Raw genomic sequence first — 72089 nt, forward strand, 5'->3', positions numbered from 1 at the left:
ACAAGAGTTACAAATCCCTGCATTTGTGTGTGGATTTTTGGAACTTTCCTGAAGTGCTTAGATTCACAAATGCATTTTTTCTAAAAGATATCCTCTGCAGCCTATCAGATGTCTCTTCCAATTTTAGCCAATCACAGCTAGCTTGCTAAATGTTAGCCTAGGACACACTTAAAATGACTAAACATGGATCCTGCCATTCTCAAGAATATTCGATCACGTATGATAATCGGTTTAATAAGATTAACAAGTAATATTTCACCTACATGCTACCAGACGACATTGCTCGTGATCTGAAGGAGACAATGTCCGTTATTATGGCAGGTTGTTGAAGTCCACATAGACACGTTAATGTGATTGGCTAAAATTGGAAGAGACGATCTGATAGGCTGCAGAGAATATCTTTTAGAAAAAATGCATTTGTGAATCTAAGCACGTCAGGAAAGTTCCAAAAATCCACACACAAATGCAGGGGGGTCCGTGTACTTTGCGGCCAATGTATTTTCGTTTTGAAATTAGAAAACCAAAATCGTGAAACGAGCTGTTTCCCGACTACCATTTAGAAATAGGAAAACAAAAAATGGAAAACTACCCATTTTCCGTTTTTTGTTTCGATAATAGAAAACAGAAAACGGGTCATTTTTTCGTTATCTGTTTGTGTTTGATGTGCTTAAACATGGAAATTGGGAAGTAAAATAGTGTGTGGAAATCTTTTTTCTAAATTTTGCATAGATGTTTGTGTTGTGACCCGGAAGTTGCTCCCACGAGCTTGACAGTCACTCTGGTCCACATATTCAGGATGTCAGCAGAGGGCCTGCTGCCATTTGTATGGAAGCAAATCAGTGACATGTTTTGAATTTTAAAAGGCATTGAATACTTATAGAATAGACTAATAGAAGAATATTCAAATTTGGTGTAGAACTTTCTTTATTTTGTGAGGTGGCTGATGAGACTCTGGAACCATGCTTCAGTCCGATGTAGGCCTCATCCAATTTTGCATTGAGGCTCGATTGCTCTGCGAGCGATTTTATCGTTCATCTGCTCTGCTATGCGCCCTCTGCTGAAATCATGAATATGTGACTGTCAAGCTCGTGGGAGCAACTTCCGGGTCACAACACAAAAATCTAGGCAAAATTGAGAAAGAAGATTTCCACACACTATTTTAATTCCCGATTTCCATGTTTAAGCACATCAATGAAAATCAGATAACGGGTCGTTTTTTCGTTTTCCGTTTTCTATTATCAAAACTGATAACGTAAAATGTGTCGTTTTTTGTTTTCCTATTGGTTTTCTTATTTCAAAACTAAAATCCATTGGCCGCAAAGTACACGGACCGCAGGGATTTGTAACTCGTGTTTGTCCGATTTGTAACTCGTGTTCTCCGATTTGTAACTCGTGTTCTCCGATTTGTAACTCGTGTTCGTCAGGTTGCAAACAAATGTAATGGGGTCATTTATTTGTGAATCGCGTTACATTTGTGAATCACGAAATACATTTGTGAATCGCGTTACATTTATTTGTGAATCATGAAATACATTTGTGAATCGTGTTACGTTTGTTTGTGAATTATGAAACTAATCTAACTCCGTATATTTACACTTCAGGTTTTAGTACAGAATCAGAACCAGTCCAGCTTCCATTACAGCTTCAATGAAATTTCACATTCCTGTGTGAATGTATGTTTACATCTTTACACCTTCACATCTGTTTTTTGTCGAAATGGCATTGTGTAGCTGTTTTGTAATTGAACTAATCATGCATGTTCATGGTACCATAGTTCAATAATGATTGGACGCTATTTTATCAAGGATTTACTGACAATTGTATGTTCTATTCTCTCCTTTGTATAGATTACTTAATGATCACGAAAATCAAAAGATGAACTGTACATATCAGTAGTTGAGTTTAATAAAATTTTGAAAAGCACACAATGCTTTTGCTATTTTCTTCCATTCTTTTTCACATACTGTTCATATCAAATTCAAATGCCACATTTGACTTCACAGTATCAAACCAATATTTATGTATATATTTTGCTCATTGTTATAGACATATGTGTCTTGTTTTTGTTTTGGTTAACAGAGAAAGCTTGTCTTTAAACTCAATGAGATAGACACACTTTCCACACAGTACAGTACAAGTCTTATGTAACTGTTGGACCCCTTTTGTTGAATGCTGTTCATACTGATAGTTGGCTCTTACACACACACACACACACACACACACACACACACACACACACACACACACACACACACACACACACACACACACACACACACACACACACACACACACACACACACACACACACACACACACACAGAGAGAGAGAGAGAGAGAATGTTTCCTGATTCACACCATGAGAACAATGGTTTTTCTGTTCTGTAACTACACTGTTGTGTAGCTTGGGCATTGGGAAGACAGGGAACAATTCATCTGCTCATCCCCACATATACATTTATGCATAAACTGGGGAGGGTGGACATGGTTACACAAGATGCCACGGAACAGTACAATCTCATGCCAGAGTAACAATTACGTATTGTTACGATATTTTCTCACATATAATGTCACATAATGTTCCAAACTCCTGAAATTTGTGAAAGCCTACGTGATACAAATCCAATCATCTCTTTGACCACAGGAAAGTAAATGTTTTCAAAGCAGAGTGAAAGAGTAAGATTATGCTCTTGGGTAATTCATAAATTCCTGTTTTATTAAACAATCAAATGACCCAAACCAAACATTCAGCATAGTTCAACATTCAGCATCCAACGGTGTAATCATGTATACAAGTTTAGCACGCTTTGACATAAAATAGAATATTTAAGTTCTAATTAATCATAGTCAAACTGAAGGCTTGGTGCAACATGCATGAATTGATTTCCAGCAGGTGGCGCTCCTCATAAGTAAAAATAATCACACAACAAACTTGTGGGTGGAGCTGACCGTCGCTTTCAAATCACGTCATTAACAACGTCAAATACATGGTGGCAGTTGAAAAGGCAAAACACTCAAATTAAATGTGGATACTGCGCTAACATTGTTTCTTAATGCGTAAAGGTAACGTTTCCAAGTCTACTGTTACGATCACAAATACGATTCATGTAAAAACAGACTGCGTGTCCATAAACTATAGGTTGGATAGCATAAGGCTGAAACTTTGATAACTTTACTTTTAGCAAGCTACAAGGCTAGCTGGTACTGTAGCTAGTCTTAAGTTAGTAATGTACAGTAGTAGTAGCAAATAGTGTAGAAAATACTAGCTATATGTAAGTCAAGTATTCAATACTCTTTGGTAGTAGCAGCGTACACTAACTTCCGGTGGGGTTTGTTGTCCAGCAAAATGAGTCTTTATCTTTTAGTGAAGAACCCCGTTACAGTATCGGTTAGTGTGAGGAATGCTCCAAGCAAACATGCTGATAAAAATAAAGTGTTGGCCGAGAGAAACCAGGCTGTCATGCCTGTCGGTGCATGGGTGGAAAGTGGACACGATAATACAAGCCCAGACCACAACCATCCAGCTGTAAGTTCTTGGATCGAACGCTTTCATCTAGTTTGCACATGCGAACATGTAATAAATTAAGATAACCATTTCACACAAATAACGACCAACTAGTAATACACGTTCTAAAATATTTTTTCAAGGTCCGTGCAATTATAACTGAAGCGCTACAGGTAGAAGTACTGCGGCAAAAAGAGGAAAATCTGCAACGGTTTCAGGACGAAGTGCGTCGCCGTGTGGCACAACAAGCACAAATCCTCAAGAGCAGGCAATTGCAGAAGTCCTGCGAATCGGTGACTACTTTTGGGCTGTTGTAGTATGACTAATCACTTTACAATATACAAAAATCATAGTCATTTGTAGTATGTTTTTTTGTTCAACAACCAAAGAGTTTAACTGTTTGTGCATCCATAGCTTAGCAACTCAGCTAAACTTAACCAAGGCACTTTATTTTTTGTTCTTCAAGGTGGAGCGAGAGGGCAGAGTTTTGCAACAATCAAGTGATGCAGCCCTATGCCTCACCCCCAGAATTTTGGAGCCTCATGGGGAGTTGGCTATCTGTATTCCTAACTCACGTTGGGTCGAAGCAAGCCGCCGCGAGTACAGCGAGAGAGAGTACGGCACACAACCAGCAGATCTGCGCGAAAATCAGGTGGCAAGAACAATCAACAATACTTGTCTGCTGTGATGGAAATAATCAACTCTTCTCAATTTTCTATATCTTGAGACTAGTCTGTAATGTATTTCTTGTAATAGCATGTCTGACACCATGTCTAAATACAAGTACATTACTCAAATGTAAAACAAATTGTGCATACACATTTAATGCAATTATAAGAATGGGTTGACTACATCAGGGGTGCACAATTAGAATTCAAAGAGGTCCATTGACTGACATTGTAGGGGGGGGGGTGAGGGGGGGGCTGGTGTTTCTGATTGGCTGATAAGTGGCATTTTACTCTGTATAACTTGAGACAGCGCTATCAACTCGGCAGAAAACTTTCCTCTGTATGCCTGCGCCTCGTCTATTAATTTTATATAGTGGGACAAGTGATCCCTTACTTCCCTGCCTGAGATCTGTATTGACTTTGCTGACTTTTGAACACACCATTGTACAACTTCTCTCGCTTCTCTTACTGTCTCTCTCTTAACATGCATTGTAAACTTTAGCTCTGATTGTCTGAGTTTTATGAGGTGATTTAAATAACGCCTGTTTGGAACTTTCCCAGCTGCGCCAAGCCAGCGCAGTATGTGTTCATTGAAAGTAACGGTTGCTTCATCAGTATTTAATTTAACAATTATTTCTGAGAAATGTATCTAGGGCCAGATAGAAACTTGACGGACCGAGGTGGGCCAATTGTGTACCCCTGGACTACATAGCCTACCTCAAATGGAAAACATACTAAATGCTTACTAACTGTTAGGTCTGTCTATTATGAAACTTATTTTAAGCTGAGTCATGTCATGAGAAAAGTGAGACACAGACTGGCCACCTGTCAGACAGTCAGTGATGGGGAAGTGATGTCAGAACTTCCAGGAGGACTGTGGAAAGTCTCTCCGACCAGAGATGTGAGTGAGCCACAGCATCCTCATTTCAAACATTTCAAGAACACTTTAAATCGAGACTCTCCCCTTGTTGTAGGCTGAATTCTCATATTTTCCTTCTCAATGGACAGAAGCCTGTTTCCAGTTTCATGAGAGAGGCAGGGGAAGAAAAGGAGGAGAAGGAACAAGAAGAGGAAGAGGAAGGGGAGGAAGAAGTTGACGAAGATATTCCTCTGACTGGGCAGCATGACTGCCCTCTTTTCCAACAGAACGTTGATCCCTGCGAGGGCCAAGTAAACAAAACGGTCACCTTTGACAGTAATCCGGTAATCCATTCACCATTAATTGCACTAATTTTACATTTACATTTTAGTCATTTAGCAGACGCTCTTATCCAGAGCGATTTACAGTAAGTACAGGGACATTCCCCCGAGGCAAGTAGGGTGAAGTGCCTTGCCCAAGGACACAACGTCATTTGACACAGCTGGGAATCGAACTGGCAACCTTCAGATTACTAGCCCGATTCCCTAACCGCTCAGCCACCTGACTCACTTAATCCATGTTTTCCCTGTCTTAATTGCACTGTTTCCATTATGTCCTGAAACAATAGTCATGTCTAAAACATTTTCATGAAATAATTGTGAGTTGTAAGTGAGTCGATGTACTCAAATTAAATGCTACATCTGTGTCTAACATGAAGACAACACTAACATAAGACAATTGCTAACATAAACAACACTAACATAAAGACTAAGCAGGACAATAACTTGCCGCTCTATACAAGTGTTTATGTTGGTAGTTTTTGTCTTTACAGGTGTGTGAGAGGCTGTTGAAAGAGCCCTACCCTTCCGGTCCTAGCCTTGGGTTCAGCACAGATTACAGGGCGACACAGGTTCTCTGGCCACAAGACGACCAGGAGGAACTAAAAAGACACGTAATCTTAAAGGCTTTGCTTTCTTGGTAGTACCTAACATAAGAAAAGTATGGACCAAGTTTATCTGTGTCAGGTTTTCGGGTTAAATTTTTTCTATTGTCCTAGCAACAGGTCTGATTACCTCTAGTATTAATTACAAAATATATTAAATTACAGCTCTAGTCCCCACCCCTCGTCCTATTTGAACTCAATGTTGCACAGTAAGATGTTATAGTGCCTCATATTTATCAACAGAGGTGATAAAGACAACCCAGTTGCATCCAGATAATACATAGTTAACGGTACAATTCACCAACATTTTCATCACATTTTTTGTGATGATGGTCATATGTTATTAAATGTCTCCCAATTTGATTTGAATCCTGGCACTGACACATTTTCATGGTCATGCCTCGTAGCGTCAGTCTCAGTTTCTGATGTATCGGCGCCTCTTTATGGACAATGAAAGAGAGCAGGTGAAGGAACACCAGCGACACAGGAAACACCTGAAGAGAATTGGCAGGTGCAGAAACACAGCCACATATTCTTGGTTTCCTGTCTCTTTAAATTCTGGCAGATCTCTAAACCTTTTCTTCTGTCTATTTCTTATTCTTGAAAATGTGTTTTATGGCATTTCAAAGCATGTCCTGCACTCTAGTGCTCAACATGGATTTATTGCACGTGAAAATACAATGTCTCCCACAATAGGATCAAAGCAGAAAAAGAACAGATAAGACTTGAAGAAGAGCAGAAAATGGAGAAGATGCGGCAGCTGAAAGATGACCGATTAGAAATGGCCAAGAGGGAGTTTCTGATCCTGGAGCGTCTGAGGCTGGATGAAGAGGAGAGGGCAGAAGCCAAGCAGAGTCAAGAGAGGGCCAGGAAAACCAGAGAGGCCAACAGGTAGCTTTCTAAGCTCTTTTACCTTTTACCATTACATCCACATGCACTTTTCAGGAAAGTCGAATCGTAAAGCAGAGTAACACAAAGTCATGAACACAGGATTTGTATCTTTACAACAGCTTGTTCTGGTCAACAGTCTTACAGTTAGTTACTGACCATACAAAATAATGTATTTTCATATGCACTGGCCCACCTCACATTTGTAATCTTGGAAATGTCTATATTACTAGAAATACTAAATGTCCAACTAGTCTGTGATTACTTGTAAATCTTACACAATCAGTTATGGTTACAAAATAATTGCTCTTAAGATCAGAGCCTGTGGTTTGGTTTGAACAACAAGCGATCCTTTTGCATGCATGCACACAAACATATAAATGTGAGTGTCCCCGTCCCACTGTGTAAATGATTTTTTAACACGTCTTTGTGTGGTTTGACAGGTACATTGAGGCTCTGCGGGCCCAGATGAAGGAGAGGATTGTCCAGGAGAAAGTAGAGCTCCCCCCTCTGTGTTGGTGTGGAGACAGCTTCTGGGACTCCCACCCTGACACCTGCGCCAACAACTGTGTATTCTACAACAACCCGAAAGGTACAAACTCTGCAAATATTGCTTTTCAGATCCCATTCAGACTATTGCCCCATGTTGTTTCAAACTGCAGTCAAGTTTACGTGTTCATTTCACCCTGTGGTTTGTCACGCTTCAACGTTAAAACATATTTAGTAGCACACCCACCCTCAGAGTTCATTAACATGACTATGGCTAACTACTGACCTTTAGAATTACCTTAACTTCATGCAAACATGCATAGATGATTTTCTTAAGGCCGATTTATACTTCTCCGTTTTTACGGAGACGGACACAGGGAACGCCGTCTCCGACGAGGAATTCCCTCTCCGTGCGCTCTCCGAGCCCCTCGGAGAGCTCTACGTGCATGGCTAATTTGTACATTTGCTCTGTAAGTCGTCGTGGAGTGTTTATTTACCTAGGTTATCAATAAGTCGGAGCAAATTTACAAATTAGCCGTTTCATCAATAAAATACGCACATTTTCAGCAACTACACTGCCCATTTCTCGTCACATTTTAATTCAGATGCTGATTTACATGTACTGTTTAGCTGAAATATGAATTGTAAAAACTTACAGCAATGGCGGTCAAAGGATTCTGTTCGTCCTGTTTATCAGGGCAACCCCGCCCCTGACGCAAGCGGTTCTTAATACTGACCAATCACAGCCAAGGGGGTCTCCGTAGCTCTCCGTCGCTCTCCGAAATTACGACGGATAGTTAGAAAATTCAGGAGGTGCACGTCGAGCTCTCCGAGGGCTGACGGAGAAAAAAACGCAGAAGCATATATCGGCCTTTAGTCTACAGAAATCCCAGTAAAGACGAATTGTTGATTGTGGGTTTGAAAGAAGGGGTGATGGTGATTGTGTGTTTTTGTGGTCTAGCCTATGTCCAGGCTCTCCAGTCCACCTTGTGGAGCTGTGATCTAAAAGAAGGGACAAATATCCTTCAACACAAGGGTTCAGCTCGCAGGATTGCCTCCATACATGTTCTTTCCCCCAGGAAGTGAGCAGAAAACAATAGGAAGTAATCGCACCAGAACCCCAAAGCGGACGTTTTTGCATCCTTTTTTGTTTAGTTTTATGTTCCTCAAATTAATAATGACCTTAAGTGTACCATTAATGTTTGTAGAGGGATGCTATTCATGCTGTGTGATTTAATCATACTATTTTCTTCTGTTTTGAAGTGGCATCCTTTTTTTAATCTTGCATTTCATGCTCAGGTACACTCATCGATTGTGTAAAGTCACAGCATGTTGATGAATATTGTACACTTAAAAATGTATCTGATTATCTCTGCTATTTGTGCTATTTCAAAAGACAGAAAAAGACATGCGTCTGAGTATTTAGAAAAGCGCTATATAAAAATAAATTATTATTATTATTAAAGGTTAAGTAATTTGTTTATTTTTTGGTCAGTACAACAACTTTTGTCTTGAGTTGGAGCACACAAGCATCATCAGTGCATATTTATAATTGCACTAAATGCACAAAAATAAATTTGATGTTTAAGTTTGACATTGTTGCCAGAAAATACTAAATATTTGTTATTACACTTCACAGGCACATGGTTGATTAAAGTTTTAATTGATCCTCACTTTTTCAAATGTTTTTCTTTCCTTTGTCCCCGTGCATTTTGTGTAGTTTGATTTGAAGGATATTAATTCAAAATGCAATTGCTGCTAGATTTATATAACATAGATCGCTCTCTGACATGCTCTAATGGAAAAATAAATATGCCAGGTGTAAAAATGGGGAAATGGTGAATCGTCCAGGCCACTGTCTATTCTTTCCATTTTCTTTTTTATATCACTGCATTTTATTACTCATGTTTCCCATTGGTTTGTTGGATTGTGGGTGATATAGTTTCTGTCCAAACAACTTAAAATGAATTAATATAAAAGAATCTTGGATATATCTTATTTCAAAGGCATGTGAATGTGAGATTAATTTGCCATAAATGTGTCAGTGAACCATGCTCCTAGTATAGACACACCATAAAGATGTACAGAAAACTTTGCTTGGAACATGTTTCAATGACTTATTCGGTAGTTATAATGCAATTTTAATAGGTACGTATGTTGCTGTATGTGCAGGTCCGGTAGTTGTAGAGTTAATCAGTCACGTCACCTGACGTCGCGGGAGAGTCACATGTCCATACAGTTCTAGGGAGGTTCGGCGCAGAGATTGTTGAGCTTGGAAAACATTAGGGAATGGCGGCGTTTACATTTATATTTATTCCAATCATGAGCATGGGCACTAAAGTACATGTGACTCGGTAAAACAGTGCATTGAGTATTTATAGCAACTGCCTTTAAAACGCGATCACCATACTGAAGCTGATCAAGCATGGAAATCTATGGAAATGCATTGTTCGCTGATATCCTCCATCATCAGGGAGTAGTTGGAATAGCAAAGGGACTGAAGCAGTTTTGATTGAAATAGCACTATTTCTAAGGTTTTATCTGTAGCTTTTTAAAGAGAAAAAAATACATTCTAATTTACCTAATTGTGAAAATATTTTGACTGAAGGTCTTTATACGACAGCTGTTACCCAAGTTGATTATTTGGCTCCAGTTGGTGATTAAATTCACTTTTCATCTAGTTTCGTTTTAAGATTTTAAATATGGCGTTTTATCCTGAATTATAGCAATTGAATAGATACATGTAGCAATATAAATGTTTTGAGGGTATGTTTGCGTAAAAGTTGGAAGGTTTTATCAAGTTTTAAAAGACCACCGAAGATGAGTTCGTCTTTGGCCCCAGCTATCCGCCTTATCACGTCCTTCTCAAAAGATAGTTGGTAAGTTTCCACTCCTAATCAATCTTGTGCTGTTATGTTGGTCAAACGAATGGAATTACTTTACCTACATGTAGGCCAAGTAGTAGGCCTTCCAAGTAGGTTGGCTACTATTAATACCCATACTGAAACCGAGTTGGTGGCGGAAGAAGCCAGTGACACTCAATGTATATAAATTAATGATGGATTTTTGTAACATTTCAAGGATATTGTATCTTAGACTTAAGTCTTGATCTATACAGAGCTCACCCACCAATAAATAACATGGTTTCTTCGACATTTCAGGACTTGGAAAGTAATGATTTGGCACTCGCAATCGAATATTTCTCAACTCCAAAACTGTATGCGTTATTTGTATATGAGACTCGGTGGTAAAAAACTGACTTTCCACTCAAAAAACGCAACTAAGAAAACACAAAGAGTGCCCTGTGTATGAGGTGCAGGCTGTCTAACTTGATTTGGTTCTAAGGCAGCAGAAATAATAAATATAGTCTCTGAATAGTGCTTCTAGTCTCGGTGCAGCTTTCTTCACATGAGCCAGAGGCTATGAAGTATAAGTATGCTTTAGGTTCCATTAAAATCAATTAGTCTCTGTAGTCTTGTCATCTTTCTCTCAACCTATAATTAATACATCTTTCTCACTCTCAAGTTACAGATACTACACCCTCTTTCTCACCTTCATCTTTTACACCAGTTATCATCTCTCCCGCAAACCTATCAGCATTGTCAAGGTACACCAGCTCTACAAACACACATGACTACAGTTCATCTATAACCCACAATGTCCTAAGATGACCAACTTAGTAATTGTATTGATATCTGTCTTTAATGGCCATTGTTGAATTCTCTTTGTGATACATAGTGTTTATGATATAACAATTGTTTGGACTGATGGCATAACTAAATGTGTCGTTTTTTTGGGGTTGTTGACCATCAACAGAGTGAGTTGCACAGAAACTGTTCGACAGTCATACGCCCAGCAAATCTCAACATCACCGACAATGCCACTTGGTGTGATTGGGCACCCTTTGGTGGGTTCCTTTTTTTTTTAAACACCCATACTGATACTATAGTTTGCGCAATTGAGGACTAACCTTGGATTAAACCTTTGTTGTAAGATATCAGACATTTTGTGGAAAATGTTATTAATATGTCTGGTACCTCTCTGTCTCTGTTTTCAGACAAGGACAATTACCAGACACTTTTTGGAGCTTTGGACAACTCATTTCTGATTGCTTATGCCGTTGGCATGTTTTTCAGGTATGCATATGTATACCTTTGTGTATATTCATTGGTTTGTGTGTGGGTTTGTTTGTGGGGACAAGAATAGTAGTAAACTAAGGACAAATGTAACTATTGAAGACATGTTCTTGGACCTCACATCTTCAAGAGCTATTTCTAGGGAGGTTGGGGTTAAAATTGGTGTTAAGGTTAGAATAACATTGGTGAAAGAGCTATTTTGGATGAGACTGAATTTTGAGTTCTCACAGGAATACTAAAACAAGTGTGTGTGTGTGATAGAGAGAGGGACAAGGAAAGTGAGAGAGTATATGTGTGTATATATGTTTGGTGTTCATAACACAAGAAATCTTAGTTGAACTTCCCACCTTTTTTCAACAGTGGGATTTTTGGAGAGCGTCTGTCCTTGCGGTACTACCTATCCACTGGGATGATCCTTAGTGGCCTCTTTACTTCTCTGTTTGGTCTGGGATTCTACTGGAATATCCACTCCATATGGTACTATGCCTTTGTCCAGGTAGGCCAGTCATTGGATGGGAATTACATCATTTGCTTCCTGTCCCTCATGTTTCTCGTTCACACAAGCCTCTTTGGACACGCCATATCCACTGGCTGCTTTATCTCTTTACCTGTTATCTGGTTAGAATCTTCAGTTCAACATATCGTGTACATAGCCATCATGTGCTCATCCTGTGCTCATTCACAGTTATGAGCTATTACCTGAGTTGACACTGTCATAAAATGAGTTTTAAAGGCAGACAGAAATGGAAGCTTTAAGCAGACAACTCACATGATGGTTCAGCTTTAATCACATGATGGCACCGGAGGGAATATGTGCTTTCTCAAGCATGTACTATTGTTGACTACCTTACTGACCTGCCTCCATTTTTCTCATTCCTTGTGTCACTAGCCCTTCATTTGTTCCATTCCTCTGTTGTGACTGGACAGGTCTAACTATATATTTGATGTTGTCACGGCCACAGCCGTGCCCCCCTGTTGTTTTTGGTTTTGCCCTGTCCTAGTGTTTCCCTGTCATTGTCTTCACATGTGTCTCGTTCTCGTTAGCGTCATTGTGTCCACCTGTGTGTCGTTTGGTTCTGTGTATTTAGGTTTCTGTTTTGTGTCCAGTTTTTGTCTTGTCATTACTACTACCCATGTCCCTGTGAGTACCCTATCTGTTCCCTGTCTTGATAATAAACCCTCTGTTCATTGCAATGCCTCGCATCTCTCCTGCGTTTGGGTCGTACTCCACCTCACACCGTGACAGATGTTTTCTTTTTTTGTAGGCATCCTCAATATGTGAAGGAATAAACACAGTATCTCTCACTATCCCACCCTGACTCTCTTCTCCCCTGCATCCTTCTCAACAGGCCATGAATGGACTGGTGCAGACGACAGGCTGGCCTGCAGTGGTGGCCTGTGTTGGGAACTGGTTTGGAAAGGGGAAGTGAGTGTGACAGTTCCAGGTCACTACATTGTATGCTTACTCTAGACAGGGCTCAGCTCTGCTGACTCCACAGTATCAGTACCCAAATGTTTTCCATGTTGCACGTTGTTTCAGTTGGGACCCGGCCCATGGTCACATGATATGAAAGTGAAACAAGATAAGTTGGCCGCCTTTGATTTAAGTGTGACGGTTTTGCACGTGCAGAGATTCAAAATAGAAACTAATAGAAACAATAACTTGACAATCTTCAGAAACCCTTAAAATATACAGTAATAAGAAAAGCTAAATATATTTTTACCAACGGTAGATGTGTGTGTGTATATACACACCTGTAGTAAATTCATTTACATAACAAGGGTGTGTGTTTTCACAGCTATAGCATGATTGAATGAAACATTTATTAAACATCAGAAGAATTGCCATACCCACCCTGTATGATATGTTTTTTACTCAACTAAATTCACCAGTTTCCCAATGATTAGAGAACATATTTTCAGATCGTTTTTTACCTTGTGGCCACAAATAACAAACAAATGGATGAGCACCCAGACAAACAGCAATATGGGAACATAGTGCCTTATTGAAAAACACTTATTACAGGGGGAAAAATATCATAGCAATACACACCAGAAGGCGGAAATGAGTATTTTGAACGATTTGTCTGTTTTGTGTGTATCTACAAGACGGGGCTTCATCATGGGTGTGTGGAATTCCCACACCTCAGTGGGCAACATTCTTGGATCCATTATCGCTGGCCTCTTTGTGTCCTCGGCCTGGGGCTTGTCCTTCATTGTTCCTGGCATCATCATGGCTTCCACAGGAGTGCTCTGCTTCTTGTTCCTGGTAGAGAGTAAGTCATCTTTTCATTTGTTGAAGACGATGTCAACAGGATGGCTTTGCGTAATGTAGTACTGCCATGAAATGAAAAGATTATAGGTGATTTTCATGCTCAATGTGATGGGTTGGTTGTAGACAGATCGCATGCTGCTATAAAACTGTTGTAACCCTATGTAAAGAGTGAGAGATGAAGGGTGTGTCTATCACCTCCTTTCTGTCTAAAAAGAGAAGGTCAGAGAATAATTTTACAGTTCTCCTATATTGTCCCTAATGGGTGATCTGTTTTTTTGCTTCCCTTTGGAAAATTAGTGTCAAACATAAGTGTTTGTATCCCCCCCCCCCCTTCCCCCCCTGTGAAGCACATTGTGTTGCCTCCTGGAAAGTTTTATTTGATTTGACTCCTGATAACATTACCTTGAACAGTTATGCTGTCACCCAAACATATTTTTCCAATCGTCTAATTTAAACATAGATCCAGAAAGAAAACATTTCTAGAATCTGCTCATTTGCATTTTTAATACAAATTATTGATTTGAGTCAATGTTCTTCTTCACAGACCCGGAAGATGTCAACTGCAGTCCTCCTCAGCACTATGTAAGTTTATCGAAAGAGCACAACCAAATTGGCTGAAACAGTCGTATCCGGTTAGGATGAATGCTGACCAGCAGTCTTTTGTATGTCAGAAGAACACTGAGAATGAGCCCAGCTTGCACAATTCCAGTAATGAGGAGATCTTCAGCAGCCCCTCATCGAGCTCTGCCACCACAGAGGCCTCGGAGGAACACATGCAGGCTATCAGCTTCTGTGGAGCACTGAGGATACCTGTGAGATTATACTAGTTTCATAACTGTCTCAAATTCTATGTTACCTGTATCTGTTTCATTTCATGTGTAGCAGGTTCTCAGAAGTTTTTACATCAATCAGTATTTATTTTTCTAAATTGTACGACACTTATCTACTGCACCTTCAAGTACAATTCATAATTTTCCATTTGGTTACTTTCATGATTTGTATCTTTGTTGCTACTCATAATGGAATAGAATAGCAACAGTCAAGCCCTATAACCCTCTGTCTTGTAATTACACTATAGGGTGTGGTTGAGTTCTCTCTGTGCCTGATGTTTGCTAAGCTGGTTAGCTACACTTTCCTGTACTGGCTGCCTCTCTACATTGCTAATGTTGGTAAGTGACTCGTGGCTACTCAGCCTATTGTATGTCCAACATTTACATGACATCAATCCACGGAAATTTAGTGTATGTACCGTTTCTTTTTTTTCTGTTCTATTTTTCTCTCAAGCCCATTTTGATTCCAAAAAAGCTGGTGACATGTCAACACTATTTGATGCTGGAGGAATTTTTGGTAAGATCTTCCATTTTATATGACCTGTATGTATGTATCCACCTATCCACACCTTTTGAAAGTATGTAAAACTGTGTGTTCTTCTGTGTTTGTTGTGTGTGTGTGTGTATGTTTTGCAGGGGGCATCATAGCTGGCCTAGTGTCAGACTACACTGGAGGCAGAGCCACCACCTGTTATGTCATGTTAATATTGGCTGCCCCTATGGTGAGTGCAGCTTCACACGTACAGTGTTATTTTATAACAATTTTACTTTAAAAACGTAGTTACTTTTTTTTTTACCGGAATACTAAGGTTCGCACATTCACTCTTTATGTGAATTGACTCCATATACTTAACATAAATGTTCATTAGAGGTTAAGCCCCCCCCGCACCCCCTTCCTGGCTCAAGTCTCACAGAGGCATATCATTACGTTTTCTCCCTACACCAATGTTTTCGAATGGATTAGCATGGAGTTGAGAAATTGTGAGAAAATCCCCAGGTTAAACGAGTCATATTTTAATGTTTCACCCCCCCTTTTCCCAGTTGTTTTTGTATAATCAAGTTGGACAGAACAGCCTTGGAACAACAATTGGTAAGACCCTTATTTTTCTGTAAATATTTTATACAATGATCCTTAATCAAGCCTCAGAAAACCAAATGTAGAATTTGAATTCCTAAACTACATAGAAGCTGTAATAGGGCTGGTCAATATTACGATAAATATTGTTTGGCAACAGAAAAACATATATTGTTTAATATTATGCTCTATCGCAAATATCGTAAAATCTCGTTACAGCAATATTTACGAATATATGAAGCACAGTGAAAGGGAGTGATTGATGGCTAATATTAACCAATCTAAAATCTATATTAAAGTTAAGAATAAAAAAATTAGGTTTACCGTATTTTCGGAAAATAAGCCGCATTTTCTATAAACCGCACCCCACCGGAATGGGAGCTTTGTGTTTGTAAATCTAAGTATAAACCGCACTGGAATATATGCCGCAATTGATAAGGGAACAACGATACGAAGCAATCCACGAGTATAGGCGATCTTATAGCATGCCGTTGTGTAAAGGCCGAATTATACTTCTCCGACTCCGTTACGGACGGAGTCGGACGGATTGATTGAATTTATAGTACTCCGAAGGCTGTGGGTGCTGAAAACAATTCACCGCCAGAAGAGTAGGTGGCGCAACGGTTTTTTGTAAGTCGTCATCGAGTGTTTATTTACATAGGTTATCGAGAAGTCGGAGCAAATGTACAAATTAGCCCTTTCATCAATAAAATACGCACATTTTCAGCAACTACACTGCCCATTTCTCGTCACATTTTAATTCAGATGCTGTTTAGCTGAAATATGAATTGTAAAAACTTACAGCAATGGCGGTCAAAGGATTCTGTTTGTCCTGTTTATCACGGCAACCCCGCCCCCGCCCCTGACGCAAGCGGAAAATCAGGAGGTGCCCTTAGATATCTCCGAGGGGCTCGGAGAGGGCACAGAGAGGGAATTCCTCGTCGGAGAGGGCGTTCCCAGTGTCCGTCTCGGTAAAAACGGAGAAGTATAAATCGGCCTTAACGCCTGGGACACTCTGCCTGCGATCTGCTGCGACGCGCCTGGAAGCACTGCCTTTTTTCTTTCGGCGCCCATGTTATCAATTGGGACCGACCACACTGGCTGTGAAGCGCTGCGGCGAAGCGCCGTTATTGCCTGCGATCTTCAGCGATCGTTTCGGCAGCTAGTCGAATTTTAATGTTAAGATTTTACTACATTAATTGTAGACTACGGTGAACATTTGTAAAGTTGTATACTTTCTTCTTATTTTTTAGATATTACTTTGGAGGCCTACGTACCTTACCAATATTCACCCTATATTAAACCTAACTACACAATGTTGGTAAAGAACGGCCTTTCCATGAAAACGAATTAAAATGAACGGATTGATGTGTTGAGCTAGCATGCCTGTAGTTTTGTTTGTTTCAGAGAAACGAGTTGTCACGCGTTGCAAGCACCACACACGCGTGCAGATATAGCTTACCAAGAGAGAACCCCCAAGTCGATTTCTAAAATCAGCGAGAAATTCAAGGAGATGGACGACATCAAATTAATTCTCAAAGTTGAAATGCACAGGGAGTTGTATGACCCCCAGAACAAATTTCACAAGAACAACGTAGATAAGGATCAATGCTGGGATATAGCCAATGACATGTTTATGTCCCATGTCAGAGTAAAGGAAAGCTCAGAGTAGCTGAAAGGCTTGGTGACTGACGTGGAGAAATGTCCCAGGCATAACACACTTCGAAAACAAAAGTGCGTAATGTATGTTTTCTTTTGCCTGGTAAATAATATTTACCTTTAGTCGCGTGAGTTCTAAATATTTCCGAAGGTCCCCAAAGCGCAAGTTATTTTTCTGAAACGGTAGCTAGCTAGCTAAGTTAGCTAGCATAATACTCGTAGCAATGCTACTACCATGCTAGTGTTCCTTGTTAGCATTCTCATTAGTACATTTTGCGGCCATAGCGTTTGGGGCATAGTTTTTGTCCTTCGGAAAATATTCAGTTGGAATGTTCGAAATCGCATGTGTGACGTTACGCTGTGACATTCGAACGATAACATTTGCGACGCTACACCTTAACGGGTTAAATCATAGATATATATATATAAAGACTAGATGTCTTACGGCGGAGTCTAGAACGTCCGCACATTAGTGATGTGTCGTTCGTGAACGATTCGTTCATTTTGAACGAACCCTTACAAGGACTCGGGAGTAACGAGTCCTCTCAAAGAGTGATTCGTTCATTTTCTCGTGGCCGCGCATCGGGACTGTTGCATAGGCTCGTCCAAGTAAACAGAAATGATTCGTTCATTTCCCGACTCGGTCTTCGGGTACGAGTCTTTGGATCATTTTTCACGTGACCTGCATAAGCTCTGTAGTGGTAGCTAGAGGAAACGCTAGAGGGAACGATTTGTTCATTTCCCGACTCGGTCTTTCTACGAGTCTTTGGATCATTTTTCACGTGACCTGCATAGGCTCTGTAGTGGTAGCTAGAGGAAACAAACAGTTCGTTCATTTCCCGACTCGGTCTTTCTACTAGTCTTTGGATCATTTTTCACGTGACCTGCATAGGCTCTGTACTGGAGGAAACAAACGATTCGTTCATTTCCCAACTCGGTCTTTCTACGAGTCTTTGGATCATTTTTCACGTGACCTGCATAGGCTCTGTAGTGGTAGCTAGAGGAAACGAACGATTCGTTCATTTCCCGACTCTGTCTTTCTACGAGTCTTTGGATCATTTTTCACGTGACCTGCATTGTATTTTTTAGTAGAGGAAACAGTTTCCTCATTCCCTTTCGCGTGGCCGCTGTTTTAGTAAAACGTGAATGATATTCGCTCAAGTCATCATACTGACTGGTTTTGTTATTTTCACTTTACATTTACACTTATAGTTTAGTGCAGTGTAATTGTTTGCCGTGATAATTAAATGCTAGTGTGATAATAAATGACCAAATCATACAAACTGTCATGATACATTATTTTAATGCAGGAATTTCTTTTAAAATAGTATATGCTGGTGCACATGTCATGCACTAACCTGAATGAGAATATGATACGTGTTTGCTGTGGACGGAAAGCCCCCCCCACCCCCCCCCCCCCCATTGAAATGAACGAATGACTCGAAAAAAGATTCGTTCATTTTACTGAACGAGATTCAAAGAACCGAATCAGTAAAATGATCCGAACTTCCCATCACTACCGCACATGGCGGCCATCTTGCTACAGTCAACTCGCACACCCATAACATTGTGTTGATGCTGTATGTACTTTTTAAATGACCATAACTTGCTCAATTTTCAACCGATTTTGAAACGGTTTGGTTTGTTATCAACGTCAGAGATGTCGTTATGCCACTGCACTACTTATGAATAATTATGTTATTTAAAAAAAAAAATAGAATAGAAGTCTGCAGTGGCAAAACGACATCTCTGACTTTGATAACAAACCAAACCGTTTCAAAATCGGTTGAAAATTGAGCAAGTTATGGTCATTTAAAAAGTACAAGTACATGCTATAAGCCGCTTCGAAATATAAACCGCACCACTACAAGACAAATGTAAAATCGGGGTATAAACCGCGGTTTTATTTCCGAAAAATACAGTAATTGGTTAGGCTATTTTAAAGATGGATATAACGATGGTCAATGTATCAGCTCACAGCAGGCACATACTGAGCAGTAATTAGCAAGCGTTTTGTAGAAAAATGAAAACAGGTCGCACCACAACAATGATTTGCACTTGCTCCTGTAAGTAGTTGGTAAGGCGTGAGGTTGGCAAAGTTCTCCCTATTCGCACACAACTTTGTTGTTTATTCAAGTAGGCCTACAAAGACAATACTTTTTGAACAGCAAACGTAGCTAGCTAGCTACCCACAACGTGGCCCAGGTGCAGTGGCCACTTGAACCTGTGCTGTAAATTATGTAACTTGTACAAAATATATTTTAGTGTATAGTATACTAGTATAGCGGACTACTACAATCCTAAATATATTTTTAGGTCGCACAGATTACATTTTGGGTAACAATTTTGAGCTTTTTTCCAAAAAATCTGAAAAATCTAATATGAGTAAGAACTTTTTATTTGGCCTCTCCATGTGGTAATTTTATAGAAACTATTTATTCATTGAATTTACAGAAAATGTGCCATACTTATTGTTATTGGGATATGAAAGGATCTATATCAGGATATGAGATTTTAGTCAGAACGCACAGCCCTAGGCTGTTACTTACATTGTTTGGACAAACTGTTCATCACACAGGCATTACCATATGTCCCCATTGTATTATTATTACGTTAAGTAAATTTAAATACTTAGGCCGAATCCCAATTCTCTGTCTTACCCCTACCCCTTACCCCTAGCCCTTAGTTTACACCTAGCCTTTGTGTCTCGAAACTGAGGGGTAAGGGCTACATAGCCCTATGAAATTAGACACTATTTAGTTACGGTTACGTATATAAATGTCTCCAAAGCAAGTAGTGTTATGCACTGATATCAAACGAAATTCGTTTTGAAATTCGCTGCTAATGGAGTTTAATTTAAACTGTAGACACGCATGGAGTCCATTCAAGGCTAATCAGAGAAATGCGGGACTGTTGTGCAAATCAGCAATGTCTAACGTTAGCGTTGCAAACTAGCAATTTTTTTTTAACGTTTCAATTAAGAACATGGTTGCAAATACATGTACAGGACTGTGTAGAGCACAAAACAAAACTGTCATAATTTTTTTATCAATTATTTAAGCCGAAAATATTACATTTATAGGACTCTGGATGATCTGTCTGCCATTGTTGCAGGTAGCGCAGTATTCACATACCCCTAGGTTTCAAGTAAGCTCCCGAGCTCACTTGGTTTTAAGGGGTGTATACCCCTTCGTCTTAGCCCTAGCCCTCGATCAAAAAGAGTATTGGGACACCACTTACTCTCACGTGAACGCGCAAAACTAAGGGCTAGGGGTAAGGGGTAAAACAGAGTTTTGGGATTCGTCTGTCTGCAGAATAGTCACAGGACTATGTCATGTCCTTTCATGCAGGTACGCTGCTCTTGTGTGGAGGCCTGGTGAACGGCCCCTATGCCCTTATCACCACCGCTGTGTCGGCTGACCTGGTAATTACTTCTGTCGCGTTCATGTCTGCATGCCTTTTTCACCCCTGCATCTGTTCTAGACACCCCTGATCCTACTGCACAGACAGGTGGGATGGAGGGGTTCTGGGGGGGTTACATGTGCCCTTATGATAGTTTCAAATTTACAAGGACCTTTGAACTGAATTGACTGTTGGGAATTTCCTCCCCTCCCAGGGAACACATGAAAGCCTCAGAGGAAACTCGAGAGCGCTGTCAACGGTAACGGCCATTATTGACGGCACAGGATCAATAGGTAAGTGAGGAATGTCTGGGTGGTGGAGGAGGGTCGGTTATCCTCATTCACTGCATGTAGAAAGACTCATGAGACTCATCAAACTCTGATGGTGGTTATCAAAATAACCTGTGATTGTCAGCTAGGCACAGTTCACAGTTAAAATCGTGTTGCAGTAAGTATTGTAATCTTATGCTTCTGTACGACTCGGTCTTGGGTGCATGCTACTTTGTAAAACAATGGTTTACCTACAAGATGGAAAGTGAGTTAAGATGTCATTAATGTACCTCTATTGTTTTTAACCGATTGTCCTCTAGGTGCTGCTATAGGGCCTTTGTTAGCTGGTGTGATATCTCCAACTGGATGGAAAAACGTCTTCTACATGCTTATCACGTCTGACATCCTTGCATGTTTGGTCAGTGTCTATTAATTAACCAGTGCTATATTTTACTAATGAAAGCAAAGTGATCTTACACAGACCTGTGTGGGTGTTTTCAGTTTCTTACTAGATTGGTGTACAAGGAGATCAAGGGTTGGTGTGGACACACCCCCAGGCAACGAGGGTGAGGGCATTAAAATCATGAATGCACTGCACCGTCACAGCATACAACCGTGATTCATACAAAATGAATTCAACATTTCTTTGATAATCATCTAGCTTATGACTCGATAATATGGGGCAGAACTATACATAGCTCTCACTCTCAGGCCTGCGTAAAGGTCCTCAGGTATAACAAGTAACTTGACACACTATCTGTACATTTCCCATTTTAAAGTGAAAAATGCTAGAGTGAAAATACAGGTTGTTTTTTGTCATGAGTATAAGCAATCAATCATGATCAATATTTTGATCGATCTTGAGATTTGCATGTTTCCATTGGGATTGCCTTTGGGGTTAAGAACCGGTGATGATGGAGTGGGGTAATAATACATTGAGATGTATTGCCAAATCCCCTGTATTCGGAGCATAATGCAGGGCTCGACAATAACGATGGCCCGGGGCCAGTAAAAAGTAACGTCGGGACAGTTAAACTAGCAACTCACTGGCCCAATCGGGCCACTGCAAATTATTGATTGAAAAAAAAAATTGCATTGTAAAAGTTAACATCCTTCATATGTTTTGCTATCTGCTAAATGCATAAATAACTTTGCAGCTCGTGGGGTGCACAGTTGGCAAATCAAGAGTTGAGTAGTGAGTGACGTGGTTGTCAAATTGTAATTCTCTAATCTCGATAAATTTTTTAACAACTGGCGCGAGACAATAAAGTGAAGATGGCAGCAAAGTAGAGCTACGAGCTCAAACGGAAGCAACTTTTTTTATGGAACGAAGATGCACTGTGTCGTCTGTCGTATGTTCCCGTCTAAAGCAGACAAAAGTGGATATTTTTACAGAGGCACCGACAATTTTCGAAAACAATACCTGACCAGCCATGCTAGCAGACAGCCCCTGGTTTGCGTGACAACTAAGCGGATGGTTGACAATCCATCTTCGAGGCCGTTGACCATGCTGGTCAGGAATTTAAATGTAGATTCCCATCGTGTTATTGCACGACTTATAACAACCGCATATCACGTAATTAAGACGGGCCAGCCGTTCGCCTCGTTCCCCCAGGCTATCGAACGGCAGCAGAAGAATGGTGTCGACTTGGGTACTTAGTATCATACTGATGAAATGCTATGGAAGCTTTTATATATTAGCATTGAGGGACCAGAGGTTTCAGTTTCAGCCAGACAGAGTTGTGCAGAGATGGCTGTCAGCAGGGAAGAGAGCACGTCATGTTTGAGGTTAAAAGTCAATTGTTTTGCTGACTATTACCTTTTACATTTTTTATCACTAGAAATGTGATTTCATTTTTGTTTGTTTTTTATATCCAGGATGTGTTTAATAAATGGTTAAACATGTTGACAGAATAACACAACTTATAAGTCTTTGGTTTTGTTGTAACAATGATCAATTACAACTTTTGGAGGGGGGGGCCAGTAAAAACTGTCTTGGGGCCAGTAAGTTTCAAACCCACTGGCCCGATGGGGCCAGTGCCAAAAATTGTTAATGTTGAGCCCTGATAATGTAACTATAGTTAACATAGAACTAAATAAATTATACATAGAACCACAGATATGAACTATAAAATGTCCAGTTGTGCTGATCTCTGCTAACACTGTCATAACTAGATGCAACATGAACGTCTAAACTGGACGCGAGCGACGCAAGCCAGTTGAGCAGCGCAACGCGGCGCATCATTTTTGTAAAACCTTTTGTCGGACGTCCTGCCCTGTTGCTCGTGTTGAAAGCTTTGTAGTACACGGTGTCATAGTAACGTGGTTAGTTTACATGACGTAACAGAAGTGAATTTGAAGGATTCAGTGTGGACAGAGAGCGTCCAATGCAACGCGATAGTTGGACGCTCGCATCTAGATAGGACATGTTAGGGTTACAATAGTTGGAATTAAAGGTACGCTTCTCAACATGTGTTCCAGATACAAAGAAATTTGAATCCTGCTCTTGCCCACTGACCAAACTGTGAGGAAGGATGCAGAAAAAGGGACCAAGAGACCAATGGATACTGTTGAGCAAAACCAGACCTTGAATGTAGTGCTGCATGAAAACCTCAGGTTTACACATGACACAGACCCTTTCATCGTTCAGCCTTAATGGAACCAATCCATCATCAGCAGATGAAAGGAATTGAAAGGAGGGACAAAGATACATTAATATTCTGGGACTGGCTGAAAGAGAGATATAATTAGTATTTTCTGAAATTTCCATGAAGCTCTTTTACAATTTTAAACCAAAAAAAAAAAGTTTTTAATTGCTAATGCCTCTACTTTGGCCTTGTGTACATTTGTGATCTTCTATCATTAAATTGTGTGTGCACATTTGACTGCGTCTACTCAGTTTTATTTATATATTGTTACTGTTGTTTAGTTCACGTGCCTTATTGAAGGGATACTTACATATTCTTTGGAAGTGAGTGGGAGTGGGACACATCACTAACTCTGTATCCTACACAACACCCCCTCACAAGGTGTGTCAGATCGGGCGATTGCACTGGTGCTCAGTGCCACGGCATGAGCAGTCAAGAGACTTAATACAAAGTCAGATGCAGACTACACCTGCACTCTAGGTGTCTTTTTTATTTTTTGATGCTGTCCCATGCCACTGGATTTAAGTGCCCTTTGCACATGATTTGGTTCTATTTTCATTCATGGTACAGGTCATTATTTACCCAAAGGTCATAATTGCACATCGGAGACCCTTTTAAGCATTGCTGTGAGAGGCGTGTTGGTGTATGGGGTCGTTTAATTGATAGATGCCAGGAATTTATGATGAGGATTTGCAATTGCAGAGAGCATGGTGGATCATGTTAATGTGACAGGTGGTTAATTATCAGTGATGCGTTATGGAACATAGTTTGTCATACACAAGAGATTCTAATTTATAGAAACAACACAAAGCTGCAGTTAGCAGTTGTTGAACAACTAAATGTATGTTTTATGTTGACTTGAACTTAAATCTTAAACATGCTTGTGGTATCAAAAAGTACTAATAGAAAAATTACCATGAACAATGTTAGGATGTTTGTTTTTTTGGGGGGGAGTGGAAGACTTGAAGGTGACATTTGATGTGCAATTCACTAAAAGTATGTATGAATACTAAAGTAACAAACGAATCATCATAAATAAAAATAAATGTTCATATTATTTACAAGCCCCAAATAGATTTTTTTTAAACAACAGAAAAAAAGCAGTTATAACATGATATACTTGTGCATTTGTAATTTCCTGTTCAGAAAGGTTGAAACCATCATGGACTTCTATCACCACCTGGCTCTTTCTTTTTCTTGATCCTTAATTAAACCAAGGGTCAAAGCAACTATTCTTTATTAATTATTTCTCAAATCAGACACTGATTTGAGAGTGTCTGATTTGCCCAGACACCTGTTATGTATCATTTCTTATTTATATAACCAAATTGAATGAGTATTACTGAATCAAACCTTCAAAGCTGTAACAGAGACCGAGGAAGGTGGGAATGATTCCATCTCCTAGGTGTACAGTGATCAGGATGTGTGCTTTCTAAAGGGAGGTAATGACATGAAAGAGTCAAGGGACAGCCTACTTTGCCGTAGTAACGGGTCCCCTAGCAACAGAGTGTATGTGTGTGTGGAAGGGTTATATTTAAGGGGATTATAGTAGGTTCTTCCTCAGGTTTGAATGTTGTGAGGACTTAACCACAGTTCATCTGCAGCAGTGTGTAAGGGAAAGGCTGTTGCATTTGGCAGTGATACAGGTACTGTAGTTTTAATTAAGCTTATTTTTTCATCCATTCCTTTGAAATGTACAATTACGTACGATTTAACAAGTTTTTTGTGTTTTTTTGCTGGTAATTAATGTTTTATTTCAGTAATAATTATTCCAAATAATTGTAATGTAAGTGTGTCTATTTCACACTTAAAAATTGTACTTAAAAGTAATTGCAGCAAACTGTTGAAAACATTGACACAAAAAAACGAATGAATGTTATAGAATGAATGAATATATGAACTATAAAATGTTAGTGAGATGATAAAAACAGAACCTTGGCTTACGTTAGGCTGTGGATTCAATCCAGTTCTTGTATTGGGTGGATAACAGGTGAGCATTCAGGGACCAGTAGGTGAACTACAATACAGGTGACCTTTGGGTCTGAAGGTCAGCATGGGTTCCAGTTCCTCATCATATGCGCCCCAAAAAATTTACCTGGATGTGGATGGGAAAGTGCAAAGGGTATGTGAACGTGATCTTTCTACCAGGGTTTTCCTGCAGCTTGGCCTACTAATGTAATGGTAACGTTCATTTGAACAATCGATCTGTGTGTTCAGCGTTGTTTTTCAGTAATGTGAGCTGTTTATTTTGGTTGTGTTAATTTGACCAATCAGATGAGTGATCTTGCTTGGAGCAGCGAAACAAGATATGAAAAGTAGTTAATGTTGTTTTGAGGTCCAAATACCAGAATTAGTTTTGACATTGTAATTGTAGTAGTTTTATTCATAAGACATCCATGGAGTCTTGTTGATTTTTACATCTGTGACAAATGAGTAACCATAATTCACTGACTGAAGTTAACATTTTCTCAAGCCAATGTCTGTGGGTCAAATGTCAGGTCATGTTAAAAATAAAGACAAGAGGTGACGTGCGTCACAGATGGTTGTGACACAAGGGTTGAAGCGACACCTGGAGAGAACATGCCCCCTTCTCAGCAGTTGTTTACTGTTCATTCAGCCTGTTTGTGTAAACCCACTTCACCTTAATAACCTTAATAGGCGTGAAATGTGCTTTCTGTGCTTTTATTTACGCTACCATCATAATTCCAAAATTGTCCCCGGGTGTCCTCCTGTACAGTGTCTGCTTACAGTGTTAGTGCTTACAGTGTTTTAGTGTTCAGTATATTGTGCAACTACTAACGTACATAATGTTACTGAGAAAATATTTTTTATCTGTTTTCAGGTGATTTTCAGTCGGTACTGTAGCCCTTCTGACATCCGAGAACTTCTGTGCTCCTCTTCAAACATAGCAAGGTCTGTGGCATTTCTCTCTCAATATCTTTTACTTTCTTACTCTTTATTTCTCTCTTTCTGTCTCTCTATTTCTCTCTCTCACACACACACAGACATGCACTCACAACTAAATATAGCTGCAAGCAGCGATGTGGGTTCCTCTGCAAAATGGCAAAATATTATAAACATGTACACTGTTGAAGATGGAGAGTTGGACAACGAGAGCAAAAAACTACTTCATGTGTGGCCAACAACAATAGGCTGAATGGGGATTTGAACTCATGAGCATAAGGTCACAAGTCAGTCTCTCTATCCTCTCTGCTACACACCAACTGTTGATATTGTATGAGTAGAAAGGGCAGATTAAGAGCTTTGGTCAGCTTTGGGACAAAAGTTAAGAAACGGTTGACATTTCAACCAATGTGGACACTTACATAAATACACCCCTTTCAGACATTTTGTATTGTATTTCTCATTCAATTTCACCCTCTATAAAGACACATCTGCCCGCACACTATCCCCATCCATGCGGTTTCCCTCTCTCCCAGCGCAGGTCATGCCAAAGCAGAAATGCTGCAGCAGCCGCATGAGGTTTAGATGTAGTCCAAAAACTACCTCCCACAATCAATACATATCAACCGCAACATTGTTTTCAAACTTTCTAAAAAATGGCTTGAAAACCACGGATATTCACTTTCTTCTTGAGTAGATCTCAAGAATAGCCTCACAGGCAACTGGCTAGTGTACTGCCCACGTCCAGCTCCTTGCGAGTGTAGCCTCTGATAATAAAATAGCCAACTCTCTCTTCCGATTAAACTACACAACATGCACACTCTGGGTGACCAACAAGATTATATTAACTAACAAACAATAGGTGCGTTCGACATGAACTGACTTCATGCAGCGCTGCAGCCGGCTGCAGGCGGCTGACTTGAAACAGTGAATTCTGGTTAGACTTTCTGTCCGACTTGAGACGGCGCCGAGGCTAGGTCACTGTGACGTAGCCATCAAAGTACCATGAGATCGATTCGAGAACTGCCGGCTGTGTAGCCGAGCCAGAGAATGTCTAATATAGAGAGAACCATAGATATATATAAACACTAGATGTCTCGTCCGCGTTGCCCGACAACGGAGTCGAACGTCCGCACATGACGGCCATCTTGCTACAGTCAACTCGCTCACCCATAACATTGTGTTGATGCTACATGTACTTTTTAAATGACCATAACTTGCTCAATTTTCAACTGATTTTGAAACGGTTTGGTTTGTTATCAACGTCAGAGATGTCGGTATGCCACTGCATACTTATGAATAATGATGTTATTAAAAAAAAAAATAGAATAGAAGTATGCAGTGGCATAACGACATCTCTGACGTTGATAACAAACCAAACCGTTTCAAAATCGGTTGAAAATTGAGCAAGTTATGGTCATTTAAAAAGTACATGTAGATTCAACACAATGTTATGGGTGAGCGAGTTGACTGTAGCAAGATGGCCACCATGTGCGGACGTTCTAGACTCCGCCGTAAGACATCTAGGCTGTCTACTTCGAGCACTGACTTTCAGTGCTTAGGGCGCTTACACTGACAGAACCAGCAGAATTCAGTGCACTGAAAGTACCCGGATGACGCACTGCAAACGGTCAAAAAATGCAGTGTACAACGATGGACACTACTCGCCCTAAACGGGCGCCATATTGGCTACGTGGCGGAAGAGGAGGAGCCCTTTCGGCAGCTTTTCATTTCTAAAATAATGGCGGACGAAATGACTCGCGAGCAGATTCGCCTTACGCCTGGGACACACTGGCTGCCAAGCGCCCGGACGCGCCGCGCAGCGCCACGATCGGCTACGATCGGCTACGACTGAGCAAAAGCTGTTCACACCAGACGCGCATTTCTCCGCCCCGGTCACCAAGCCTTTCAGCTACTCTGAGCTTTCCTTTACGCTGACATGGTACATAAACATGACATTGGCTATATCCCAGCATTGATCCTTAATTTGCGTTGTTCTTTTTTTTTTTTTTTTGCTGGGGGGTCATACAACAACTCCCTGTGGTTTTCAACTTCGAGAATTCATTTGATGCTGATTTTAGAAATCGACTTTGGGGTTCTCTCTCGGTAGGCTATGTCTGCGTGTGTGTTGTGTGCAACGCGTGACAACTCGTTTCTCTCAAACAAACAAAACAACTACGGGCATGCTAGCTCAACGGATCAATCCGTTTATTTTCATTCGTTTTCATCAGGGTAAACACATGTAAAGGACGTTCGTTACCAACATTGTGTAATTATAAAGTCTACAACTTTACAAATGTTCACCTTAGTCTACAATTAATGGAGTAAAATCTTAATAACATGTTTTTTTATTCAAATATATCAACTAATATGGTGTATTTCATCATCCTGCAGCCGATTTCGCAAGCGTCTCGCGAAAAAAATCGACCAGCTGCCGAAACGATCGCTGCAGATTGCAGGCAATCGCGGCGCTTTGCAGCCAGTGTGGTCGGTCCCATTTGATAACATGGGCGCCGAAAGAAAAAAGGAGGCGCTTCCAGGCGCGTCGCAGCCGATCGCAGGCAGTGTGTCCCAGGCGTTAGATTCGCGGGTGTCACAATCAGATTTGCGTCCGTCACTTCCCGCCAAGTGGTTTTAACTTAAGTGTTCCATTTGAGACAGCACTACTCATTTACATTTACATTTAGTCATTTAGCAGACGCTCTTATCCAGAGCGACTTACAGTAAGTACAGGGACATTGTGGAAGAAATTGGGATTTCCTGTGTGCTTACATTATTCACTAATTTATAGAACTAGTCATTGGATACTAGTTAGTACGTTCTCATGTAAGCTTGCTATTAATAAGAGTATATTGTGTCTATGTGTCAGGGTTAATAGATGTTCGGGGTCAGGAGAAAGTACTGGCTAAACGTTCCTTGTCATGACTACAAGGAGAGCTCCAACTATGAACTCTCTAGTCTGAGAGTTGTCATGTGTTGGGAGCTGTGAATCTCTTTCTCTGAGACTGTTGAAACGTCATTACTGCCTGACTGTCACAATCTATGTTTACATTCTTGTGCCCTATAAAAGATGGTCCTCCGGCTTTCGGAGCGGAGAGAGACCTGGTTGAGACCTAAGCTTGGTGTTGTGTTGTCATTTATGGTCAGAAGACTGGTTTTCTCTCCCAATCTGCAGATTGATAAATACTTATTAAAATCCAGAACTCAACTGAACTTAGTCACTCCGTTTATGAAGAGACGGACAAAACACTTTCTTCATCAACATTCTCCCCGAGGCAAGTAGGGTGAAGTGCCTTGCCCAAGGACACAACGTCATTCGGCACAGCCGGGAATCAAACTGGCAACCTTCAGATTACTTGCCCGACTCCCTCACCGCTCAGCCACCTGACTCCCCCAGCGACGGAGTGCACTGTATTGCAGTGCACTGTATTGCAGTGTACTTAGTAAAGTGCGCGGTAGTAGACACAGCCCTAGTGTTTATATATATCTATGGAGAGAACTGCCACTCTCGGGAAACTTCCGGGTTCTGAACTGGTTGCAGTTCAACTCTAGTTCCATATGAGGGCGCTAACAGTCGAGTGCAGAATGAATGGAGGTCTACAGAGCTATACCCCTCAAAATCCACTTTTCTCAGGATATAATTTTTTGTCTAGTAATTTCAATTCTGAATTCGAAAGGGGAGGCAAAAAAAATACACACCGCTGGGTTATATATTTTTTTTAAGTCGCCTTTCTGTTCTAAAAATCCTTTTAAAATGTCATTGACGTCATACGATCAGAGATACTGCTTGACGGCAAGCTCTGGTTACTTCCACTTTTCTCTCGAGGCATCGACAACACAGCTGACAGGTTAGGCTCACCCTGTCAATACACATGCTAGAAAGAGTTTTGGTTTGCTAATGTTGTTGCTAATGTTGCTAATGCTCTGACATTCTGGTTCTGCTTCGGATGCCATCAAGCGGGATCTCTGGTCGTAGTCAGTCCTTCACTAACCAATCAGCATTCGTTAGCATAATGCTAGCCTGTTATGGGCAACAACGACTTACCCTGTAAGAAATCGAAAGGACATAAGTACTCGTTGATTCAACTTTCGACCTGTAATCCATGTTGAACATGTAAAAACTACAATCAAATCTGAGATTTCTCAACGACAATCAGGTAAAAGAGACAAATTTAGCCGTTTAGCTCCATAGACTCCCATTCATTCTGCACTCGACCGCGATCACTCCCAGTGGAACTCTGGTGGAAATGCAACAAAATTCGGTACAATGGGGCTTAATAGGGAGTGGCCAGGCTCTCCATAAACAGGCTCTGGCCGAGCGCATTTTCTCAAGAGCAACTGCAAGGGTTATAATGACGACACAGCTATTTCATGATTGGCCAGACTCACACACGACAACTTTGACGTGTGTTTTGTAATTATTCTGACACCTTCAGTTTCGCCAACGCTCAAATCTGGAGTTTAATTGAATAAAAAATGTGTTGAAGAAAGGGTTTTAGTCGGCCTCTTCACTAACGGAAAGACTAAGTTTAATTATAAATAAAGCAAACAGCGCTTGATCGGCCATGACTGACGTCAACGCAGCAAACCACAAGAAGCTGGAATGTCCGACTTTACAGAGCCATTTTCAACTCCTCCCCGACTGCAAGCGGCTACTCTCGCCGGTCGTTTCATGCAGCCGCAGTCCATGTCGAACGCACCTAATAACATTACAACCATCTAACTGAACAAAGACAACAACTGAAATCCCTCGCATGGCCGTTGTAACCTAACTATTTTCCACAAGTCTTTGCGTTTTTTGACATGCCGCACTGCATGCTGGGTACTCAAGAGCGCTGACAGCTGATTATCTAGCTGTGCTCCGACTGCGTGATATGACGAGATGCTAGTGATGCGCTAAGGTCTCTGAGTCTCCTGCATTAACAAGTTCTGCTCGATTAGCAAGCTATTTTTACTAATGTTTTGTTAGCTATTGAATGGTAATGCAAGCTAGCTAAAAACAATATTAGTTAGCTTGGCTAAACTGGTTTTCATAGCAACAGAAATCAACAAATCAGATCTGTCGAACTTTATTCAGAAAGGGGGGGATCTGTATTTTTTACTCTACTCTTAACGCATGACTATGTTTAACTTAATGTCTGCACCTCTCTGTCACCAACTGTCTCTGGAGTGGAGGGTGGGGGCTTCATATCCAACAAATTACACCCCTGAACTTTTAAAACAGATCTAATGGCCTACTACAATTGTAAATATCCTATGGCTTCTTCTCCAATTGGGCCTCGATACAATGTCATCTAATATTTTCTTCCCATTCTGCACAGTTTTTGGGGACTTTCCACACCAGCACCCTTTGCCTAGTCCCTCTATTCTGCCCTACTACATGTGTTTTCCAACACCAGTTACAATCAACCCTGGGCAGGGACGGCACCAGAGAATTTTTAATACAGGTGCTGAGGAGGTGCTAGATCATTGACAGGGGGAGCTGCGCAATTATATATACATAAATACTATTAATAAAGAAGCAGTACTTCTCTTGAGTGGTTTTTATTCAGATGAATAATCATTGGATTCAGGTCAAAAGTCTATCACTTGAACTGGTTTCATCACTTTAAGACACTCAAAGTCAGCAGCTTGGCATACTGGGACATGGAAAGGATTAAACATTTAGACTTTCATCAAAGTAAAAAATGCTGGTTTGTCCTTTTTCATCAATGTCCTCAAAAAAGCAGGCTAAAGAGCTACTGTGTCTGTGGGGTGACTGTCTCTGGAGGGCTGGCAGGCATGGGCAAGTAGGGCCTCCAGATCCTGTAAAAGTGAAGAAAGGATCCATGTCAGTTCAGTTGTGAAAAACGAAGCTTTTTCCATCTACACTTGACATAAACTACAGTTTTGACTGTGAAATGCAGTGGCATTACTTGAGCTTGAATCCAAATGTGTTGACCCGATGGAGACCCATGCAAAGTCACTCAAAACACGGGTTCGATTCCAGGCTCTGGCAAGAGTATTTAGCTCTAAACTGGTCAAAACCAGTTAACACATCTGACAAAAGACCAGGGGCCCGTTCTCCGTACGTCGCTTATTACATCCGAGATCAAATGACACATCCAAGATGACATCATCTTGCTTATCATGATCTGGCTTATTCGGTTCTTCGAACACACTTGTTTATGATTAGTATAGCTGGATTGAGTTATACGTTGGTCTAAAAGGGGGTATGTATCGATAGTAGAAACCTTGATCAGCAACGCTGCTATTGGCTGCTCACATAAGTCTATGGCTGCTCACCGTGGCCAAATGAGCGCCCTGTTTTTTCCGTAACAGAGCCAACAGAGCAACAGCTTGCTCGAAGCTTACTCCGAATTTGAAGATTTTATCAGAACGCCAGGGAACACCTCAAAGTCTGCAAAATCCAAGAAAGAGGGCTGGCAAAAAGTAGCAGACCAAATTAAATGTAGAGGAGTGACGCGTTTTATCGCTTATTACAGTAAGCTATAGGCCTATGTTTTTTTTATTTTCATACTTCCATATTTTCATTTATCATCTTTAATGTCATATGATGTGGTTTCAACAAATGTATTATGTAATTGACACCCTCACAAAAAAACGATAGGCTATCCTCTCAAAAAGTATAGGCTAGCATATCGCGCTGTGCTTAAGGAGCCTATCTATCACGCAATGAGCAATTAATTCGGTTTCATGTTAAATTCTGCTAATTATTCTTGCACCTTCTGCAACAGGTTCCTGTAGTAAAAACGGACAAGACATGTCTGTGACAGACTTCCTGTATCACCTCAGCTTGTAAAGCCTCAATATAATCGTGTTTACATAAATTAAACCTGCTCCCGAGCAGGTTTAAGTTACGGACCTGTTGCTATGACAGCAAGTCCAGGATGAGCTTCGAAGAACCGAACAATCCAAGATAATGACAAATCGTCAACAATCAAATTCAGCTAACTGAGTTAGCGAAGTACGGAGAACGGGCCCCTGGTCGACCTTTGCCTGTAAACAGTGATTCTGACTGTCAGAGACCTTTAAATAGCCTGCTACTGAAATTGGCAAAACTAGCCTGGCTAACGTAGGTCGCTTTCTCAGGGCATATGACGAATGAAACAGGCTCGCCTTGAAAAATCAGATATACTGGCTATCTTTAGCAGGCCCTTGTCTACAAAAAGCAGTCTTCCCTGACGTTTTTGGAGTAGAATTGAGTGAAATACAAAATTGTTTACACACTGCAAGTGGGCGAGCCCAGAGCCATAGAAAAAGAGTTGCGACACTTCCATAGACTCCCATTGTTATCGAGGAATGCGGAAGTAAAGCGTGTCACATGCGACCTGTAGTTCCAAACATTGCATTTTCCACCGTTCAACCCCATTCATTTTCAGTGTCTCCGAAGCAAGTTAGCTGGTAAATTGATGAAAATCCTTCATTTTTTCATATTTTTACCACCACATATCAATTGCTATTAGTAGTATTTCATATAGCTAGCTTAAGATAAAGTTTATTGTAAGATTATAGCTTGTTTGATTCGAAACGCAGTTAGAGCTAGACTGTAGGTCTAGTATCTAACATAAGCAACACTTTTACTGAAGCTAGCTAGAGAGCATGTGTATCATAACCAGAAGTCAGTTGCCTTATAGTCTGTCAAATTAGTTCTCGTTATTGGTGTTCGTTGGCATACAAAGTAAGTCTTCTATATAGCTCTTATTAGCCTAGTTAGTAGAGCTAGCAACAATGAATTGCAGATTAAGCGGTCCGAAGCAAGTTAGCTGGTAAATTTACAAAAATCCTGCATTTTTTTCATATTTCGACCACCACGTATCAATTGTTATTAGTAGTATTTTATATAGCCAGCTTTAGTTAAAGTTTATCGTAAGCTTGTGAACGCTAGATTCTAAATGCAGTTGGAGCTAGACTATAGGTCTACGTAAGCAACACTTTTACTCTAGCGAGCTGTACATGTAGGAAGATCACCGGATCACTACAAACAAAAGGAGTGGAAGAACACTGGACATATTGTACAATAAAATGTTTTATTGAATGCAGTTGGTTGCCTTGTTTATTCTGTTCTATTTACCAAACTCCTTTCTTGTCTTGAGCAGTTGCTGGTGATAATGGTTATTCAACTTGCATCAAGTACTACAAATGTAAGTGTTGTTAATGTGGTAAATTGTAAGTGGGCTGATGAATAAAAAAACGTTTAACAAGTCCCATTTACTTCAACAGTCGAAGGTTAAACGTTAAGTGGAACAATATATTCCTCATTAGGCTACTGTTTGGTATGTACAGTACAGTACAGTTGGTACAGTATGGTAGCTAGCATAGCCATTTCTAGCTCTGCTTCACAATATTGCGTTATGTATTATACGTTCATGTAATACATACATGTTAATAAAGTATCAGACATACATGATACAACACACCAGTAACCAATTGACATTGTGTTAATATACCGAAAATGTCCGTGAATCGAGATGGTGCTGCTGTCTGTCCCGCCGAAAACCATTCAAACTGGTTGACGGCAGTGGGAGTTTTGTTTAACTACAGCAAGCTACCAGAACTACGTGACAAAAAAAGCTCTAGCTTTTTTCCTGTGTTTCACTGGCAGTGAGTGTTCACAATGTTGTATTTCACTCCATTCTACACCAAACACGTCAGGGAGGACTGCCTTTTGTAGATACGAGTCTGCTGAAGATAGCCAGAATATCGGATTTATTTAACTGAGCCTGTTTCATTCATCATTTTCCTGAGAAAGTGACTTCCGTTGGCCAGCTTCATTGAAAACCATTCAAACCGGTTGACAGCAGTGGGGTTTTTTGGAACTACAGTGAGCTACATGAACCACGTGATCACGTGTCGGCGAGATCAAAGCGTGTCGCAACTCTCTTTTTCTATGGCTCTGGGCGAGCCGAGTCTGACTGAGGCTAACATCAAAACAATGTACCCCCGGGACACAGTATCTCTAATCCACAAATCACAAAAATAATCGGAGCATCTGGCTAAAAGCACAATTCCCACATCTCCTAAAGGCTGCCCTCCTCGACCTTTTTTGTGTAGACCTAACTGTAAAATGGTGAACTTATGAACATGACGCAACCAAAACATGGCTGCCGCCTAAGCCTATATGCGGTCTCCCTGGCGCATAGGCTTATAACAAAGACTTTCACGCCCCAAATCAAAATTCTGAGCCGACAGGTCTGTGGGGAATTGCTTTTTCTCCTAAAGGCTGCCCTCCTCGACCTTTTTGATGAACAATTCGCCGAGATTCAAAAGGACTCACTAATTAAAAACACAGAGGAAAAAAGCTAGAGCTACAGCAGCTACTTTTTGAGTTCGGTCTTCCGTCACTTCAGACTCACGATCTAAAGGTCTAAAAGTGCTAAAACCTTCACCATAATTCAAGAGTAGTGTACTTTCACGAACCCAATCATTGATTCTAGCTTAAAATGTGTAAAAATAGGACTTACCGAACGTGGCTGCCTCTAACACATCAAGCGATTCCAGTTGAAAACAACAATGGCCGCCGAATAATCATTTATATTCGTAAAGGCGAGCTGCGATTGGAAGCGAAATGAAACAGGGGCTAAAAACCGAGGGTGGGGGCTTGGTCAGCACACAATTTCCAGAAAGGATGTGTGTGCATCACGCCAAACTCACGCGTGTGTCAAGTAGGGTGACCACCTGTCCCGCTTTGCGCTGTATCGCACAACATTTTCAATATGGGACGTGCGGGACAACGCAAAGCGCGACAGGTGGTCACCCTAGTGTCAAGGGGCAGAATGAGTCTGAGAATTTGGAGCACACGCGCTGTGGAGCAATTCAATTGAATTCAATCATATATTGACATGAAACCAACCAACCAGTGAAATTGCGTATGGTACTTCAGAATGATGTCATCTTGAAGGCACAAAGGTTTGAAAAACCATCAGTCAAAATTATATTTGATTTATTAACACATAGATATTGTGGCAATGTGGAAATTTACATAAATACACTTCTTTCAGTCATTTTGTATTGCATTCCTTATTCAATTTCACCCTATAGAAAGACATGTATTCTACAAATCTGTAACAATTTTCAAGTCGATTGGATCTATGGTTCATGAGGAGAAGGGTTTTGAAGGTTGCGGAGAAGAGGAAAAATAATAATAATAGGAATACTAACAAAAACAATAGGTTCCCTCCTACCGGAGGAACCCTAATAAACAATGTTAGCTCATTATGCTAGCCAACCAACATGACTCATCCTGCTAGTGCCCTTGAGACTGCATTAGGGACCTTCTTGTCTTAAAGGGTCGTCCACAAAAGTTTTTTTAATTCCATGATTTCCTTTTCCACTCAAGCATGCAGATATAACTGTCTCACAAAATCAGTCCATCATCCTGCTTTGATGCGTGTTTGGTTTATCCATAGGAACACTGCTATAATGCTGGTGGACTCAGAGGGAGCGCTTATTTCCATAGATCCCACCATGCCCACCAACACTCCAAAGTAAGAAAATGCTACTTTTATTAGTTTTATTTATAAAGTTTTTTTTACGTTAAATGTAAAAAAGTCTTATGACTGAAACTATAGGATAGACAGCCAGCTTTTGCGTATCATTTAACTTACTGTCTGAAGCAAATACTGTCTAACTACACAATACGCTAACATTGCAGTTACACAGGGACTATGATGATTTGTTATGGTATTGTGGAATAGTTGTGACATGCTGAAGTAGATGTAAATATTCACCACTTGATAATGCCCCCATTCCAGGATCTATTTTGATTTGATGTTATAACATATGCCACTAAACCATAGTACCAAAACATAGTCATTGAAATGTACCAACTCGAAAGTTTGATGACTTTCTTTCAGGAAAATCACATCATATTTGTGTTTTTGTCTTTTCAGCTCCTTATACAAGGTAATGCCTCAGTCAGCTGGCCAGGTGGGGGGTAAGCAGAAACATTTATTAGGCACATTTTATTTGCTTTTAATGTATTATGGTTGGTATTTTTATACAATTATATTTAAATAAATATAGCTGCAAGCAGCGATGCGGGTTCCTCCGCAAAATGGCAAAATATTATAAACATGTACACTGTAGAAGATCGAGACTTGGACAACAAGAGAGCAAAACGACTTCATGTTTGGCCAACAACAATAGGCTGAATGGGCATTTGAACTCATGAGCATAAGGTTACAAGTCAGTCTGTCTATCCTCTGCTACACACCAACTGTTGAGATTTGATGAATAGAAGTGGCAGAGTATTACCTTTGGTCAGCTTTGGGACAAAGGTTAAGAAACGGTTGACATTTCAATGTCAAATTGCATGAAATTGCATATTGTACTACTTCCGAATGTCATCTCGAAGCCAATAAGGTTTGAAAAACCATCAGTCAAAATGATATGTGAATTTATTGACACAAACATATTGAGGCAATGTGGACATTTACATAAATACACCCCTTTCAGACATTTTGTATTGCATTTCTTATTCCATTTCACCCAATATAAAGACACATCTGCCCACACACAACTTCCATCCATGCTATTTCCCTCTCTCCCAGCACAGGTCATCCCAAGGCAGAAATGCTGCGGCGGCCGCATGAGGTTTAGAGATAGTCCAAAAACATGCCTCCCACAATTGACACATTTTAACCACAGTACTCTTTTCAAACATTCCCCAAGATGGCTGTATAACCACAGATATTGTAACTCTTCTTGAGTTGATCTCTTTCAGTCAATGCACAATTAACAATAGTCATGTGGGCAACTGGGCTAGGGCAGAGCTCATGTTCAGCTCCTTGCGAGAATAGCCTATGGCAGTACAGCAGCCGACTCTGGTCCCATTAAAATACACAACATGCACAAACAGGGTGACCAACAAGATTATATTAACTGAGAAACAATAACATTACAAACATCTAACTGAACAAACACAACCACTGAAATCCCTTGCACGGCTGTTGTAACCGCACTATGTTCCACAAGTCTTTGCCTATTTGACATACCGCACTGCATGCTGGGTACACAAGGGGCGCTGACGCTGATTATCTAGCTGTGCTCCGACTGTGTGATTTGAGTATTAGCTTTGGTCAGCTTTAGGACAAAGGTTAAGAAACGGTTGACATTTCAAGATGAAATTGCACATGGTATTTCAGAATGATGTCATCCTGTTTAACTAAACAGATAATCAAAATTATGACAGGCCAAAAGACTGTGGCTGGATTTGAACCTGTGACCTTGCTCCTTGCAGTGCACTGTCTTAGCCTACTGAGCTATTCTCAGTGTTGAGAACCATTGTGGTCAGTTACTGTATAGAAAAGTAAGCTATTTGTCCTGTGGCAAGCATTATAAGATTTGGCTGAAGTTTAAACAGCTGTAATTCAGTGATCTTTTGAGATATCAAGGCAGGGGCAGGCAGGGCAGGCCAGGCCAGCTTGAATCCAAATGTGTTGGAGACCCAATGCAAAGTCACTCAAAACACTGGTTCGATTCCAGGCTCTAGCAAGAGTATTTAGCTCTAATCAGAATCAGAATTGGTGTTTATTCGCCATGAAAGTTTGCACAAACAAGGAATTTACTTTGGCAGGAGAGCCTACCTAGGCAGCCATTTTCGGCACCAACTAGAAAGTTACAGCATAACATGAGGAGAGGGGAGGAGAGAAAAAGGCAACCCCCAGACAATGCTCCTAGAGGAGTACAGTGTGGGAACAGGCAAAAACTTCAGCACATAAGCCCAACAACATTTACAAAAACACGTGACTTGCAACGGGGTGGGGGGGGGGGGGGTAGACAAGCAGCATCCGGACCTGCAGTCATGGTAGGCGCTGGACACAGACCCACCATCCACCCAAAACTGGTCAATATACACATCTGACCAAAGACCAGCTCGACCTTTGCGCGACCAAAACATGGCTGCCGCCTAAGCCTATGCGGTCTCCCTGGCGCATAGGCTTATTACAAAGACTTTCACGCCCCAAATAAAAATTCTGAGCCGACAGGTCTGTGGGGAATTGCTTTTTCTCCTAAAGGCTGCCCTCCTCGACCTTTTTGATGAACAATTCGCTGAGATGCAAAATGACTCACTAATTAAAAACACAGAGGAAAAAAGCTAGAGCTACAGCAGCTACTTTTCGAGTTCGGTCTTCCGTCACTTCAGACTCACGATCTAAAGGTCTAAAAGTGCTAAAACCTTCACCATAATTCAAGAGTAGTGTACTTTCACGAACCCAATCATTGATTCTAGCTTAAAATGTGTAAAAATAGGACTTACCGAACGTGGCTGCCTCCAACACGGCTATCAGGCGATTCCAGTTGAAAACAACAATGGCCGCGCCAGGTGGTCACCCTAGTGTCAAGGGGCAGAATGAGTCTGAGAATTTGGAGCACGCGCGCTGTGGAGCAATTCAATTGAATTCAATCATATATTGACATATCAAGGTGAAATTGCGTATGGTACTTCAGAAGGATGTCATCTTGAAGGCACAAAGGTTTGAAAAACCATCAGTCAAAATTATATTTGATTTATTAACACAAAGATATTGTGGCAATGTGGACATTTACATAAATACACTTCTTTCAGCCATTTTGTATTGCATTTCTTATTCAATTTCACCCTATAGAAAGACATGTATTCTACAAATCTGTAACAATTTACAAGTCGATTGGATCTATGGTTCATGAGGAGAAGGGTTTTGAAGGTTGTACCAAATTTGGACAGTACAGCAAAATCTATCATGGCGGACCTTATGGGTTCTTGAGGCTTTTTTGTTCCCATGAGAAATAAGGCATGTATACCAATTTTCAGGCATTTTGGAATAATGGGGCGCTGGGGAAATCACGTAGACTTTGGGCGTGGCTTATAGCGCCACCTATGGGCGTACATGGGCCATTAGCGGTCTGGGAGTAGTGAGTGACCTGGTGTATCATTGGGCCAAATTTGAAAAAATCGGGTCAAGGACTTTTTGAGCTATTGAGCCATTTAGCGGAGAAGAGGAAAAAAAATAATAATAATAGGAATACTAACAAAAACAATAGGTTTCCTCCTACCGGAGGAACCCTAATAATAGGAATACTAACAAAAACAATAGGTTTCCTCCTACCGGAGGAACCCTAGTAATACGAATACTAACAAAAACAATAGGTTCCCTCCTACCGGAGGAACCCTAATAATACGAATACTAACAAAAACAATAGGTTTCCTCCTACCGGAGGAACCTTAAATATGGCTATATTTACTTCATCTGGAATATACATTTACTCTCAAAGTTTAGAATAGGTAGGGGGGGAAAGCACAAACACAAAAATAGGAACAGAAAGAAAATACATTCGTAAATACATAAACAAATCCAATTTCTTCTTTGTCAGATAAGGAAGACATGTTCCAGAATGTTCTATCCCAAGTTGCTGAGCAGTTTAGCAGGTAATGCAACAGTTGTACTTGCCATTGCCCCTCAGCAGCTTTGAACATGTTAAAAAGAAAACATTTCCTTGAGTGGAAAAAGCAACACAAGCTCTCCATGGAAATGTACAAATGCATTTTTCTTGTATTTTTTTCTTTTAGAGCTTTTAGGATCAACGAGTTAAAGACGGAGGTGACCAACAGACTGGCCATGCTGGAGAAGAGAGTGGAGTGTGAGTTAGGATGTTATTGTGGTATCTCTGATCAAGTATTAGTACTAGGACATGAACAGAAATCAATTTTTTCTTGTACAGCATGTCTTTTGATCAGTGACTCTTTAAGGTTTAAACTGCATCAGTGTTTCCATGTTGTCATGCTACAAACTATCATTAAAAGGAAATTCACCGAGGTTTGTCTCAAGGATCTACAAAAAATAGTTGTTTCACTTTTTACTCTGTAAACTAACAGTTTGTACATGTTTCAGTGGAAGGCCTGAAGGTCATTGAGATTGAAAAGTGTAAGAACGACCTGAGGAAACTGAGAGACGAGATGACTTCCAAGGGAGGAGCAAGGTCAGGGAAATCAAGATCTTTGTTGCTGTTTTGACCAACTTAACTATTTAAGTTTTTTCCAAGGTGATATGCAATAGGCTTACTAAACCTGCCATTATGTTTACTAAAACCGCCCTGTTACCATTTTTTAAACTCCTACAACCTTGAAATTAAAGGATTTAGTTTTCATCGTTTTCATAAGTTGTTACTTATTTATAAACCCCATGTCTCACCATCTGTTCTCAGGGTGACATGTGGCTGCAAATATAGCTTCACAGAAGATGGAAAGAAGCTGTCGCCAAGGCGTGACGTTTCAAACTACCCAAAGGTAAAATTCTGTTTAAAAAGACACTGCTACTGTGGTGACCATTTATCCTGCAGGAGTGTCCCATTTGTTAGTCACATTGTTGGCGTTGACTGGGGGTTCTTTGACGCTTGCCATATGAAATAAAGGAATAAAGGAGATCCAAAGAGGTCCAAGTACCGTTGTATGTGGTTGGTTTATTTAAATTTAACTTGTGGTTTGAAAATAAATAAATAAATAATGCCTTAGAGCACAAAGAGCAGCGAGGCCTATCCTCGACCAAACAAGCCAGCAGAATGCAAGGTCAAAAGCTGTGTGCTCCCAGTCAGCCGCACCTCCAACAGGTCACTCTCCTATTTAACGGCCTTTTGACCTGTAGAGGGCACAAACTCTCAGCCGTGTGAGGCAAATGCAAGCATTAAAGTAACATATAAAATAAAACACAGAAATGGCTCCTACAGCTACACTGTCATGGTGGACAGAAGAAACACCACTAACTGTTTGTCCATTTGTCTACAGTACACTCTATCTCAGGAGACCATTGAAGCCCTTAAGAAGCCAACATTTGATGTCTGGCACTGGGAACACAATGAGGTTGGAGTTCTCGCATTCCTAAAACAAACATCATGTGTATTAAGGACCAAGATATACCAGACACATTTTATGTTCTGACGAAACTTGTGTTTACTATGTATCTCCAATGTGTAGATGTTGAGTTGCTTGGAGTACATGTACCACGACCTCGGCCTTGTCAAAGAATTCAACATGAACCCCATCACACTCAAACGATGGCTGGTAAGGTTCAGCATTATATAATTTAGTCTATCAAAACAGTATACAGTATAGTACTGATTTAGAGTCACGGTGTGACACATCTGGTTATTACATGGGAACAGTGCATTTCTCATTCTGTGTTTCAGCTGGGCATCCAGGAGAATTATCGCAGCAACCCTTTCCATAACTTCCGCCACTGCTTCTGTGTCAGTCAGATGATGTATGGGATGATCCACCTCTGTAAACTCCAGGTGAGGATACAGGACAGACAGTATTGTCTGTTTTGTAGATGTGGTATGTTGTGACTTAATTGCCTGCTTATCTTATTTTATGCACTTGCATGTTTACATGTGTATTGAGTAAGTGTTTGAGAGTATGTGTCCATTTGTGACTTTGAGTGCTGTGTGTGTGGGGGCTTGTTGAACAATTTGTGTGAGGATAAGAAATGTCCACAAGAATAGTAAAACAAGGCAAAATGTAAAAGATTGTATTTTTTCCCCTTACCTGTATTGGTATTTATCCATCCAAATGGTTTTTAGTGTGAGTTGCCAAGTTTTGGAGATATGGGCCACGAGATGTCTGCCTTCTCTCGAATATATTGGAACTGGATTGAGCTAGTCATGTGGTACTCAAAGTCCCCCCCCCCCCCAGGGTGCGAATTACGGGAGGGTTTGGGGGGGGTCTGACCCTCCTAATTAAGACTTGGACCCCCCCAAAAGAGGTAAAAACAACAGGTCGGGGGGGTTGATACATGCTCTGGAGAAGAAGTTGACCCCCCCCCCCCCCCATTGTCATTGTATAATTCGCACTCTGCCCCCCCATGACCTGGTTACTCAAGATAATCTACAGATCTTGTTGAGAGCAGTTACATGTAACTATTGTCTTTCTACCAAACTACACCCACCAACCGTATCACGAGAAAGGAGCACAAGCCATTCATCCATGGGGAGATGTACTCACGGTTGTCAGTTGAAATTTGGTAGAAAGAAAATAGATGCTAATATCTCCAAAATTCTGCAACTCACACCAAAACAATCTAGATGGATGGATAGCACTACATTTTGGGGTTAACCATCCCTTTAAGGTTAGGGATAGTTCACTTTAATTGTGAGTCCCCACAAGAATAGCAAGACAAACTTTTATTTGTGTATGTTTCTCAGGAGAGGCTGACCATGACTGACATGTGCATCCTCATGACAGCTGCTGTGTGTCATGACCTGGACCACCCTGGCTATAACAACACGTAAGTCAAATAAAAATGTAAAAACAACTAGAAAGTGCATTTCCTGCAGAAAATGCGTTGGAATGCTGAAAGATGAATTTATTTATTTTTAATTGCTGAAAATACAGAAATTAGAAAATAATTTTTTTAATGAATTTCAAAAATGTGAGTCACACAAAAGAGGCAGTGTGGAAGCTGAACTGCATCATCTAACAAAGCTAAGTGCTTAAATACAATGCGGGAGAATACGTTTGAACGTTGTGAAGCAATCGAAGAAATAGTTGAATTTCAAGAGGCAGAACTGCATCATCTAACAAAGCTAAGAGCTTAAAGATCCTGTAAAGTGGAATTAAAAACGAGTTTCAAGTTCACCACACCACAGAATAATGTGTTATTAACTACCCATCCAAATTCGAATGAAAAAAAACACAGACAAGTATGATAAATTAGGCTTTGAAATCGTAAGAAAATCAGCAGTCTTCTCTGTTCGAGACTGGGGTGGCGTATCGCCTGAAGGAGCTGAAGCTCGGCCCCCTCTCTCAAGTAAGCTACCTACGACCCAGATAATGGACGCTACGTCAAGCCGAACAATACAGTATAGAATTAGAATGTATTTGTTCAATGAGTGAAACATACAGATGCATATAAATGAAATATTCCCCTGAGCTGTAACACAGGAGTAAACATTTACAGCAGAGACAGCAGACAGTGAGCTCTCCAACTACTTCTAGCACATTAGCTACCATTTCACCAAAATACCATAATTCTACACCGAGTAGCCTAATATCAAGTTAGCGGTTTGCACTAATTATAGCAGAGATACCTCTGGAAAAGTTATCTAGTATAATTATAACAAGCACATAGAACTGAGTGATGAACTGCTGGTGGCGGTGGATGGTCCAGGTGCGACCAGAGGATGAACGGCCGGGGGGGGGCGATGCTCGGTACGGCTCCGCGCTGCAAGAGAAGCCGTGTGTTGGTGAACCCCGTCTGTCTCTGGTCCATGTTAAAACTGTCCGCCGTGAAATGGTCAGTGGCGCATAGGCGGCTGTTGGAGTTTATCCGAAGCTTTCCATGAGCTGGCTCTTCACAAATTCTATCCACCTATTTTTCCTTTCATTATCAACAGGGAACTTAAATGGCGTTGCAGCGCAGCTGGAGTTCTTGCATCCAGGGAAGATGCAGTTGCGGGTGGTGGGAGACATCCTGAAGCTAGCTAGCTAGCTGATGTAAGCTACAATAACAGTACAGCAGGAGGAGCCATTCAGTGATCTGACGTAGATGGGGCAAAATGACGTAGATAGGGCATTTTTTGGCTCCGCCCATTAAAACCTGATCTGAAAACGAAAGAGAAACTGTTCTTCGGTCTAACTCCACATTTCAGTGCGACAAAGTTTTAGCGCTTTGCACATGCTTTCAGGAACTCATTTCACACGTATATAATGTACTTAGAAGCAAAACATGGAATTTACTTTACAGGATCTTTAAATAGCCTACAATGCGGGAGAAGCTGAAAGCTGAACTGTTAAACAGAAGAAAAAGTAGGCTAGCTAGTCGTAACAAGAATATTATAGTTTTAACAGCTGAAATTATAGTTGGGATCGTAATAGCGTTTACTCGGCTTTCTCAGTAGGATTCAATGTGTTGATTGCCTACAGGAAGACACGGCGACACTTTGTTGCAGAAGGATGATGGTGCAAGTTTTGTCCGTGGAGCATACAACGATTAATAAAAAGACACACGTAAACGGAGTAGCCTAATCGTATTATTGGCATAAACCGACAATTGCTAGTAATCGGGTTTCTCATGGTCAAGTGAACGCACTCAATGGCGTAGTAGAACAAAACAGTTCCATTAGCAATAGTAGTAAAAGAGATATTAGCAGCACCTGCAGAGTCACCTCTTGTAAATTGTATTAGGTTGAAATACTATCAAACTCTGTCTTGTGACTCCACTAATACCAATCACCTGTGTGAGAGACTGAGTGGTGCGTGTCTGTCGTTGCCACGGTGATGGTGCAGCTATGATTGCTAACGCGCTGAGGGCAGAGAATAACAGAAATGTAGCTAGAATCCACACCTCAAACAAGTTAACCTAGACGCAAAACTATACGTCCAATCAAAAAAATAAGGATATTTTCCGAGACCCAAGACTCTGCCAAAACCAGAGATGTCCTTTATAATTCTGTGCGGTCAGAAATACGACTCTACCGGCAGTTTCAAAATCTTCTTTTTGCTTTCTCTGACGATTTTGTCACCAGATTTTCATTGGTCTCTATGGGGCGAGAGTTGGACTTTGTTTCGCTTTCGTGGGGCTCTGAACAAATGTGTACGTCTGTTGGATTCAACAGACTACTGTCTACGACCAGCACAAATTTAGCTATCTATTGATCCAAAAACAAAGCATGAAGAGCGAAAATTGTGGCAATGCTGGCAAACTAGAAATATTTTTTCAACGACATCCAAAGCTCCCATCCACTCTAAGCGTTTCAGTCTGCACTCTAGGCTTTCACGTACACACCCATGTAAATCTCAGAAACGGTTTGAAAAAGTCATGAAACATAATCAGTGATATTGAAAAAAGTTGATTAGATATCAAAAAGCTGAATTATTTAAAAATATAGGTTTTTTCAACATTTTAAAGTTTAAATGGTGGCTCTACTTGAAAGATTGAGGAAGAAGAAGGATTTGGAAGTTGAAGAAGTTTAAAGAAGTCTGAGAGGAATTGAAAGAACTCCATTGGAAACCCATGTTAAAAATATTATGAATATTGATTTAGATTAATTCAAGCATAAGAGGTACAAAGTTGAAAAGATATAGCAGTCATAGCCTGAAACGGCTGAATTTTTTGATAGCTGAACGGTTTTAATAGCTGAAGATTTGAAGGCGCTGAAAGGTGTCGCGGAAGAAATAGAATAATAATATTAAGAAGTTGAATAAAGATTCAAAGAATAATACTTGGAATGCTGAAGCAGCATTCCAACAATTAAAGTCTGTTTTGCTTGAAGCAATACTTTTCCTATTTACTAATATTGCAAGTAAAGTCATTTTAATAGCATTGCTATCTTAACACAAAGTTATCCTCATCAGATATCCATGCAGTCAAAGCATATTGTATTAGCTAGATGCTATCAGGAAATTGTTGACTGTATGTTGCCAGGTACCAGATCAACGCTCGTACAGAGCTAGCGGTGCGCTACAACGATATCTCTCCCCTTGAGAACCATCACTGCGCAGTGACCTTCCAGATCATCTCTATGCCTGAGTGTAACATCTTTGCTAACATTGAGTCAGAGGCCTTCAAGCAAATACGCCAGGTTCATTCGTGGCTCCTTCACAGTCACACAGATAACATTCATAGTGTTGTTAACATTAATAATAAAACATTGGGCTGGGACAGGTATGGTAATTTTTTTGTCATTTTGCCCCATTACAGGCTATCATCACTCTCATCTTGGCTACTGACATGGCAAGACATGGGGAGATATTGGATTCCTTCAAACAGAAAGTGGACAACTTTGGTTTCACTAACGATGAGCATGTAACTTGTGTATGTAGTAAACAAAGGCCTCCTGAAGAATGTTACACACCATGTGTAATGTGATGTTTTGTTCCAAAAATGTATTACATTTACATTTAGTAGACGCTCTTATCCAGAGTACAGGGACATTTCCCCCGAGGCAAGTAGGGTGAAGTGCCTTGCCCAAGGACACAACGTCATTTTTGCACGGCCGGGAATCGAACCAGCGACTTTCTGATTACTAGCCCGATTCTCTAACCACTCAGCCACCTGACTCCCTTTTATTTATGATAAAAGTATTAACATGTACTCCACACGTTACTAGGAGCAGTAATGTTCACCCAGGTATTGATGACATGTATAATGCACACAATAAGTAGTGTACATTTTGAATGTCTATTGCATGTATACATAGGATATGTATTGATATATTCCCTGTCTTTCCTGTGTGCATGCAGCTAAAGATGGTTCTTATTAAATGCTGTGACATCTCCAATGAGGTGAGGCCTACAGAAGTGGCTGAACCTTGGGTGGATTGTCTACTGGAAGAGTACTTTATGCAGGTGAGTGAATCGTACCATAATTGTGAATGAAAAGGTTAAACTCAAATTTTTCATTGTTCAAACTGAAATTCACACTTGATAGCTGCTTGAGTATGTGTTAATTTGGTCCAGAGTGATAGAGAGAAGTCAGAGGGTCTGCCTGTGGCTCCTTTTATGGATCGGGACAAAGTCACCAAACCCACTGCCCAAATTGGCTTCATCAAATTTGTCCTCATTCCCATGTTTGAGACTGTAATGAAGGTGGGTCATGTTTAAGACAGACAGACAGACACCTATATACACATACACACACGCACACACACACACACACTTACACAGACATAAACAGACACTTGTTGAAAGTGAGACAGCGTGAAAATGTCCAAAAGAAAATGAAGACACTAACAATTGACAACATCTTGCATTAATTGGTATCAACCATCTACTGCATCTGTACAGCTCTTCCCCCAGATAGAGGAGATTATGTTGCAACCATTGCGGGATTCCCGAGACCACTACGAGGAACTGAAACAGATTGACGATGCCATGACTGAGGTACAGTTCAGCCCTTCACCTCACACCACATGAACCTATTGTCATGTTCATTTCCTTTCAATTCAGTCATATTTAATCATTCTTAAATAATAAATAAATATATGGGAATTATTTTCTTTTTTTAAATTCAACATTGAAATACACCAGAGTAGTACTGATAATAGTTATTGGTTCTTACCCTGCCTGCATTATTGAATGAAATTAGCGCACAAATGCTAACCTGAAGGTGTGTCTTTTGTTCTATGAGGCACAGAAGAAAAAAAGTGAGAGCATGTCATTAGGCGGGAAGAAGAAGTAGACTTTTCCGTCAAACTCAGTGTTGTAAGTGTAAGTAAGTTTAAACAATAGATGTGACAAGTACCCTCCTTTCTCACTCTTTGACACATCCCTGTCAATAGTTGCCATTTCAGACCTAGCGAATGGTCAGTGTGTTCTAGCTATGTTCTTGACTGTGTGTAAAGTAGCTTCATAGGTTAGCTTCAGTTCCAGGAGACTGAGGACATCTTGTGGATGTTACAGCATTTGCAGAATGAAAACCTGGACATTGTGACATTGCAGGCATGGACGGTTCTCTTGCTGCACAAACACAATTGACCTTTATACTGATGATAAGCTGTTTTAGTCCTTGATTGCAAACAAAGCAACACGCTGAAAAAGACTGCTGACAGACTGAATTCCATCAATACCACTATCAAAATATAGCTGCAAGCAGCGATGCGGGTTCCTCCGCAAAATGACAAAATATTATACAAATGTACAATGTAGAAGGTCAAGAGTTGGACAACAAGAGAGCAAAACGACTTCATGTTTGGCCAACAACAATAGGCTGAATGGGCATTTGAACTCATGAGCATAAGGTTACAAGTCAGTCTCTCTATCCTCTGCTACACACCAACTGTTGAGATTTTATGAATAGAAATGGCAGAGTATTACCTTTGGTCAGCTTTGGGGTTAAGAAACGGTTGACATTTCAATGTCAAATTGCATGAAATTGCACATGGTACTACTTCAGAATGATGTCATCTCGAAGCCAATAAGGTTTGAAAAACCATCAGTCAAAATGACATTTGATTTATTGACCCAAAGATATTGAGGCAATGTGGACATTTACATAAATACACCCCTTTCAGCCATTTTGTATTGCATTTCTTATTCAATTTCACCCTATATAAAGACACATCTGCCCACACACAACTTCCATCCATGCTGTTTCCCTCTCTCCCAGCGCAGGTCATGCCAAGGCAGAAATGCTGCGGCGGCCGCATGAGGTTTAGATGTAGTCCAAAAACATGCCTCCCACAATTGACACATTTTAACCACAGTACTCTTTTCAAACTTTCCCCAAGATGGCTGAAAAACCGCAGATATTGTAACTCTTCTTGAGTTGATCTCTTTCCAGAATCTCAGTCCAGTCAATGCACAATTAACAATGGGAATAGCCTATGGCAGTACAGCAGCCAACTCTCTGGTCCCATTAAAATACACAACATGCAAAATCTATGGAACGCCGAGTTAGACCAAATTAAATAAATAAATACATAAATAAATATGGCTATGAAATAAATTCTGAAATAAAAAAAGATGGCAATAAATATATAAATATAGCATTATATAATTATATAGCTGAATCCATTTACCGACATCAATAAATAAATAAATACAAATATTTCAAAATGTCGTTTTTGTAAAGACAACATTTATTTATTTCCTGGGACTTTTATTTCCTAATGCCACATTTATTTATTTTTGGGACTTTTCCGCACCACATTTATTTCCACACCACATTTATTTCTGTACTGTATTTATTTCCGATCTTACATGCAAACGAGAGGGGCGTGGTTATCTTCAGACCAACCCAGCTGCACACAAGATCAAAGGCAGATAGGGACACCTAGATTCGGTAGATGATGGAAGACATTAGTCGTGTCGGAGATCGCATGTTGGCCTTATAGATACAATTGATCAGCATGGCTAGTCAGGATGTATTATTTTGGCACACATTGTAGATTTTGTAGAGGTACTTGGGCGTATAAGTGCTAAGTCTTAAAGTGTTTGAGACTTATCGAACACCGTGTTTGTGTGCAAGACGGCAAGTATAAAAAGCCACAACAAGAATCTTCCTTTAGGGTTTAGCGTATTTTGATCGTAACCTATTGTCTGGGTTCACAGTGACGATTTAAGTAGGCTAATTTGTAAGATGTAGTTTCATAAGGGGCTGTGGTATCGTGGGAAATTTGGCTATTGCCTCAAGACAACCCCAAATAGGCCTACGCGATTAGCCTACACATTTGGGTATTTTCTGGTGTGCCCACGATAACCAGCTGTTTTCGATTAACCCAACCCATACAAAATGTTGCTTAAATGCCAATAAATTTGTGACTACAAGCTCCTTTCATCCATGAGCCTGAATAGCTCGTATTGTATAGCAATGGACCAACAATCATGTGTTTTTGGTCTAGTGCGATCGAATCCCACTTCATGCCAGCTTGCAACTGTTTTATTTTCTTAGCCTACAGCAGCAAATATGAGATGCGACTTGAAATTCGCCAATAATGTTGAATGTTGTGTGAATTTGTGACGAATCTGGTGATAGAGGCCAACGGCAGCTGCTGCTGTTAGGTGAACACACAGCTCGCATGCTTACGGAAACCAGGTAGTCTGGAAACCAGGGCGAGAACACCGCGGGTGTCCAGCGCCTGTGCTAAGGGGATAGCTGTAGACTCGAGCTACCTGTATGGGGGGTGACAGTGGCATCGCACTGCCGAAAAGCATACAATGTAGACAAGCTTTGCCCACTATGTCTGTGTCGTCTCTGTCTTTTTATCATTGGTTCCCAATGGGAATGATGGCGGTGACCTAGTAGCCTACGTGTGGGGACTTGGTCTTTGATAGCTGCGACGTAGCGCTTAAGTTACCTTTGTAAACATTGCTTTAGCTCGTGTGACGTGTAACTCGTCTGCAAAGCTAACAATCACTGCCACCACTACGTCTTCCTAGGTGGTATGTTGGCTATCACCGGTCTCGAAGTCAGCAACTGTAGGCCAAGTGGCTGGCTAGCCGGCTAGCTAGCCGGCGAAATAATAAAAGGACGACATCAGTGTGGCCATTTCAGCTAGAGCTAGCTACTGTAGAGCTAGTGTTGTGCTGTATTTGCACAGACCTGAACAGCCAAACCCGTTTTGTCACTGACTGGTCATTAAAACGAGTCTAGTGGTAGTGGTTTGATTTAATATTGAATAATTACATAAATTATAATATCTGGGTTTGGGTATTGGGTACCGTGTTGAATGGGTCTTGGTCTGGACACGTCTTGGTTAGTTGCAACTTTAAATTGCCTATAATAACAAAGCGTTAAGAAACTTGACTTCAATTTGAAGCAGTTCTGTAAATCCAAAGGTATGGGTAATGTCTTGAATGGTCTGGCTTCACTTCAGGTCTCGTCTCACTAAATGGTAATACCGGCATGGCATAATGGTGAGGCTAGATAGTTATAGCTAGGTGCCTTATCGACCTAGCTATCCCCATAATAGCAGAGCGAAGTAGCGGTGGCAGTGATTGTCTTCTTTGTTAGGCGTAGCGACGGTTGCTAGCTGTGTTAGCTAACATTACCTGGTACTAATCACCCCCCACTACATTTACATTTAGTCATTTAGCAGACGCTCTTATCCAGAGCGACTTACAGTAAGTACAGGGACATTCCCCCGAGGCAAGTAGGGTGAAGTGCCTTGCCCAAGGACACAACGTCATTTGGCACAGCCGGGAATCGAACTGGCAACCTTCTGATTACTAGCCCAATTCCCTAACCGCTCAGGCTCCCACAACCTGTACATTTTGCACACGAACAGTGCTCGATAAGTCTCAAACTATTTAAGACTTAAATATATATGTTCTGTAGAGCACTTATCCGCCCAAGTACCTCAACAATGTGTGCCAAAATAATGACAAGGCATGCTGATCAATTTGATCTATAAGGCCAACATGCGATCTCTGACATGACTGATGTCTTCCATCATCTACCGAATCTAGGTGTCTCTATCTGCCTTCGATCTTGTGTGCAGCTGGGTTGGTCTGAAGATAACCACGCCCCTCTCGTTTGCATGTGAGATCGGAAATAAATACAGTACAGAAATAAATGTGGTGTGGAAATAAATGTGGTGTGGAAAAGTCCCAAAAAATTAATAAATGTGGCATTAGGAAATTAAAGTCCCATGAAATAAATAAATGTTGTCTTTACAAAAACGTCATTTTGAAATAAATAAATGTATTTATTTATTAATGTCTGTAAATTGATTCAGCTATATAATTATATAATGCTATATTTATATATTTGTTGCCATCTTTTTTTAAATTTCAGAATTTATTTCATAGCCATATTTATTTATGTATGTATTTATCTATTTATTTACCTATTAAGTTATTTAATTTTGACTAACTCGGCATTCCATAACAATCAGGGTGACCAACAAGATTATATTAACTGATAAACAATAACATTACAAACATCTAACTGAACAAACGCAACAACAGAAATCCCTTGCACGGCTGTTGTAACCACACTATTTTCCACAAGTCTTTGCCTATTTGACATACTGCACTGCATGCTGGGTACCCAAGGGGCGCTGACGCTGATTATCTAGCTGTGCTCCGACTGTGTGATTTGAGTATTAGCTTTGGTCAGCTTTGGGACAAAGGTTAAGAAACGGTTGACATTTCAAGGTGAAATTGCACATGGTATATCAGAACGATGTCATCCTGTTTAACTAAACAGATAATCAAAATTATGACAGGCCAAAAGACTGTGGCTGGATTTGAACCTGTGACCTTGCTCCTTTCAGTGCACTGTCTTAGCCTACTGAGCTGTTTCTCAGTGTTGAGAACCATTGTGGTCAGTTACTGTATAGAAAAGTAAGCTATTTGTCCTGTGGCAAGCATTATAAGATTTGGCTGAATTTTAAACAGCTGTAATTCAGTGATATTTTGAGATATCAAGGCAGGGGCAGGCAGGCAGGGCAGGCCAGCTGGATGAAGCTGTCTTGGGGGCAGGGCTGAAGAGAAGCTAGTCCAGCTAGAGAGGGGTAGTCCAGCAAGGGGTCTGTGTTGCTCTCAGCATTCTCTGTTGTTGCTCTCAGCATCCTCTGTTGAACTCTGTATGACCCTCCAGACCTGTAAAAGTGAAGAAAGGGTCCATGTCAGTTGTGAAAAATTAAGCTTTTCCCATCTACACTTGATACAGACTTCAGTTTTGACTGTGAAATGCAGTGGCATTACTTGAACTTGAATCCAAATGTGTTGACCTGATGGAGACCCATGCAAAGTCACTCAAAACCAGTCGCGGAGCCAGAGGGGTGGCCGGGGTGGCACTGGACCCCCCTGATATTGGACTGCCCCCCCCAGGTGCCACCCCAAAATGTCATTCTCTATCCCTGGCAATTGGATGCTGATTGACATTTAATTTATCTTGTTAAAATAAGCGTTTCTTTTGACATCTGGCAGGGCATTTATATATTTAGATATTTCCACAGTTTACCAGTCAGTCACAAATCACTACGCCAGGGAACTCCCAACATTATGCAGTAATTTAACTACATATTCACATCGTTACACTGGGCCGCAGAGTCATAGAAAAAGATGCATATTGGCAATTTGGTTCCATAACAGATTCAGATAAGAGAAATGTCTCTATTTTAGTTAACTTAGCACTACCTTAGTAGCTAACAGCGCAGTTGTCGTACTGCGGCGTTGTTGATTCAATTTCGTTTTTTTCATTTTCATTTATATAACACACTTTTAAAACAACAACAGTATCATTTAGCCATTTGAAATCTATTGTAATGACCTGACTAGGTCAGAAAGGAACAATCGTCCAGGCATAGGATGAAGTTACCGAATTTACGTTTATTAACCACACGGTATACAGGCTACTAGTAAGCCAAACAGCTGTTTGGCCCTTGCCCACGCTAAATAAAAGAAAGGTAGCCCACAAAACAATAGTGACCGTCTCTTGTGAAACCCAGACGTAACAGAAAGAACAGACGCTAAACCTGGTCTTAACTTCGAATGCTCCATCCCCCTGCCCAACCCCCCTCCATGCCCCTTCGCCAACCACCAGGATGCCCTGCATCCGAACATTCCGGGCATTCCCGTGATTGGCAGACAGCACTTTGATTGGCATGTCGGACCCTGCGAACACTACCAGTAAACAACATGTCTTTCTGTGTGGGTCGCTACACTATTTTTGTACTTTAACTGCTAAGATTCCTTGATGAGATGCCTTATCAATCTATTAACGTTACAAAAGATGAACACTGCAGTCAGATAGCTACCCTGTTTGCTATTGTATAATGCCTGTTTGAAATACGTATTTCAGAGTAGGGCTAGCCATGCTCTAGTAACTTAAAGGCTGGTAGTTGATTGAAGATAATAATGGGAATATGTTTAAGATTGATATTGGACTCAAATGTGGGTAATTGGATGTATAGGCCTACATGTTATTTTTGCTTAGGGTTCAATTCAAACATTAAAAGAAAGGGTAAGATAGCAAACTTCTTCAAAAAGCTGAGCAAACTGGATCAGGTGGAAATAGACCCCAGTCCTTGCACCACCCCAAGACCTCAGAGCAGCTCCTTCCCCGATGCTACAGGCACCAGGTCAGAGCATACTAGGCAGTCAGTCACATGCCAAGTTTAGCTTGTGTTTGTAGGCCACACATGTACAAAAGTTTTTTTCCGATTAAGCCTCACTTTAAAATGTTGGTTGCTGATTCATGAGTGTTCTTGTTTTGATGGCTGTGGCATTTTGTGTGTGAGTATACACTAATAGTTATGTTTTAATGTAAAAGATTCATCAAAGGATCTAACCTGGTTAGACACAGATTATATATTCATGAAAAGAGTGACCATAGTCTCTCCAGTCTGTGAGTACAGTACAGCGTGTGCAAGAAAGAAATTAGTTGCAATTCAGATGTAGAGACACAGTCTATTCATAGTAAATGTAGAATTTGATTAAAGTAACCCTAGTGGACCATACTAGGCCACACTGAAGAACTCAGGTTTAAGTGAATTTGAATTTCTATTTCTCATCAGCAATCATATGAATAATTTACACTGCTTAGATGCCAGGCTAAGGTTACACACACATTTTCAGTCTTGGTCTGTGGACCCCCTGAAGTAGCCCTGGCCACCCCTTGGCCACCCCATATATAAAAGTCTGGTTCCGCCACTGCTCAAAACACAGGTTCGATTCCAGGTCTGGCAAGAGTATTTAGCTCTAAACTGGTCAATATACACATCTGACCAAAGACCAGCTTGACCTTTGCCTGTAATCAGTGATTCTGACTGCCAGAGACCCTTAACCCTTGTGTTATCTTCGGGTCATTCTGACCCATCAGTCATTGTGACCCACCGTCGTATTGCGACAACTTTACCGCATACAAAAACAAAGTGAAGCATTTTCTTTTAACCGTTGGGCTGTCTCAGACCCCCCACATTGCAAAGGTTAAAAGAAAATAATTTTTATTTGTTTTTGTATTGGGTAAAATTGGGTAAACACAATGATGGTTCATTATGAACCTTTGGGTCATGTGACCCGAAGGCAGCACAAGGGTTAAAGGTCACATGACATGCTGTTTTTGGATGCTTTTATATAGGCCTTAGTGGTCCCCTAATACTGTATCTGAAGTCTCTTTCCCGAAATTAAGCCTTGGTGCATAATTACAGCCACTACGAGCAGTCCCACAATGAGCTTTCCTCAAGACGCACTGTTTCTGTGTCTGTAGCTTTAAATGCTAATGAGAAGGAGAGGGGCGGCACCATGCGCTAATGTTTACAATGTATCGTAGCCCCTTTGCTGTAAGATGCCTCGAATTTGCCCATTCTCATCTGATCACCCTGGTTTGCAGAGGTGCACACTCATAGTCATTTCAATGAGGGGAAAGGCGGATATCGCGCACGCCATAACACCAAAAGCAGAACGGTTATCCAAATAACAAAGAAGTGTACAACACTCGCGTTACAGCATGTGTATTCACACACATACTTGATGCTATCTACCTTTACATTAGCGACAGTAACTCAGCTGTTAGCTGCAGAGCTAATGTTACAGCCACATTCTAAGGGTAGCAAGCTAGGTAACCATATACAGTAAAGCAACAAAATGATATAGCGTTAGTTAACTACTTGTCCGAGGTTTGTAGCTGGACCAAGGAGAGTTAGTACTGATCCAGAATTGAATTTCAGCAAGGCCAGCTTTGTACTGTCCCGAGTTGTGGAAACAGTTGTCGCTGAAATGTTTGGCGCAGACATGCAAAACGCATTTCCAGCGAAAATAAAATTAAGATACTGGTTGTGCAGAGGCTCGGATGAATTCATTTGTACATCCAAGCACTGAGCAACTGTTATGCTTCGTTCGTTTGCTCGCCATGATGTCTCTCCAGGAAAAACCGATATCGCACTCGCCCTTGCACGGTCGTAGCTCAGTTTCTCATGGGCGGGCCAGATTATCTGGGCGGGCAAAGCAGAGAGAGGGGAGGTAACCTTCCTCCTTGTGACATCACAAGGAGGAGATTTTCAGACAGAGCAATTGAGCCTTCATTTTCTCAAAGGCGGAGAAGAACACCCAGGGCTTGGTTTACACCTATCGAACATTCTAGCAACTGGGGGACCAAAGGTGGGCTAGGTGAACTCATATTAATGTTAAATAACCTCCTAAAGTGAAGTTTTCATGTCATGTGACCTTTAAATAGGCTGACCGAGTGAAACTAGCCTGGCTAACGTAGGTCGCTTTCTCAGACAAATGACGAAGGAAACAGGATTGCTTTGAAAAACCATTGATACTGGCTATCTTCAGCAGGCTCTTGTCTACAAAAAGCAGTCCTCCCTGACGTTTTTGGAGTAGAATTGAGTGAAATACAGTCACTGCCAGTGAGCGAACGAAGTCTAACATCAAAACAATGCACTCTCACTCAAATTGCAAGTTTTCCACAAATCACTAAAATAATAGGACCATCTGGCTAAAAGCACAATTCCCACATCTCTTAAGGCTGCCCTGCCCTTTTTGGGGGTAGAATTTACCGAACTGTAAATAAAATGGTGAACATGATGCAACCAAAACATGGCTGCCGCCTAAAGGCCGAATTATACTACTCCGACTCCGTTACGGACAGACAGACGGACGGAGTCGGACGGATTCGTTGAATTTATAGTACTCCGAAGGCTCTGGGTGCTGAAAACAATTCACCGCCAGAAGAGGAGGTGGCGCTGCACTGCGATGCAAGCTAGGTTATCGAAAAGTCTATCGAATTTGTCTTTACAAATTAGCCGTTTCATCAATAAAATAAGCACATTTTCAGCAACTACACCGCCCATTTCTCGTTACATTTTAATACAGATGCTGATTTACATGTACTGTTTAGCTAAAATATGATTTGTAAAAACTTAAATCAATGGCGGTCAAAGGATTCTGTTTGTCTTGTTGGTCACGGCAACCCCGCCCCTGACGCAAGCGGTTCTTAATACGGACCAATCACAGCCAAGGGGTATCCGTAAAATGACGAACGGACAGATAGTCAGGAAAATCAGGAGGTGCACGTAGAGCTCTCCGAGGGGCTCGGAGAAGGCTCGGAGAGGGCGTTCCACGTCGGAGAGGGCATTCCCTGTGTCCGTGTCCGTGAAAACGGAGTAGTATAAATCGGCCTTAAGCCTATGCGGTCTCCCTGGCGTCCGAACTCACTCCAATTACAAAGACTTTCACGACCCAAATCAAAATTCTGAGCCTACAGAATTCCCCTATGGGGAATCGCTTTTTCTCCGAAAGGCTGCCCTCCTCAACCTTTTGGGTGAAGAATTCGCTGAGATGCAAAATGATTCACTAATTATAAACACAAAGGGGAAAAGCTAGCTACTTTTCGAGTTCGGTTTTCTGTCACTTCAAACTCACGATCTAAAGGTCTAAAAGTGCTCAAACCTTCACCATAATTCAAGAGTAGTGTACTTTACCAAACCCAATCATTGATTCTATCTTAAAATGTGTAAAAATAGGACTTACCGAACGTGGCTGCCTCCAACACGGCTATCAGGCGACTCCAGTTGAAAACAACAATGGCCGCCAACATTTTTTTTATATTCGTAATGGCGAGCTGCGATTGGAAGCGAAATGAAATAGGAGCTAAAAACCGAGGGTGGGGGCTTGGTCAGCACACAATTTTCAGAAAGCATGTGTGTGTGTATCGCCATGCTCGCGCGTGTGTCAAGTAGGGTGACCACCTGTCCCGCTTTGCACTGTATCGCACAGCATTTTCAATATGCGACGTGCGGGGCAAGGGGTGATAATGCTGTGCGACACAACGCAAAGCGCGACAGGTGGTCACCCTAGTGTCAAGGGGCAGGATGAGTGAGAATTTGGAGCACGCGAGCTATGGAGCAATTCCATTTAATTCAATCATATATTGACATATCAAGGTTAAATTGCGTATGGTACTTCAGAATTATGAAAACTTGAAGGCACTAACGTTTGAAAAACCATCAGTCAAAATTATATTTGATTTATTAACACAAAGATATTGTGGCAATGTGGACATTTACATAAATACACTTCTTTCAGCCATTTTGTATTTCATTCCTTATTCAATTTTACCCTATAGAAAGACATGTGTTCTACAAATCTGTAACAATTTTCAAGTCGATTGGATTATGGTTCATGAGTAAGTAAGTAAGTAAGTAAGTAAGACTTTATTTATATAGCACATTTCATACAAGAATTGTAGCTCAAGGTGCTTTACATAAAATCAATAAAAACGATAATACAAGTGATAAAAGTAATAATTAAAATAGCAAATTATAAAAACAATAATATAACTAATAAAAGTAGTAAAACCCTTCTGAGATAAAATTACTTGCTTCGGTAAAAAGGTAGGTTTTAAGCTGTCTTTTAAAAATGTCTAGCGTATTTGCTTCCCTAATATTTATGGGTAATTTGTTCCATAGTTTTGGGGCGTAATTGACAAAGGCCGAATCACCAATCTTCTTATGACTGCTTCTGGTGACCTAATAGGCCTGCATTTGATGATCGCAGTGTTCTAGCTGGTGTGTAGTTTATAAGGGAGTTAGCAATGTAGCTAGGTCCTTGTCCGTGTAGAGCTTTGTATGTGAGGAAAAGGACCTTAAAGTCAATTCTGAAGGTAATGGGGAGCCAGTGTAAAGTAGCTAGGACAGGACTAATGTGTTCTCTCCTTTTAGTTTTGGTTAATAATCTAGCTGCAGAATTTTGAATGAGCTGTAGTCTTTCAGTGGTTTTCTTGGGAAGACCAGTGAAAAGTGCGTTACAGTAGTCCAGCCGGCTGGATATAAAAGCATGAATTAACTTCTCTGCATCATTTTGGTTTATGAATGGTCGTACCTTTGCTATATTCCTCAGGTGAAAGAAAGCTGTTTTGGTCACTTTATTAATGTGAGAGTTGAAATTCAAATCTGAGTCCAGGATTACACTGAGACTCGTCACCTCTGGTTTAAGACAGGGGGTTAAGCCTCCTAGATTCTTAGTAAGCATCTCTCTTTTGGATTTGGGGCCACATAGTAGGACTTCGGTTTTGTCTTCATTTAATTTAAGAAAGTTATCATTCATCCATTTGTTTATTGCCAACAGGCAGTTGGTAATGGAATTGATGGCCGTTGCATCGTTGGGTTCAGTGGATATATATAGTTGTGTGTCATCCGCATAGCTATGGAAATCTATGTTATGTTCTCTGATTATGTCGCCGATTGGTAACATACAAAGAGAAAAAAGTAATGGACCTAAGCAGCTTCCTTGAGCAACCCCGTAGCAGTTCTCATGTTTCTTGGACCTATGGTCTCCTAAACTAACATAAAACTTCCTTCCTGTGATATATGATTTCATCCAGTTCAATACACTATCCGTGAACCCAATAAGCTTTTCCAGTCTATTGATTAGGATTTTGTGATCAATGGTATCAAATGCTGCACTGAGATCTAACAGGATAAGGATAGAGACTTTATTTGCATCAGAGTTTAGTCTGAGGTCGCTAATTATTTTGGTGAGAGCAGTTTCAGTACTGTGATATTTCCTGAAACCTGACTGCGAGACTTCCAGGATGTTATTTTCTTCAAGAAAAGAATTTAATTGTACTAAAACTATCTTTTCCAGTACTTTACTAATAAATGGAAGGTTTGATATTGGTCTGTAATTTGCAAGTAGACTGTTATCCAATTTGGGTTTCTTTAATAGGGGCTTTACAACAGCTGTTTTGAAGGCATCTGGGAAGACGCCAGTTCTAAGGGATGTGTTTATAATCTCTAGCACCGGACCTGAGACACTATCAAACACTCGCTTAAAGAATGTTGTGGGTATAGGATCAATATCTGAGGTTGTGGAGTTAGATTCGCTGACAATTTTGGAAAGTTCACTAAGTGTGATACAGGTAAATGTGCTCATGGTTATGTTGCAGAATCTACTGATGTCAGTTTCGACCCCACTATTAATAATACTAGCTCTGATCAAAGTTATTTTGTTCTTGAAGAACAAAGCAAGCTCTTCACATTTAACTGCTGAGGATGGAGGTGGAGCAGGGACAGTGTTTAGCAGCTGGTCAATGGTGGAGAAAATAACTCTGGAATTTTTGGCATTTTCTGTAATAATGTTGGAGAAATATTCTTTCCTTGCTAGACGGATGGTTTTGTTATAGGTGGTTAGTGTATCTTTGTAGATATTGTAGTGGATAGTGATCTTTGTTTTCCTCCATTTTCTCTCTGCTGCACGGCATTTTCTTTTCGTTTCACTAACATTTTTATTTCTCAGCCATGGGGAGGTTCTGCTTGTGCACTTCTTTTTGGTTTTCAGTGGTGCAACAGAGTCTAACACAGATAATAGTGCTTCATTGAGGTTCTCTACCATTTCATTCAGAGAGCAATCATGGTTAGTCGGCTCATATAGAGCAAATTGTTCAGAAAATTAAGAGAAGACTTCACCAGAGTAAATACAGAGGGTTCACCACAAGATGTAAACCATTGGTGAGTCTCAAAAACAGGAAGACCAGATTAGAGTTTGCCAAAAAACATCTAAAAGACCCTGTACAGTTCTGGAACAACATCCTATGGACAGATGAGACCGAGATCAACTTGTACCAGAATGATGGGAAGAGAAGAGTATGGAGAAGGGAAGGAACTGCTCATGATCCAAAGCATACCACCTCATCAGTGAAGCATGGTGGAGGTAGTGTTATGGCGTGGGCATGTATGGCTGCCAATGGAACTGGTTCCCTTGTATTTATCGATGATGTGACTGCTGACAAAAGCAGTAGGATGAATTCTGAAGTGTTTCTGGCAATATTATCTGCTCAGATTCAGCCAAATGCTTCAGAACTCATAGGACAGCGCTTCACAGTGCAGATGGACAATGACCCGAAGCATACTGCGAAAGCAACCAAAGAGTTTTTTAAGGCAAAGAAGTGGAATGTTCTGCAATGGCCAAGTCAATCACCTGACCTAAATCCAATTGAGCATGCATTTCACTTGCTAAAGACAAAACTGAAGGGAAAATGCCCCAAGAACAAGCAGAAACTGAAGACAGTTGCAGTAGAGGCCTGGCAGAGCATCACCAGGGACGAAACCCAGCATCTGGTGATGTCTATGGGTTCCAGACTTCAGGCTGTCATTGACTGCAAAGGATTTGCAACCAAGTATTAAAAGTGACAATTAGATTTATGATTATGTTAGTTTGTCCAATTATTTTTGGTCCCTTAAAAAGGGGGGGGCCACATATAAAATGTGTTGTAATTCCTACACCGTTCACCTGATTTGGATGTAAATACCCTGAAATTAAAGCTGAAAGTCTGCACTTAAAGCACATCTTGATTGTTTCATTTCAAATCCATTGTGGTGGTATACAGAGCCAAAATGATGAAAATTGTGTCAATGTCCAAATATTTATGGACCTAACTGTATAATAACAAAAAGTATTGATTTGGTTTTGAGCTCTATAGCAAGATATTCATATGATGTGAATTCACCTACCTCAGTGATTTTGAACAACAGTTTAGAGGAGAAAATAGCTGCGACTCCTCCACCTTTTTTTGATGTCCTAGAAACTTGGTGAAAGCTGTAATCGGGCGGACACGCTTCTATCAAAGTTGCTGTTGCCGTGTCATTGTTTAGCCAGGTTTCTGTTAGACAGATGCAGTCTAAGTTGTTTTCTTTGACCAGATCATTAACTAGAAATGTTTTGTTATTTAGTGATCTAACATTTAGAAGGGCCAGTTTCATCTGTGGGGTATTAACAGATAAAACAGGGGTAGATAAATCTGTTGGAAGAATATGGATAGTTCTGTGACTTCTAACACTAGTTTCAGGTTTGTAACCATGCATTTTACCATGCCATTTTCTGTTTGTGATGATGACCGGTATGTCCAATGAAATAGCATGGTGGCTGTCCTAGCGTAGCTTTTCTTTGGAAAAGTCTCTGTCACTGAGCTGTTCCATCACAAGGGAATTCATCCGGGGGGTGCAGATCTGTGCAGGGCCCATGTCCTTGCAGGAGGCTGTTTGAATGTTCTGTTCTGTTCCATGGGAGGTTGTTTGGGATGCGTCAGTCAGCTTAGACACAACAGGGATAGGGAGAGAAACTTGATTTGTGGTCAGGAGCACGTGATTGATGTTTGCTGTTAGTAGTCGAGATCCTTTACGGTTTGGGTGGAGTCCGTCAGCTTGAAAACGGTCTGCACAGTTCCAGAACACATTGAAGTTATCGATAAATCTCAGTTTGTGTGTCAGACAGACAGATGCCAACCATGTGTTGAAAGATAGTAGTCGACTGAAGGCTTCTTTTCCTCTGTGAAAGCATGCAATCGGTCCACTGATGAATACATCTTGATATCTGTTGAGTGTGTTCAGTAGCTGGGTGAAATGTTTTTTAAGTATCTCAGTGCCAGTTTTCTTGTGTAGGATATCAAACGAGCCAGTGTGGATGATAATATTAGGGTTGTTTGATTTATTGTTGAGGATTGTTTGTACCTCTGATGACAATTCTCGACAGATGTGTTGCTAAGACAAATATTTTCTGTCTTTGCCAGTTTAACATGTGCTGTCATGGCATCTCCAATCAAGATAGTGGCCATATGTGGTGTTGTGTTTGCATTTCTAACGTGTGCCTTATCAGTAGCTGCGGAGCCAGTTCTTATCTTATTTGGGTTAGCAATGATAGGACCTTGTGCTAGGCCAAGGTTAGCCACTGTGTCAGTGCTAGCAGTAGATTCTATAGTGCTAGCAGCGTTAGCTCCTCTAAGTGTTGATGGGCTGTGGGTAGTCTTAGCATACCTTGGATCTTGATAATCCTGTGATATTGTTGTCTGATTAGTCTTGATAGGGGGTCGAACAGCGCCCCGAGTGGTCCGAGAGGGGCTTGGAGTGAAATGGGGGACTCCCGGTCGCAGCAGACGATGATGTGTTGGATTTGCATGTGTGTAGTAGCTACCATCTGATAAGGATGCCTCTTGGACGCCTCCCTGGTGAGGTGTTCTGGGCACGTCCCACTGGGAAGAGGCCCCGGGGAAGACCCAGGACACGCTGGAGGGACTATGTCTCTCGGCTGGCCTGGGAACGCCTCGGGGTCCCCCAGGAAGAGCTGGTGGAAGTGGCCGGGGAGAGGAAAGTCTGGGCCTCCCTGCTTAGGTTGCTGCCCCCGCGACCCGACCCCCGGACAAGCGGAAGATGATGGATGGATGGATGGATAGTAGCTACCATCATGGTGTGTTGGCGATCTGGGCCCTTCATGTTTGTTAGCTGCGTGGCTAGCACTCCTGTGCCTCTTCGCCTTGGATTCCACACACAAGGGAGAGAGAGTTCCCAGTGGTTCGAATCTGTTTCTGAGTGTGACAGGAGGAGAGGTGATGCGGGAAGAGTTTCTGCCTCGCTTTTTTTGTTGTTTATCCTTGGTGCCAGTCCCATCTCCGATGAAGGTAGAAGCGGCGCTAGGCCTCTGTGGTTTAGCGCCGAGAGCAGGCCATGACTCATCCGGTCCAACGGCCGGTGGAGAGAAAGCTGGTTCCAAGGGTGGCTCATTGGCCGGTAGCTTAGCCTCCGGGCTTGGTAGCATGGAATCTATAAAGTCTTCGGTCTCTCTGATATCTAAGAGGGTTCTGACTCTTAGCTCCAGTTCGACTATCCTCTGAGTAAGTTGTTTGCAGTCGTTGCAAGCCATAGTTCTACAGGGAACCAGCTTTAGCTTGCTTGCCTGTGGTCAGTCTGGGAGAGCAGCCCAAAATACTTCTGTTCTCCTTGGGCTGAGGAGAAGGGTTTTGAAGGTTGTACCAAATTTGGACAGTACAGCAAAATCTAACATGGCGGACCTTATGGGTTCTTGAGGCTTTTTTGTTCCCCATGAGAAATAAGGCATGTATACCAATTTTCAGGCATTTTGGAATAATGGGGCGCTGGGAAAATCACGTAGACTTTGGGCGTGGCTTATAGCGCCACCTATGGGCGTACATGGGCCATTAGCGGTCTGGGAGTAGTGAGTGACCTGGTGTATCATTGGGCCAAATTTGAAAAAATCGGGTCAAGGACTTTTTGAGCTATTGGGCCATTTAGCGGAGAAATATAATAATAAGAATACTAACAAAAACAATAGGTTTCCTCCTACCGGGGGGACCCTAAATACTAACAAAAACAATAGGTTTCCTCCTACCGGAAGAACCCTAATTATGAAATGCATCACACTAGTACACAGACTCATAGTGGATAATCAATGTGTAATTATATTATATACATTTTCTCATCTTTCACTACTATATATATATATATATATAGAGAGAGGGGATATTCTATCCCCTCTCTCTATAAGTTCCATTTGAACTTTGACCTAATTTAAAAGCTTTCAAAACGTTTCAGTTCAGTACTCCAATATTTCATGGAATAACATGTGCCTTCCTCACACTTTAATAGCAGTGTGTGTTACAGTATTGCATTTACATTGCACCTATTAGGCAACATCTGTATAATTCTATATTTTCCAATATGGCCCTGCTGCTCTCAGTTACCCTACATTTCAATCCAGCCAAGCCAAGAATTTATCACAACAGTCAATGCACAACCTTTGGCATAGACACTAGTTTGATGTCAAAGCTAGTAATGCTATTATCTCTTGGAGTCATATAAAGGTCTGTCCTCCCCTGTAATTGTCATATGACACAGCTTTGTGTCTATGGTTACACAATTCACCTCCAACCTACCTTTTTTCTTTGCCCCTTGTTAGAGACCCCATATGGTGTTTCCGTTCCGGGGAAGAACCAAGTCATCAGCTTGAGGAAACAGTCTTCTTTGATTATCAAGACATGCACCATCCTACGAAGGGGTTATCCCTACTCAAGTAATAAACACTTCCTGTGGTCCTGTCCACATTTCCTGTAGTGTCCACTGGGTATACATAATGGTCAGTAGTAGAGAAATAGTAGAGAAACAGATGAGTGCCTGTTCTTTTCCATAATTACAGTATATAGAATTAGCTTTTTCTTAAGGCAATATACACTGATTTACCTCATCTACCACTAATTGCCTGAATTTGTTATGGCTATTTTCCATGTAATGGGCATTGTAAACAAAAATCACAAACAAATATACGAAATATGATAAGAAATTAAATATTTAAACTTAGTCAGTTGTGTGGAACCACAATTTTTTTTTCACAAGTGTCTATAAATCTACACAACTTGTAAAACTAGCATACTTACTGAATAAAATATTTTGGTAACTCATGTTTAAGTGTCATGTATTTCTTTTGTGTCATTTTTCTATCACAAGCTATTGCCCAAGATTGCTACCTTGCATGTTAACTTTTTCTGAGCCACGTTTTGTCACTATAGACCAATTATCACCCTGCGTCACACGACTGTCAAGCATGCTCAACTGCGCATGTCGGATGCAAAAGACTAACTTCTCCCGGGTATAATACACTTGGAGTGTCGATCAGGTCATCATATATCTCTGGCCACTGGATTTCAGGGCTTGACATTAACTTTTTGAGGCACTTGTCCTTTGGACAAGTACATTTACGTTTCATTTGTCCATGCACAAAAGTCACTTGACCCCGATACCTTTAAATAGCCTGACCAAGTGATAGGGCAAAACTAGCCTGGCTAACGGAGGTCACTTTCTCAGGCAAATGACGAATGAAACATGCTCGGTTAAAGAAATCCGAGATGCTGGCTATCTTCAGCTAGCCTGGTCCTAACCAGACTCTCGTACATTTCATTTTTACAGAGAGTCTGGCCTCGCTCCATTGACAAGCGTTGACTTCCTTGTAGGCGGGTACTCTGTTGAAGTTTAAAACTATTGGATCTGCCGAGAGCCACTCTGATCTGCCTTAACCAATCGCTGGCGTTCGCCAATTCCTTCACCACTACTGTAATAGAGCTAGCTGCCGTAGCTAGAAAATCAAACTGTTTCCGAACCCCGTGGGGAGGAGGGCCACAACATCATGGCCACCAACAAAGCTCAGCAAAACTTGTTCTTGCTCCGGCTTTAGTTTATAGATATTCGGCAGTGTTGCCACAACGGACCGAATGGCTTCGCTCGCATCTTTCTCCGCCGCCATTACGGAACTACAACACAAAGCGCACAACATCAACGTCATCGTTCTCAGCCACTCCCTCTGTTCGCTGATTGGCCGGCTGAAAATCAACCTGAAAAATCTGACTTACGTACCGAATGGCCAGACCTAGTACAGAAGCTAAATCAAAATTGAGCGGAAGTACGTAGGAGGGCAGAGCCAGGCTAATCTTCAGCAGGCTCGTATCTACAAAAGGCAGTCCTCCCTGACGTTTTTAGTGTAGAATGGAGTGAACGGGCAAACCTAGGCTGACTCGGGCAAAAATAGCCTGGCTAACGAAGGTCGCTTTCTCAGGCAAATGATGAATGAAACAGGCTTGGTTAAAGAAATCCGAGATACTGGCTATCTTCAGCAGGCTTGTATCTACAAAAGGCAGTCCTCCCTGACATGATATAACATTGTGCACACTGCCAGTGAGCGACCCGAGTCTGACTGAGGCTAATGACGTCAAAACAGTGTAACGGGGACGCAGTCTCACTCAGATTTAGACAAATCACAAAAATAATCGGACCAGCTGGCTAAAAGCAGAATTCCCATATCTCTTTAAAGCTGCCCTGCTTGACCTTTTAGGTGTAGAATTAATTGTAAAACTGTAAAATTATTGACTTTGTGACATGACGTGAAGACATGGTTGCCGCCTAAGACTAACTGGTCTACTGGGCGACATTCTCACTCAAATTTCAAGACTTTTGTAACCCAAATCAAAATTCTGATGTGACAGATCAATGGGGAATCGCTTTCTCTCTTAAAGGCTGTCCTAATTGACCTTTTTGGTCTTTTTAAATCGAACTATTTGTATAATCTGTGTACTTCTCTAGCCGTTATAAAGGCTATCCTTTCCCAGTTTTCTGAAACCACATTGCGCGCGCATCCCGAATGTTTACAAACAAATAATTGGTCTATAGTCGCTTTTTTCAATCACCAAGTGTGCTGTAGTAATGTGTGTAGAATCTAATGTGCTCCATCTGCTGGTTACGCCACTAGGTGTGTGTAGCAGTGACACTGCCAAGGGGGGGCCAGGGGGAGCCACAACCACCCTGATACAATCGCTGGCCTTTCCCGAGTCACATATTGTTTGGAATTTTTTATATTCTTAATTTTTACTCAAAATGTTAAATGTACCAGTATTAGTCTATGCACATCAGATAATTTGTAATATCAATTGTAAAATAAGAAACCAAAGTATAGAAATTAGGAAAGAAAGTAGTTCAGAGTAGTTCTAGAACATTAAAAGTTTCTTCTTCAAATGTTTCTCATGGTCACATTTTAAGTTTGTGTATACAAAGAGCAATAATAAGGCATACCATTTTGGTATTTGAACCACCCCACATTTCCTTCTGTTTTGCCAAGGGTGATGCCTGCTAGTGTAGCAGGTAGTGGCTCGGCAGATTAGTGATATGGAGTTTGGACATCTCAACTTGCTGCGCTGACCAGCTGTCTCCGGTGTTCACCTACATCTTTAACACCTCCCTGGAGACATTCCATGTGCCAGCCTGTCTCAAGTCCTCCACCATCATCCCTGTGCCCAAAAAGCCAAGGCCAACAGGACTCAATGACTACAGACCCATCGCCCTGACCTCTGTGGTAATGAAGTCTTTTGAGCGCCTTGTGCTGGCACACCTCAAAGCCATCACAGACCCTTTCCTGGACCCACTGCAGTTTGCCTACAGAGCCAACAGATCTGTGGATGACGCCGTTAACATGGCCCTCCACTTCACCCTACAGCACCTGGACTCCCCAGTATGTGGACTTCAGCTCTGCCTTCAACACCATCATCCCTGCCCTGCTTCAGGACAAGCTCTCCCAGCTGAACGTGCCCGACTCCACCTGCAGGTGGATCACAGACTTCCTGTCTGACAGGAAGCAGTGCGTTAAGCTGGGAGCACAAGTCTCTGACTCCCGGTCCATCAGCACCGGATCTCCTCTGGGCTGCGTCCTTTCCCCTCTGCTCTTCTCCCTGTACACCAACAGCTGCACCTCCAGTCATCCGTCTGTCAAACTTCTGAAGTTTGCGGACGACACCACCCTCATTGGGCTAATCTCTGACGGGGATGAGTCTGACTATAGGTGGGAAGCTGACAACCTGGTGACCTGGTGTAGCCAGAACAACTTGGAGCTCAATGCTCTTAAGACAGTGGAGATGGTTGTGGACTTCAGGAAGAATACAGCCCCACTCACCCCCATCACCCTGTGCGACTCCCCAGTCAACACTGTGGAGTCCTTCCGCTTCCTGGGCACCATCCTCTCCCAGGACCTCAAGTGGGAACTGAACATTAGCTCCCTCACCAAAAAAGCACAACAGAGGATGTACTTCCTACGGCAGCTGAAGAAATTCAACCTGCCAAAGACAATGATGGTGCACTTCTACACAGCCATCATTGAGTCCATCCTCACCTCTTCCATCACCGTCTGGTACGCTGCTGCCACTGCCAAGGACAAGAGCAGACTGCAGCGTATCATCTGCACTGCTGAGAAGGTGATCGGCTGCAATCTGCCTACCCTCGAGGACCTGCACACCTCGAGGACCCTGAGGCGTGCGAGGAAGATTGTGGCGGACCCCTCCCACCCTGGTCACTCCCTGTTCCAGCTACTCCCCTCTGGCAGAAGGCTGCGGTCCATCAGGACCAAAACCTCACGCCATAAGAACAGTTTCTTTCCATCTGCTACTGGCCTCTTCAACAAGGCCAAGGACTCCCATTGACATTCATTCACTTATTTAACTATTATAAGTCCATCTAATGGTAATTCAGTATGCATAAGCCACTTTATCTCAGTATCCGATTGCACTATGTTGACCATTCACGCTGCTCATTATTCTTGTTTTTATATATATTTTATTTTATATTTAAATTGTTGTATTCTTAGATTGTTTAGTTCTTAGAAATAGTTAAACTTTTGTACTTTTACCTAATTTAAGATCTGTATATGTTTAGTGTTTTGCACCTCCCTGCCACAGTAAATTCTGTGTTTGTATAACATACATGGCGAATAAACCGAATTCTGATTCTGACTTACTCCACTCTGACTTGATTTATGACCTGAAAGTCACTCAGTTCAGCATACCATGCCAGCTGATCTACAGTTTAGGATTCTTCTTTGTATTCTCACTTTTTTATTTTATTTTCTTAATGTCTAGGTTGGAAATATATGGAAGCCCATTTCCGCCAGTAAAAAAAAAAAAAAGTTGACAAATTAAGTCATAATTATGAGATACTAAATCGAAATTATGAGATACGTAAGTCATAATTATGAGATACTAAGTCATAATTATGAGATACGTAAGTCATAATTATGAGATACTAAGTCATAATTATGAGATACCTAAGTCATAATTATGAGATACTAAGTCGAAATTATGAGATACGTAAGTCATAATTATGAGATACGTAAGTCATAATTATGAGATACTAAGTCATAATTATGAGATACTAAGTCATAATTATGAGATACTAAGTCATAATTATGAGATACTAAGTCATAATTATGAGATACAGTGCGTGTCCACTACAGCGGAGCGGGCGGCGCAGAGCGTCCAATTCATTTTCAATGAAGCCGGCGTTCCTGTTCAGAACAAAGTCCTGAGATTTAACAAGCCTGAATTTAAAGATTACATTAAAATAATAATGAATGGTGCAAGGTTGCCGATGTTGTCAGTGTCCCTGGTGTGTTTTTATACTTCAGTCTCGTCACATTACGTGACTGTTCTGTGCCACTGCTAGCTCGCTAGCCCAGCAGACACACGACTGGTTGAGTGACCGGTGGCGTAACATGTAGTCTACTGTAATCTTGCACTAATAAAATATTGTGTATTTTTTCACAAATGTTGTGTAAAAGTGGTATTTTGATCGATATTGTGAGTACATGAACCCAAGTCTGCATGCTTGGCCATGACTACAACAATAGTGACCTTAGAGAACTAGTACAACTCTGTATTAACCTGTCGGACACGCCTCCGAGCGTGAACTGTGGGAAGGCAAGCAGTGCAAAAAACGCTGTAGTTAGTATCTCATAATTATGACTTACGTATCTCATAATTTCGACTTAGTATCTCATAATTATGACTTAGTATCTCATAATTATGACTTACGTATCTCATAATTGGGTGTGCTTTGCCTTCGGCAAGGGCACAACCTTTGTTCTCTCACATATATATTATTATTTTTATTTCTTTTTGCCCCCCTAAATCTTCGTCAATATTTGGCCTACATAGACAACCTAGGTGTCAAAAGTTTCGTCTTGGTAGCGATTGAGTTGCTTGTATTTTTATTTACGTTCCGTTGCACGGTTTAGGCTCAAGTTAAGTCTTTGTGGCAAAAAGTGAAGCTAAAAGTGGCTAATTTGCTAGCCAGTCACTGACGTTACTAACGTCACTACGTCACTAACGTCACAAAAACACGCGTGACTACCTGTAGCAACACATTCGTTTCGCATCTGTTAACTTGGGGGATAGCTAGGCTAACTATAGCTTTACTGCAAGGCAGCTGCAGAAACGCCACAAGCAAAGAGGCCAGGGTGATAACTATTTACACATGTTACTTTGTGATGTGAAACACGATTGTGAAATGTAATGTACAATATTAGCTGATATTATTAAGGAAGTAGGCCCACATCTACTTCAGGAAACGGTAGTCTTGTAGTGAATGTGACAGACATAATTCACCTTTGTTGTTAAGTGTTGTTCTATACACAGTTGATTGTAAACACAGCACTTTGTTCTTAGCGTGATTCTTCATGCAGTGAAACGTAATACGTTATACTTGTAATTTACTGTCCTTAGCCACTTAATGTAGTTAGGACTGTTCAGGGATTGCGGTCCCTTTAAAAGGTTCTGCATGCATAATGACGTTGGACCCCACAGGGTTGGTTGCTTAGCAACGTTTTTGTCTTGTTGTTTTTTTTTACCTAAAAAATAAACGAGACACGCATTTGTGTGCTCAACGTGAGGAATAGTTTCTTTCGATTTGATGCAATTCCCACACTGGTGACCCCGACGTTAGTTTGCTGGACGGATCCAGTAACACGACACGATCATGACCGCGAACGCTGTTACCCTCAAACTCCCCGAATTCTGGGA

General features: G+C 41.1%; 3 protein-coding genes across 5 annotated transcripts; all 3 read left to right on the top strand.

The window, feature by feature from the left end:
* Nucleotides 1–2993: 2993 nt before the first annotated feature.
* Nucleotides 2994–9025, top strand: ccdc15 (coiled-coil domain containing 15). 2 transcript variants are annotated; one of them, XM_062485067.1, is made up of 10 exons: nt 2994–3526; nt 3649–3798; nt 3972–4157; nt 4958–5074; nt 5182–5376; nt 5865–5984; nt 6383–6486; nt 6672–6866; nt 7307–7455; nt 8314–9025. In XM_062485067.1, exons 1-10 carry the CDS (start codon nt 3347–3349, stop codon nt 8436–8438), a joined length of 1521 nt encoding a protein of 506 aa, XP_062341051.1. In that variant the 5' UTR covers nt 2994–3346; the 3' UTR covers nt 8439–9025. The 2 variants fall into 2 exon arrangements, with proteins under 2 accessions (XP_062341051.1, XP_062341052.1); XM_062485068.1 differs by having other exon boundaries at nt 8616–9025.
* Nucleotides 9026–9569: 544 nt separating this feature from the next.
* On the top strand, nt 9570–23881 carry slc37a2 (solute carrier family 37 member 2). Of its 2 annotated transcripts, none has more exons than XM_062485070.1 (18): nt 9570–10231; nt 10878–10959; nt 11169–11259; nt 11410–11488; nt 11849–11984; nt 12838–12914; nt 13598–13764; nt 14308–14345; nt 14438–14575; nt 14842–14932; nt 15048–15110; nt 15230–15315; nt 15635–15683; nt 20678–20751; nt 20944–21022; nt 21319–21416; nt 21500–21564; nt 23480–23881. In XM_062485070.1, exons 1-18 carry the CDS (start codon nt 10173–10175, stop codon nt 23493–23495), a joined length of 1488 nt encoding a protein of 495 aa, XP_062341054.1. In that variant the 5' UTR covers nt 9570–10172; the 3' UTR covers nt 23496–23881. The 2 variants fall into 2 exon arrangements, with proteins under 2 accessions (XP_062341054.1, XP_062341053.1); XM_062485069.1 differs by having other exon boundaries at nt 9571–10231; nt 14435–14575.
* Nucleotides 23882–25171: 1290 nt separating this feature from the next.
* On the top strand, nt 25172–48733 carry pde9ab (phosphodiesterase 9ab). The gene is made up of 19 exons (XM_062485066.1): nt 25172–25292; nt 25637–25768; nt 26489–26559; nt 36960–37037; nt 37443–37486; nt 40906–40960; nt 41102–41172; nt 41424–41511; nt 41737–41818; nt 42314–42388; nt 42503–42589; nt 42715–42819; nt 43729–43811; nt 46950–47106; nt 47226–47339; nt 47768–47872; nt 47984–48112; nt 48311–48406; nt 48654–48733. Exons 2-19 carry the CDS (start codon nt 25700–25702, stop codon nt 48702–48704), a joined length of 1560 nt encoding a protein of 519 aa, XP_062341050.1. The 5' UTR covers nt 25172–25292; nt 25637–25699; the 3' UTR covers nt 48705–48733.
* The last annotated feature ends 23356 nt before the right edge of the window (nt 48734–72089 follow it).

This window comes from Osmerus eperlanus, chromosome 19 (genome assembly GCF_963692335.1).
Source record: "Osmerus eperlanus chromosome 19, fOsmEpe2.1, whole genome shotgun sequence".
NCBI classification, from domain to species: domain Eukaryota; kingdom Metazoa; phylum Chordata; class Actinopteri; order Osmeriformes; family Osmeridae; genus Osmerus; species Osmerus eperlanus.

Bases quoted from the DNA above. Each gene is read 5' to 3' on its own strand.
- ccdc15 (XM_062485067.1), top strand. From the start codon at position 3,347: ATGAGTCTTTATCTTTTAGTGAAGAACCCCGTTACAGTATCGGTTAGT. The intron at 5,985-6,382 runs GTAATCTTAAAG...CATGCCTCGTAG, and splicing joins AGGAGGAACTAAAAAGACAC to CGTCAGTCTCAGTTTCTGAT. The intron at 6,867-7,306 runs GTAGCTTTCTAA...GTGGTTTGACAG, and splicing joins AAAACCAGAGAGGCCAACAG to GTACATTGAGGCTCTGCGGG.
- slc37a2 (XM_062485069.1), top strand. From the start codon at position 10,173: ATGAGTTCGTCTTTGGCCCCAGCTATCCGCCTTATCACGTCCTTCTCA. The intron at 11,489-11,848 runs GTATGCATATGT...TTTTTTCAACAG, and splicing joins GCCGTTGGCATGTTTTTCAG to TGGGATTTTTGGAGAGCGTC. The intron at 21,417-21,499 runs GTCAGTGTCTAT...GGGTGTTTTCAG, and splicing joins CTGACATCCTTGCATGTTTG to TTTCTTACTAGATTGGTGTA.
- pde9ab (XM_062485066.1), top strand. From the start codon at position 25,700: ATGGGTTCCAGTTCCTCATCATATGCGCCCCAAAAAATTTACCTGGAT. The intron at 41,819-42,313 runs GTAAAATTCTGT...ATTTGTCTACAG, and splicing joins ACGTTTCAAACTACCCAAAG to TACACTCTATCTCAGGAGAC. The intron at 42,820-43,728 runs GTGAGGATACAG...TATGTTTCTCAG, and splicing joins TCCACCTCTGTAAACTCCAG to GAGAGGCTGACCATGACTGA.